At 37.7% G+C, this 60,948-nt stretch overlaps 1 protein-coding gene across 2 annotated transcripts; it reads left to right on the top strand.

Moving 5' to 3' along the window:
* The first annotated feature begins 6,902 nt into the window (after positions 1-6,902).
* Positions 6,903-50,738, top strand: GNB1 (G protein subunit beta 1). 2 transcript variants are annotated; one of them, XM_059830099.1, is made up of 13 exons: positions 6,903-7,004; positions 26,603-26,665; positions 28,108-28,159; positions 35,371-35,478; positions 36,163-36,201; positions 37,979-38,085; positions 39,893-39,956; positions 42,180-42,342; positions 45,061-45,127; positions 46,649-46,850; positions 47,233-47,449; positions 50,193-50,304; positions 50,697-50,738. In XM_059830099.1, the coding sequence occupies exons 4-12, from the start codon at positions 35,422-35,424 to the stop codon at positions 50,297-50,299; spliced, it is 1,023 nt and encodes a 340-aa protein (XP_059686082.1). In that variant the 5' UTR covers positions 6,903-7,004; positions 26,603-26,665; positions 28,108-28,159; positions 35,371-35,421; the 3' UTR covers positions 50,300-50,304; positions 50,697-50,738. The 2 variants fall into 2 exon arrangements, with proteins under 2 accessions (XP_059686082.1, XP_059686081.1); XM_059830098.1 differs by having other exon boundaries at positions 50,694-50,738.
* The last annotated feature ends 10,210 nt before the right edge of the window (positions 50,739-60,948 follow it).

Genomic DNA, 60,948 nt, shown 5'->3' with positions numbered 1-60,948 from the left:
ACAAGGAATACTAGATGGAAGTTCAAGCAACCCTAACGTTTCATCTTACTTCTTTCCATAGACTGCTGGGTGGTAGTGGCTAAGTAATTTCACGTCATTATGCATCAGTTTCCTGTGTCTAAGACAACAGTAGTGATATTTTTTGGCTTTGGAAAATGCTTCAAGGTATGCTAAACATAACAATCACACTCAAGAACTAGGCAATAAATTTTTATTGATTGTTGAATTCAGAGATGCTTATGGCATTGATTTTTATATGGGTCACAAGGCAATAGGAACGAGTTTTTCCCCTGGAAATAAAACGACCTCAGCCAGAATTTATGAGAAAACAAGAAAACGTATGATGCCCTTCAGGACATATGTAAACAGCGTATACTGTCCCCATGTAGCTTATTCTGCCTCTTTCAAGAATGAGATAGACAAAGACAGGCATGTAATAGATATGCTTATTATATTCACAGTAACATATATGTACATTGATGCAGTAGAATGAAATCTATAGGAAAGCTGTGGGCCTTCACAACTTTGTTCTACTTCGCTTACAGACAATGATGGATTTTTTTTTTTCCCCACAGGTTTTTGAAGCAACTTGCAAAGTCTCTCAACAATTCTGAATTAACTGTTCTTGAATCCATTTCACAGATAAACCATTCTAATCCATACCATAAGTAAGAAGTTCAGTATCATCTTCCAAGACTGTATTAGCTGGGAAACTCAGGTATATGGATTTTCCTGCCTTTTTGTCCTAAATTACATGAAGACTCTCAAAACTAGTTCCCCCACCTTAAAATCTTGTCAATTATATTCTCGTCAGACTAAAACAGTTTTGCTAATTTTATGCTTTGTTCTCAGAATTTGTTTAAAATAACTCTTTTGTTCCATAGGAATAGGCAAACTGAAAGAATCTGTGAAAATGCAGAATGTAACTAAGGAGACTGAGTTACTCCTACTTTTTCCTATCCCTAGCCTCACTGAGTATTTCTATTCAGTATGCTTTTATTTATTTATTTTCTTTAATGAACTATCTTGAAATTCTGCTACCTGGGTCTTTGCTCAGAAAATAGCAACCATGATTTTCATTCAATTGTTAAAGAACTAGCAAATAACAACAGGTTGGAACAGTTCTGAATCACTTTTAAAAAAATAAGAGTAAAAAAAAAAAAAAGAGTTCCTGATCCTCTGAATAGACTTGGGACTAAAGCATAGCTGAAAGTGAAACATTGTATAGGCTTCATTTAATTTTCGTGGAAAGACAGGAGAAACAAGGGTTCCGCATTGCTTTTGGGACCAAATGGAGTGAGAACTTCAAACAAGATCAAAATCATGTGAATGTGTCTATGAATCTCTGCAGTTTTAGTAGAATCCACAGTATAGAAATCAAAGGACACAAAGGCAGACAAAATATTCTGGAATGGGAAATAGTGCTGATGTAATTCTGGAATATGAGGTGGTCCTTTGAGTTATTATTTTGGGTAAGTCCATTAGAAACACTGACCTGGGAAGTCACAAATAGAGAAGTAGGCAAAACATAATTATTTATTACTTCTGTAGTACTTTCATACCATCTGAGGAGCTACGCAATTTTGAGAAGTGCTGATTTTCACCCTTTCTTTAGAAAGCACAATTCATACCTGTTTGGTAACAGTTATTCTTTCAGGGTCCAGGAGCATCTTGAGTTATCGCAAGAATCATGCAGTATATTTACTCAGATACCAATATGTAAATTTTGATTATGACAATGCAGTAACAACACTATTTGTATGCAAAAATGAATTACGTTCTAAGAAATTACAAAAATCCTGACAAAACATTCAATAAAACATGAATATAGTATATTTCTAAACAACGTGCCATGGCAATTTCACTTGCAAATAAAACCTGTACTCATTAATACATTGGGGACCAAGTTACATCCTTGCTCTTCTTGTTGAACAAGAACACCTTCTCTCAGGACTATGCAATATCTGTCCTTCTATCTTTTTGCTCTTGAACAAGACTTCCTACTCTCGCAGCCTAAGAAAAGCAGCAGTTGTCTTTTTAACTATTACACTGACAAAGATCTGATACGGATGCCTCCAAAAGTACTGCAGTATGCACTATGGCATCATTAAATGAGTAAATTTCACTGTTTCTAAACAATGCAATAAGGCTTTGAGAGGCAAATTGCCTTACAAGTGGATTAGCAAAGGGGAAAAAATCAAACTAATTTTAAGGTGAAGTTTCCACAGCTTTCAAAGGATATCACATGACATGGTTACTTGTCATATGAGCTACTGACTCAAAAATTCAGCTGTACTCTCCAGCTCTGTATTTCTAATTGCCTTACTATAAAAGATACAGCCACACATATGACAGAAAGTGTAGTTGTCTAGTCTGCATGTTTGATTGAAGGTTATTGCCTCTGAATAGGAGGAGATGTCTGAACAGGACTCACATGGCTATCTGAGCTTTCATTGTGTGGCATCCTGCAGATGTGAGACAAAGTTTTACAGATCTGATGACCATGACACACAAGCGAGAAGACCAGCATGTAGGAAACATTCCAGGACTTCCACTCCCTGGAAGTACTCCCTCTTTCTTATGCAGTGCAAGACCTTCGCAGATGAGGGAAGAAAAACGGCATTTTTGGTTGTAAAGATTCCTACGTCTGTATTTCACAAATATTTTAAAGCCTCTCAGTAGCCTTCATTTTTACCTGTTGATGGCAGTCACACACATGTAAGAGTGAAAGCAGAGCCTGGAGGCTGAAAGCTAGAAAGCAACTTTTGATGTGTATGCAATCACTGGCTCTGTTTAAGTAGATGCCCTATTAATCAGGAGTTGGTAAAAGTACAAAACTATGTGTGGCATAATTGTTCCCCATTTGGAAAAATTTCACAGTAATACTGCGACAGCCTTTTTTATTTTTAACAACCAACTTCTTTGTGTTCCACAAAAGGCTTGAAACAATGATTTTTCACAGCCTCACCACCAGTGTGCTATAGTGGTGCTGTAACATGCAGGTTTTGAATGGCAGAGCAGCCTGCAAAAACAGGTGTTCTGGTAGCATACCAGGTATGACAAATTCCAGCTAGTTTTGTCATGTTTGAAACAGCTGAAGAAACACACAAACTAGTGAAACTGCCTAAAGATTCACCTAATTCAGTATGCTCTCTATAAAGGGGTTAATAACAGCTGATTGAGAAAAAGGTGCAAGAAATTTTGCAACTGAGAACTATGGAGCAACCTGCTTACAGGAGAGGTTTTCTTTAGACTTAACCCAAGCTTCAGGAGAAAAACTTCTTCTATTTTTGCTTCAGCTGACCTAGTCCTAGCATATGTGGAAGCCTCACGTTTGAGAAGTATTATTATTTTGTGGAATTGTGTGAGTTACATTTCCCATCTATTTCAGTTTTTTTAATTTGCTTTGGCTATACTAGCTACTTCAAAGTGCACTAACGAAAAAACATAAAGATGTGGTTTTGTTAATTATGTATATTAGATCTTCAGGTATTAGCAGATATTTTTCAGTTGAATTTTTAGTTACAAACTGTATTTTTGTAATATACAGAAACAGATAAATTCGTACATTGATTAAGTCCTGAACACTACAATCTAGGACAGTTTCTGTATGTATCTGTATGTGCATATAAAAAAAAGAAGATTAAAAATTAAAAAGAAATTAAAAAAATAAAGATAATGCACATACAGTAGCTTTCAGCACAGGACTATATGAAGACATCAGAATTAAACACCATGTTGCACACAGTAATGTGTGATTCTTCTGAAAGATTTTAAAATGCAGCAAAATGCAGCAAAACTGATTCGTCCAGTGAGATTTACAGAACAAAACAAAAAGACCCCACCCACCCCACCTGAAACAACCCTCCACCCTGTAAACAACCATTTCCAATCTTCATAATCCCTCTTCATACTGGTAGTATACATATCAATCAAATTTTTCACTGGAGAATAAGATACAATTAAGTCACTGGATCAGAAACAGGAACTACTGCAACAGTTGTATTTTTACAAAAGAATAGGTGTGGTGAAAGAATTAGTTATGTGTATATGTGGTTGCACTCAGCATGTATAAACAGATTTGGTTGGTTCAGTTCTCTTACCTGAATTCCATGGATTTAAAGAGATGGCAAAGCACAGACCTGTGGACAGAAATTCCCTTTAGAATGCATAAAAATTAGAATGCAAAAAAAATTCCTAGAGATTGCTAGGAGAGGATAAGATCTGAATGTGTGCTTTATTTAAAACAAAATGTTTAGGTACTATAATTGTCCTGTTACTGAAAGCATGTAAGAGAAATATAAAGAAGAAAATCAGTAAGTATTTGTATGATAAGGCACGTGCAATGGGAAAAAACATGCATTGGTTGATTATGATATAGTTAATTCACACAACAATTCTTCTAGTCTAATAACAAAATCTCAATGCCACTACTTTCTCGAGGAAACAAAATATGATTTACCCTTTGTTACGAACCTCAGAACATTATTTTTGTTCCTTATACAGATTTCTTCTGTATGACCCAGTGTTAGCTGAAAATTTTCCACAAAATCTCGTAAGACTTATGAATTTTCCTTAGCAAAACAAGGCTTTTCCTTTTTTTTTCCTAAATCTTTTATGTATCATACTTTTTTTTCCCCCCCTGATGTAGTAAGTGGTCATTCTTTTCCACACAAATCGTAGTGTATCCCCAAAAGGTCATCTCTGCTATGCATAAAAGCAATCTCTAACAAAAAACAAAACAAAACAAAAAAAACCCCATGCAACTTGCCTACTATAAATCTCCCTGAGACTTTTTGACTTAAATATTGCAGTAATGTTTGTAATTGCTTTTGAAATCTCTATAAAACTTTGCAAATATCTAATAAACTTGTGGTGTTTCTTACGGACTTACCTTTAATCAATATTTTGCAGATAGGAATGCTAGATGAAGTTCTAGCCCCAATCTCAAGAACATCCCCAACCTGCATACATGCGGTTGCACAGATTTTAATGGAGTAGCTCCTGTCCACAATGTACATGCATGCGTATTTCTTTCAGGGGTGGAGCAGAAATTATTTCTTTATGGTTACTGAACAGAATATAAGTAATTTGGGACTATAATTCAGGAATCCTTTATTCTAATTTCAGTAAATTTCTTATTTTATTTGTAAATCTCAGGGAGAAGAATTAAAGCTTTAGCATGGTATACAGGTTATTTAAAACCAAACATTTGATTATTATAAAACAAAGGTTTAACCACACCAGGATCTAACAGTTATGAATAACAGACAACCTGAATAATAGCCAATCCACTTTCCTACAATTTAATTGGCAAACCTATTCTTTCTCTTACTAATTACAGGTAACCACGCCTACCTTCCCAGAAAGCATGATGGCAAGTAACAGTCTGTATTAAATTCTGGAGAAGCAAGCAACTACTAGGGGGAGAGTTTGCAGAAAAAGCGTTGGTCTCTCTAATTTTTTTTAAGGGTTTTTTTTTAATATTTTATTACAACATATTCTTTCTGGATAGGTTTTTGATTCAAAATTTGATACAATGCTGTGGGTTTTTTTACCTTTTATTGTAAACCTACTTGGGTAGTCAGCTAATCCCACCTCTTAACAAAGTATAAACAAATATGGGGGGAAACCCCCCAGATTTAGACCTATTGATTGGAGAAAAAGTGATGCAGTACTGTATGCATACTTACTTTCCATAAGCAAGTAATAATGTTTTACTACATGAGCGCTGGCGTGAAATGGTTCCATCTTGGTGACATCTGTCCAGCCTGGCTTACGCGAGGCCCAGTCTGTAAAACAGAAATTGCATTTTTTTTTATGTTCCCTTATTTTTTGATTGACTTGCTCTTTTCTGCAATGCCTTCCAGAGCAGAGGCTGATGCTCATCCTGTGAGAAGAACATGAAAAGCGGCTCTGGAAACTTTGGCCGTGCGAGTACCCTTATAAGCGACGTTAGAAAAAAGAAGTGGTAAGCCTACTGAATTGCCACTCGTTGTCAAGTTCCTGAGGGAAGGACGGTCGCTGACAGGTACTTGCCGCCTGCTAGCCCTCTTGCGAGTAGCCTTGTAAGACCTGCGGCCCTCACCCGCGCTCGGCCGCCCGGTGTTCTTAGATTCGACGTCGCCTTACTGCGGTGAGGGGGGATCTGCTCCTCCTCCAGCCCTGCTCTCTCGGGGGGGGTTCTCTACTTAGACAGCGCCGTTTGTGGGGTTCTGGTTTCGGGCCTCCCTCTCTTTTGTTCACGCCAGGCTTTTAAACACGCGCTTTCGGCCTGGGCGCGGCGGGGCCGAGGCGAAGCTCCCCCGCCGCCCGCCCGCGGCCTTTGTTCGCGCTCGGCGAGGAAGCGCCCGCGCGCGGGGCCGAGCCCAAGCGGGAGGCGGCGGGCGGGCAGCGGCGCGCGCCCCCCTTCCGGGCTGACTGACTGGAAGGGCGTTGCCCGCCTGCGCGCGCGCGCCGGGGGGGGCCCGGGGAGCGCGCGCCGCGGCCCGCCCGGCCGCGCTGGCGGGTGCCCGTCGAGGCAGCGAGGCCTCCGGCGCGGCGCGGCCTGTGCTCGCCGTCGGCGCCGCCGCCCGGCAGGGCGGAGGGGGGGGGGGGGGTAGGGCGGGGCGGTGCCGGGGGCCGGCGGCGGGGCGGGGCGGGGAGCCGAGCCGAGCCGGGGTTTCCCGGCCGGGCAGCACGGGCGGGGCGGAGGGGGGAGGTTAACCGCGCCCAGGCTCTCGCTTCCCGATGGCTGCGGGGAGCTGAGCGGGCACCCAGCGCGCGAGGAGGAGTCGAGACCCAGCGACACCCCCCTCCCCCGCGGCTCTCTCCTTCCGACTCGACGCCCCGGCCGCCGCCGCTGCCTTCCCCGGGACCAGCCGGGCAGAGCGCGGGCGGCTCCCCTCCTCCTCCGCCCCCCTCCTCCTCCTCCTCCGTCCCCTCCCCAGGCCGGCGGGACGCGGGCAGGAGCCGCGGGCGACGGACGTACCGGCCCGGTTAATGAGCAGCGGCCGGAAGGGCAGGTAACCGCCTGAGGGGAGAGGAGGCGGCGGGCGGGGGCGGGGGGGTCCGCACGGAAGCCTCGTCGCCCTCCCCCGCGCCTCGCCGCCGCCCGGCTCGCCGAGCCCCCGGCCCGGCCCCACCCTGAGGCCATCTTCCCGCCGGCGGCGGCCCCGGCTCCCCCCGGTCGCCGGTTCCTTCGCCCTCCGCGCGGCTGCGCCCGTCCCCGCTCCCCTCCCCCGCTCTTCCTCCCCGCCGCCGCACTTCTCCTTTCCCTTCGTCCTCCCCTTCCGCCGCTCCCTCGGCTCTCGCGTCGCCTGGGCAGCGGGCTGGGCCCCCCTCGCCGCCGCCGTGCCCTCCTCCTCGCCCGCCCGCTCTTCGCGGCCCCGCAGGAGAGAAGGGCGGCTAATGGTTTGTCCACCTCTTAGCATGGCGGGGTTGGAAATAGCCCCCCTCCCCCGCGCTTCCCCACCTCCTCGGTGCTCCAGCTTCCCCTAAAAAAGAAGTGTGTTTGTAGCTGGAGGAGGAGGAGGAAAAGGTGGGGGTGGGACCGATTCTCTCTGGAAGGCTTTGAGGCGAAAAGGGAGGGGACCTTGGGTCTTGCGGGGTTCCATTTTTAATTATAATTACGCTGTAGTGGTCTCTGTGAGACGGTTTGGGGTGTTTTCTTGCACGCGTTAAGATACAAAAGGCGAGTTTCCCGAGCGATCCAGCCGGCGGAGGGAGTATTTGGAGAGAGATTCAAGAAAAAGCTATGGTGTGGCTGCTGTAATGGTGGAAAACTGATTGAGAGGAGACGGGGGTGAGACAAACAGGGTAAGACTGCTTCCAGCAGCCCCCGGTCCAGCGAAGGGCTCGCAGATGGGGTTGGCGCTGTGTATGCCGGGGGAGGGAGGGGTAGCCAAGGTTTTGTTCTCCTGAAAATCGGAACCGAGGATGGATTCGGACCGCGTATGCGTTGTTCCCCCATGTATTACGGTGCTGCATATTTTTGTGTGCCCGTAGCAGCAATAATGAAGATCATGGAGGGTGTTTGCCACAATAGAAAAATGGAGTTTTCTCCGCGGAAATGTTGTTAAAAATATTATTTCAATTCCCTGCTTATTATTGAAAGGATTTCAGTGTTGCTTTTTTTTTTTTTTTACCCATGCAAGGGATATTTAAGCTGATATTTAATTCTGTAGCTTTGTAGGAAATGAAGAGGTGTAAAGTCTTGTATGTAAATCTGGAAGAGGCGAGACGTTTTGTTAAAAAAAAAAAATCAGTCTTGTCCAGAAGAAAATCAGAATGATATAGAGGTTGCTGTAAAATGTCAATTTATCATTCCTGAAGATGAACTGAAATTTTAACGAATGTGGTATTTCGTTATTCTCCAACAAAGTCATGGTTGGGATTCGTTATTTTAAATAAGGCATCCTTTCTAGGATGCCGACTGCCACGTTATTATGTATTGTCTCCACAGTAGAAAATAGGAGGAAAGGACTGTAAATGTAAGGCTTAAGTGATTATTGAAACAGCTTTTTCAGAATAGTTGGCTTAACTTGGAGAGGTGATTTAAGACTGAAAAATTAAACATTCCGCTGCTGTAAAACGTCCGCACCTAATCGTGAGAGATTTATCCCATATTTTAAGCTGATCTGCTAAACGCAGGGATGAGAATCAAGACAAAATGCTGTCGATGTGTATGTGAATATTTCACAGTATTTTCGTGCGAGAAAACGAAGATATTGTATTAAGACCTAAATTTGTTCTAAATGTAATATATCGGAGTTTATTTTTTCTCTTGTGTGCTTTAGGAGAGGAGAAAGAGAAGGGGGGATAATAGTGTAGTTGTTTTGGTGGCTGCAGATTAGGCAGGGTGTGTGTTTGATTTTCTTTTTGCTGTGAATGAATGGATCTTTCTGTGCCTGGGCCCAATAGCTGCAACAAGATGGCGTTTGCAGCAAGGCAGCTCTCATTTTTCAACTCCTCCTCACCACAGCTTTGCCAAACTAGATCTTATTTCGTAATTGTATTTTAGATTTACTTTCTCGTTCTCTTTGCTTTCTTCTTTTTTTTTTTTGGGGTGGGGGTAGGAGGAGCATTTGGAAGATTGTCGCAAGAAATCTGCGGGTTTTTTTTTTTCTTAATTTTTGTGAGCTTCTCCAGATAGGAACTAGGTGGGAGGAGTAAATAGTTTTATTGAAATGTTCACATAAGCTCTTACTGGATAAAGGGGTGACATGATTTTCTTTTTTACCTTGCAGTGCCTGCTTAATACCATCAAAATGTTCTCGGTTTTTATTAAGCCTGTTGCTGAAAAAACAGTATTTTAAACCTAGAGCACAGGTATACAAAGAGTCTGCTGGGGCTGTGTCCTGTTGCTGGTTGTCTGCTAGCCAGGTGATCACCAGACCCGGTGCAGACAGTTACCTTTCTGTGATAGAAAAGAGTCTCCCCTCTGCTTCAGAATGCTAACAATTTGTGGAGGCTTTTAAAACTGCTTTTGACCCGGAACTATTGTCATACTCTAGGTAACTGTTCATTTTATGGGCAAGAATAAGAAAGGTTTTGGGGATATTAAAACAGTTCTGTGCCTCTGAAGTAGTGTGTTTTAAAATGACGGTACAGATTTCTAAAGCCTTTTATGTGTGGTTTTTAGTATCTTTTAAGTAAAATGGACATTCAGTTTGTAACTCTTATGATATTTCACTGTAGTGCCAAGCTGCTTAACTTTGGTAGCCAAAATCAGGTAGCTCGGTTAATATTTGATATACTGAACTCGGGCTTAAAATAATACACTACCCAGCAAGAAAAATAAGAAATGCTTGTTATGTCTCCTATATTCAAATGACCTCTAAACCTTTGGTAATATCAACCTTTTTAGTACTGTTTTTCTATAATTTAATACTTAATCAGTTGTTTGTTAGTTTACCGTAATGGCCCCGCTGTAGTTCATACAGAAGGCAGCTAGGAAGCAGAAGAGCTAATTTGCAGTTGAGGCTTGTGTTATTTCTTGGGTTTGGGGTTTTTTTTCTTCTTTGTTTTTTTTTAAGCAAAGAAAAAAACCAACCTGAAATTAGCTGAATGCATTTTACTCCTCTAGTATGTCAAGAACAATTTTTAAAAATCAAGAATACTTGCCCAATAAACTGTTAGTTCCATTTCATGCTACTTTTAATGGGCTGTTGAACTTTAAACTCAGTTGTGTGGGTGTTTTGGTACTATTACTTTGGCCTTTCAGTACAGGATCAGAAAGCAGTAGGATGAGGTGGTATTCTGTATTGGGTAAGATAAATTGCATTTATCCTTGTTTAGTCCTTGCAACAGCTAGGTCAATATGTAGCAAGCATCCTACCATGAAATCTTCAACAATGTGTAAAGTTAGAATTCCACCGTAAATCCTAGCAGAACAGTTTTAAAATCACCTCTGTACCTCATGGAAATCTGAAAATGTGGTATTTAGACTTAATGAGAATTCCTCTTGTGTAAGTAGTCAATAAAGTTTTGTATAATCAGGAAGTGTGTAGAATTTTGTGTAGCATTTTTCTTAATATAATCCAAGAATAAATACTCTACAGCTATTAAAAATTTTAAACCTAGAACAATTAAACTAATATACTTAGAATAAGAAAATCCTTACATTAATACAATTACTTTCAGGGTTCTTTAATTATAGTGTGTGTGTGTATATATATCTCTCTTTTGTAGGATGCATTTTCCTGAAATGAAGGAAGATGATGTTGGCTGCAGTGTGTAATAACTTCCTGGTACTTTGGAGGCTTCTATTTGGTCATGTGGAAAATGACTATAACTGTTTCTTCTTACATAGTTACTTAGTTATGATTTCTCAATCAGTGTGAAACAAAATGCCAATTCATATGAAACGTGTGTTGCTTTTGCAGGTTCTTGTGATGCCTATTGCTGCAGTTAGGAATGTTAAGGAAGTGTTACATTTAGCTAGTTTTGTAGTTACTGCAATAAAAAATTGGAGTTGCTTGCTTTCTGTGAACCCAGCAATAGATTTGTCTTCTGTATGTCGGGCTCAGCTCATGTTTAGTCAGTGAATTGGATTAAATTCTTACTGTCCGTGGATTTTGGCTCTCAGCATTAGTGGATTGGTAATTGATATTCTCAATTTTAATATCCAGTTTTAGACATATGGCATACCGTATTGTTTCAAGAATTGCATTTAGCGCTAGTTTGTTACTAGCAAGTTGAAATGAGAAATCATGCATTCAAGTGGTTGAATTATGCTTAGGTGAGTTGTCTCTGGAGTGTCTAGTGCCTATGTTCATGCTAGTATTTTGGGTATTTTTTTTTTACAGTATTTTACTAGTTATGTTGGGAAAAATCTATAACCTTGAAAGCAACTAGCTTCTGTTAATGAAATGTTTCTTAAGCATGTGATTGAAGATAAAGTGGAAATTTTTTTAAGGGAGTCTCTTGATTTCTCAAAGTGCAGACTCAAATTGAAAAGAATACATATTCCATTCAAAATGTTTTTTTTCTCCCCACTGATAATGTTGGAACTAGTATTAGCCAAGGTCGTGATAAAAAACAAAAATACCCCCAAGCCCCTATGTTTCTATTTAACATAGTATCTCAATTTATTATTTCTTCACAGGGTGTCTAGTATGCTGGGGATTTTGTGTGCATGGATTTGTTTTTAACCAAACAGAAATGTATGCAGAATCCATAGATACTTGAGCCAACTGGTAGTTCAGCAGAACATTAAGAGGTTTTTAAAAGCTTTGAGCTGGCTATGAACAGTACCTTTACTTCAGATGCCAAAATAATCAATGTAAATTACTGTGGAAGGTTTCCTAGTACAAAAATATGGACACTCCAAAATAGGTTTTGAAGCAGAATACTACATTCTTATTAAAGCACTAGAAGACTTCTGAGTAGAGAGAAAGGAGATGGTTAGCCTTTGAATAAAAATACACATTTTAAAAGTATTTTTGGGAACATAAAGCTCAGATGTTCTTGGCCTGTTTTTTTTGACAGCTGACCTTCTAAAATGTGTTCTTTACAATTAACATCTTGTAAGACTATATTAATTTGTATTAAATGCTTGTGTCCATTGCATTTATTAGAGTGGTATAGAATGTGATATGGTTTGTTAGTCTCTGGAAATATAATGAAATATTTTTGTTTGGCTGGAAGACTGCAGTTGGAACCTTGAGTGTACTAGGTGCAGGGGGTAGTATTTGCCTTGCCCAGTATATTCTTAGACATCCAGGAATCTTCTTTCTTGAACCGAGCTAGAGAGTTGTGACATGGCAATATTCATGCATGCCATCTGGAAACAGCTAAGATATGGTGTTGCTTGCTATGTATATCTTACACTCAGTGTTATTGGGGATGCTGTAATTAGATGCCTACATAATAATTTGTATGTGTAAGCCAAAAAAAAATTTTGGGGGCTGTCATGGAAGTGTAATTTGTGGGGAGTCTTGGAAAACATAACTTTAAATTCTGTCCAGGATTTTCAGCACTGGCCTGAACACTCAGTTGTTTGGTTCTCAAAATTCTGAAGTGAAAAAATAAGGGTCCCATACAAAATGTTACACGTTGACCTGGTTATTGACATTTTAGTTCATTGGGGGCGGAGGGGAGGGAAATGACAGGACACAGGAATAAGTGCCTGAGAAAGCAGTTTCGAAGCAAATGCTTCAGCTGTTTAGATGTTGCCAGATTTAAGTCTTGTTGAAATCCAATACAAATAACTATAGCAGGTTTAAAATAGGAGTGCTTCAGAAGATATTGCAGATGTTCAGAAGACCTGGCTTTGGATTAATGAATAGGTTACCCTCTGTCAGCTCTTCCACAGTAATTATCCAAGCCTGCACTCTGAAGATAAACGCAAGGTTATTCAAATAAGCATAGCCCCCCTTCATGGGGGACAAAATTAATCCCAATATCTCAAACTCAGTGTAGGCTGGAAGGGTGCATATAGATGACTCCTGTGGGTCAGCTAGTGTTGGAAACTTGCTCGTGAGTCTGAGCCCTGTTTGGCTCGTGAGCAAGCAGAATTTGTAGGTTAATATCAAGATCTCTGAGATTGCTTACTGACTTGAATGCTCCGGTAGACTTACCTAGAAAACATAATTTAAAACCATTTTTGTCTTAAGAATTGTTGAAAACAAGGTATTTTGTCACTTGTCACAGACTTACGAAGAGAAGAGCTATAGTGTTTTTTTTAATTATTATTTGTTGGGACTGAAGGGTTAAAAATTGGTCTTCCTGTGCTGTGTCTGTTTTGGAATCCTAATAATGGATAAGTGAAAATGAGGCTGAGGACCTGAAGAAGGTGATCTGAGGGAGCTTAAAGGAGACAAGATATAAGGTAGCTCTGTAATTGATGTTGGTAATGATAGGCTAAATCTTCAAATTATTTTCATAGACAGTATTTAGAACTTGATGAGGGGAAAAATTAGTAGCAGATAATAAAGTGAAGGGAGAGTGATTAAAAAATCTGGTTGCCATTTTAATGTGAAATGTACTTCATTTCTATAAGTAGTTTGCATGAAACTGCTTCATTAAAAATATGTATTTTTATTTGATTAAGTAAATTTCAGCCTGTCAAATCACTGCGATTTCTAAAGTTTCTATGTGTGAAAGAGAAATACCTTCTATATCTTATAAGGATTAATTGAATTGTGGATAGGTAAATATTTTTTTCTGTGTGTTTCTACACTGGTCTGAGAAACAGGAAAGTTTGCCTAAAATTTCTCGCCAGTTATGTTTATCTTGTTTTTCTGAGATGAGAAAATTTTTGATATCTTCTTGAAAACTGCAGTAATGGCTGCCAGCACTCCCAAAAAAGAAAATATTAATTATCTGTAATTAGATGGATTAGATAATTTTTTTGTAGCTTTATGTAATGTGGTCCTATATGAAAAACTATGTAAAGATTTTTGTCACTATTTTCAGCTCTTCCCCCCACCACCCCCAGCAAAGGAGGGGGGGGGAAGTAAAACCAAAATACTTATCTCTGGAAACTCCTGCATGCTGTCTGTCAAAGTAGTTGAGAATATTTTACCAGTTCAGGTATCAGTGGTGATTTTGCTCATCCTTATTAAAAAATCAAACTGTACTGAGTACGGGGGACTAAATAAGAGATTTTGCAAGGCTTTCTATATGACTTTCAGAAAGGCTAACACCCACAAAGCTGACATCCCTGACAGGAAAGCAATGCCTTACTTCTGTGGCTTGTTTTTTCTTTTGTTACAGTAGGCTTAATTACAACAGCTGATGCCAGTTATTTTCTTTCTTTGTAAGAAAGAAAGAGTTTCTGCTTAACTATTGCAGGTGAGCTGTTATTTCTATACATCTTTATTTTCTTACTGCTTTTCTGGCCGCCTTGCCTATCTTGGGCTAGATTTAGGGAACCATCTTAGAAGTCTGTTCAGTAACGTGTGCTTTGTGTTCATCCTGATGTTTTAGGATTTATTGAAATCTGTCAATAAATAGAGGTTATCTAAAATGATTTGCAAACCCGTGAATTTATTTGGTAAGCTGAGTGGGGTTTGTTTTATTCTTGTGAAATGGCGAAACAAATTTCCAACACTGCTCTGACAGAAGAATTTTTAATTGCGCACTTCAAAATTGCAGTTTAATTTCTGTGGAAACTGAAATATACGTGCCCAGTATTAATGGTGTATGCTTTACTGTAAGGACTTTCTCATTGGGACATCTGTGGTAACACAAAGTATTATTTCACTAGACTTCTATTGCTGACGGTTACTGAGCAGGCTGTTGAGCTTACAAATGTTTTTGGAGAGCATGTGGTATGCTTGTATCTGTCCAGATGTTGTGCCTTGCAAGCTACTGCCTGAGGTGTTGCTGCCCTTTTGTAATTGGCGGGGAATGTGGCTTGCTTCTGGAATTAGAGAAATGGAACTGCCTTGGTATACTCTCTTTTAAAATCAGAACACTTTGTATTCAGTCCAACCATTTGGAATTTTGGAGGTATTTGAGGGATTTACTGAAACAATTGAGGGATAGGAGATGGGTCAAAGCTCCAAGGTTAAATGTGTACAGAAGATGGTATGAATATGCCTTTTTTGTTGATGCAGAGATTTTAAAAGTTAGTTATCTTCAGTAGTGAAATTTGTAAGGCCAGGCAGAAATGTTCACTCAGTAAACAGCATTGACTGGAAGTCCCCAAACTTATTTTTTAGCTTGATGTGCGCACAATACTAATATTTTTGAGAAAGATCTTTGTGGTGAAAACTAGTGCAGTAAGTCTGGTTTTGCTGTATATGTAAAGTTCTGTTCCATTTCAATTTAAATCGTTGGGCTGGTACATCTTAGTTAACATCAAGTGGTTCAAGGTATGTGTTGAACATAGCAATGCTTGAATCTCAAACCAAAAAAAGTAAACTTATGTTTCAGTATATAAAATACCATGACTTATAACTGAATAATGCAAAACTTAGTATAAGTTTTGTTTCCAGTAAATGAAGTAATAGCGCTCAACAGAGCAGGCCTACACGTGCTTCAAGACGCTGAGAAGAAATCTGTTTCTGGTCCTCTTGGATTTTTCCTGTTTAGTTCCCAAAACTGTTTTCTTCAGATAGCCTAACAAATATGTTTGGAGAGTGGTGGCGGCAACTTTTTCTGTTTGTTTAGAAAAACAAAGTAGATGCGATAGTCTGCTGAAACCTTTGGTACTCAAAATAAGATTATACTGTACTAATTAAAGAGCTCTCTTCATTGGAACATATGTTTGATATTCCTGTCGCACATTCTTTGTGAAGTGGTAAAATACTGAAGATACACTGCTGTCTGTTTAACAAAGGTGTTGTCTGTACAAAGATCAAGAATGGTTTGCTTGATGCTTATGGCAATTTAATTGTGCTTCAGGTTACTAAGTCCTGGATTTCACTACAAGTCGTCAGATATTATCTGGCTAGTGCCTGAAAACTTACTGTAGAAGTTAATATACAGTACTTTGGTTAAAAGACTGTGTAATACTTAAAGAAATAATAATATTGAACAGGAACAATTTAACAGATTTAAAATCTTGACAACGTAGTGTGTATTTAATAGGTGCTTGAAGTTGGGGAAGTGTCTTTTCATGTATGAAAACTCAAATACCATAGAAACTTTGGACAGTGAAGTCAGATTGGTTAGTTCAACTTACTTCCTTTATCCTTGTGCCTATGGACAATAGGTGAAGCTTCAGCATTTCAGGAAATACTTCAGTTTGTCCTACAAAAAGATTCATTGCTGATATATGGGGGAGGTGGAACTTGTGCAGAACCTCCATTTGGGGCTTTAATATCTGGGCACAGTAGTTCACAGGTGGGAGTACTTAGGTATCTGATTATTCAAAGTCTCTCATTAGTCTTGAATTTGACACATTACAAATTCAGGATATGCAAGATTCAATTATGTAATGTTTTCAAAAAGAAAAATCTGTATCCTTACAATCAAATGGAGTACATATTTTGAAGAAAAGGCGAAAACATCTTAAAAACACTATAAACTCAGAAACTTTGAAAATAGAATTAAGTTTTTCCAAACATTTTGGAAATCTTGGGCAAGTCCTTAGATGTGAGATGTCCAGTAATCTTCATGCTTGCTTTTAGTCTGACTATTCTCTCTTCCCTTTAACTCATATTAGAAGATGGAACTCATACTAAATCAGGCATTGGAATGCCACTTTTGTTTGCTACCCTGGGGATCAAATATAAAGCATTTGAACAGGTTTTCTTGAGAAAAGATGGGATGTTAAGCTGTATCACCTAGCTAGCAGTGACCACCTGTTTGTTTACCTGGATACATACCATGGAGAATTCAAGATTTAATTAATTTGGTTTTGATTTCTCAGTCTAATTTATCCTGTAGTAATTTTTTTTGTTCCATATCCTTCCTGTTGTGAATTAAAACTCAGAAGCTGGAACAGGAAGCTGGAGTTGGGAACAACAATAACTCTGGTTTTCCCCAGTCAGAATCCTTAATATTCTATACGAGGTGGAAGTGGCCTGTCTTCAAAGCTCTCTGCCCTTCTATTTTTAAAAGACCAAGTCGATATATTGTCTGCTGCAATTAGTGTGTTTTCTGTTTTAAAACCAAACTCAAAACCACCCTCTCCTCAGAAACCCACATAGTTTTGCACAACAATAGTGTCCAGGGGTTCCAAATAAACATGAAGCAGTGCTTGTATAAAGGGGGTGTGCAGGGATCAAGGAAATCAGTGCAGAACCTTAAGAGTTGCAGATTTCAACTAACCTTACCTGCTGCTGGCTTTATTAAACAGGCGTTGCTTTTTTGACTTCACTTTGCACATATTTTTTTGCCCCGAAATAGATCGGATTGTCTTCTGGTGTTTTCAGTTTTGTCTGTCTTAGTTAATTCCCACCCCAGCTTCTAACCCTAGTAGTACTTTGCTTGTTTGCTTTTTATTATATTTTCCTCTTTATTTTGACCACCTAACGAGATGCGTACTATCTAGAGGAATACAACTGCTACTTAAAGACTAATGCTAGCAGTTCGCAGAGGGTTAATGCAGTACTATGGAAAGAAGTAGGGCCAAGGGTGAAAGCAAGTATTTCCTGTTGCACCTTTGTGCTTTCTGTTGTGGTACTGTTCCTGGATTGTACTTGAAGCTTACTTTTCTTCGTATCAGCATTAAGCATTGTTGTTGTATTGTCTGTTCCCAAACACCACTTCTCAGTCTAATGGCTTCAAGGTCTCCTGTGTTACTCCACTCTTCAGTCTGTCAGCCTTGCTTTTCTTGTTCCTGTACTTCTGTACCTTAACTTATTGTGTATCGACAGTACATATCAAAATACAGCAATTGCTGGGAGAAATCAATGAGCTACTAGGGAGCATAAATCATTGCTATCAAAACTAATGGAACCGCTTGTGCATTGATTAAAGATAGGTTATGTTGATTGCAGGGCTAGAGAACAAAGTATTGCTCAGTCTATTGGGTAAAAAGATTAGAGAAGTCATGCCATGTTTTAATGCTCTATGGAGTATTCTTTTATCTGCATTATGCATATAATATGTTTTGTTGATTTTTAAGGTCCACTGAAATACCTCTTATCTTCAGACTGGTGTTGGAAAGCAGTTACTTCATGGTGTAACTTAACTTCATTCTAAGAGCGCTCTGTTAATCTGTTAGTGAAGATCAGTGTTCTGTTTGAACACCTAAATTCTTATTTCAATGAAGTAAATGTATTCTTTTTATTAATTAGCTGAAGTTTGGATAAGATCTTTAATACAGTTGTAAAGAATGAGTATTTTTCTTTTAGATGATATCTGAGGCTGTTCTGTACAGTCTGTGTAGCAGAGGCACAAAGAGAGCAGACAGTTTGTTCAAATGTCTTAACTACCACATTTTTGTTGAGGCAGGATGTGGTAGTAGTTATGGTCAGAAGGTAGCTATCAAGTCTTGTCCAGCCTGTCTCTAAGATGGGGTACCTTTGTTGCTTCTATTGGATTTTTTTAAATTATTCTTACTTTTATAAAAAGTTAATACAGTAAAGCTTGCTTACTTTCTCAGTCTTTCTAAGAGCAGAAAGAAGAAACCATGTTACTGAAGTACTCTTTCATGATTAGATCCTAATGATGAAAGGCATTTTGGGTAGAACTCTTGATCCATATGGTAACACACAGTTCGTGTTTGATAGAATATGAATTATCTTGCTGCTTCTGGAAACATGTTTTTCATTAGTGTTTTGAGGGCCTTAGTGCAGTGAGACATGTAAGCATGTGAATATCTAAATTAAAGTCTGTGCCTGTAGGCATGGATGAGGGGGATGTTTTTCAGAAGCAAAATTGTCCATGAAAGACCACCTTATATCTGTAAATGTCCCCCTTAGCTCAAGGATAAGGGTATGTTGATTTGATTGGCTATTTCTTCTAATTTTAAATTGTTTGTCTTTTAAGGATGTAAAAAAGTGGTACTGCTAAATGTAGTATTGTGAAAGTTATTTTATTTTTTTTAAAAGGGTGTAAATAGGAAGCAGTTGATTCTCATTTGACTAAGTTGACTCTTTCCTAGCTGGCATATGTAGAATGAAATGGATGATTCAGCTTCTGTTGATAAAATAGTTGAGCTGAAATTTATGGAAATACAAAATACAATAATAGGGATTTCTACTAACTTTCTGTGCTTATGCATGTACACAGTCTTACTGACTCTTTTATTAGTATTTTTCATGTCTAATTTTGCTATTTTTGTTTCCTTTTTTTGTATTGTAAATAAGTGATCACATAGCCCATTTCCTCCTCTAATATAATAAATATTGTAGTGAAGATATTAATGTACCTACTGATGTCACTGTAATGGTAATATCTGAAACAAGACATGATTTTTAACAAGGTTGAGAAGATCATGCCAATACAGATGTATTGGCAAACAGAGCTGAGAGAAATATCGTTCTGGCTTTTGGAAAATACTTGTTCTTCTCTTACACTTCAACCCCCAGACAGTGGCAATTGATCCACCTGAGGGGTTTTATTGTAATCTTCAGGATTTTGGTAACAGGCGGTGTGGTGTAACCACCTGCCTCTGCGCCAGGTTTTGTGTCTAGCTATTCATTTGCTTGTGAATTCAGTGCAACGTGATCCCGTCACATGCTGTGCTCTCCTCAGCACCTACTGTGAATTATTGGGGAAGAGCTTGAGCAGAACATCATCATGATAGAGGAATACATCATTCTTCATGAGGGCTTCTTGAACATCTCTAAACCACAGAAAATGAACTGAAAGCCTACTGGAAAATTGGTATACCCAGAAGTGACTTTTTTTAAAAACAATCTTTGGAAACTTTGTGAGAATTGACAAGAATTATGTTTCTTAATTGCATTGCAACTTACTATAGGCGTGTGGATTACAAACTTGTTTTGATACCTGAATAAATGTGTTTCTAATGTTGACTTTTACTTAAGAGAAACAAGTGTACATATTTAGGTGTCTAATGTGTTTTCATTTGCTATGTTATGGATTCTGTCACTGATTTGTCACACTGGGTTGATGTGTAAGCTGGTCCTACAACAGCATGCTTCCATTTCTAGCTTCTAGGAGAAAATGTACTGTTTATAGCTTGCATTCTGAACTGCCCTAAACCGACCACCTGTAGATTCAGCTGATCTAGATGAGCAATTACACATTTTCTGAAAAGGTAGTATCCTGATGCTATGGCATTACTTTAGGTCCCCTGGAGAAGAAATAATGAATTTCTTTTTTCGTTTCTGGGGGTTTTTTTGCATTATCTTGTTCAACTACTCTGCAAACACATTGCTGATAACATTTCACGTGCCAGGCAACCTTCCTATATATAACTGATTTGTGCTACAGTTTTAACCTTCGTTTTTCTTCCTCTTTCGCCTCCTTAACACTTCTAAATCCAAATTATGCAACTGTTCTCTTTATTAGCAGCTTTCCAGATAGCTCCCACTATGCATGGTTATTTTCCTCTTAAGTGAAAGTCTTAAACATTCCTGACGCTAAAGGGCTTATGCCAAAAAATATATTTCCTCAAAAACTTACAAAAAGTAACTTCAGCACAATTCCAAGGGGATAAAAATAGTTACTGTGATTAAAAAAAAAAAAAAAAATTTAAAAAAACCCGGAAGGAACAATGGTATCTGGACAAATGGCATGAAGCCTAGTTGATTAGGCCCTGTTAGTGGGCCTGAGAGAGTAACTAAAACCTTTTTGATTCGTCTCTCACAGTTAAAGTGCACAGTGTTGTTTGTTATTTTTTCTTTAGTCCAGTAAGACCTAGTTTTTGTTTCTGCAGCTCATGAATAGTTAATTGTATGTTACCAAGAAGGTGTTTGGATCCAGCAGTATTTGGCTACATATTCTTACCTTTGTAGCTACTTCTCTGTTCATGGCAATAATACTAATTTTAAATAGTGAGAAATATGGTGTGTGTCAGTGGCATTAGTGTTCAAGTAGGACTGTGATATCCCTGTTGTGCATGTACTCTGCCCTGTTCAGGTAAATAGAGATTCTGGTTAGTTTACAAATGTAGTGAAAATGCCAGTAAAAAGTGGACATTTAATGGTAAGAGTTGAAGGAAACAATGAAAGATGACAGTTGAAGTAAGAAACAACTGTTCAGTTACTGTAAGGCTGTGCAGATAGAAGCATCTAGTAATAAATGCTTAGTCATTTCTGTGGTGGTTAATTAATAGTAATATATTCTCCTTCGGTGCTACCTGGGTTTTGTTTTTCAGTCTGAAGGGAGATGTCTAGTAGTATGTGACAACTAAATTGCTTGGGTTTGGATAATGGGATACTTTATTAAGTGACGATTCTCAGTAACTTATTTTTCTGATAAATGTAGCTAGAAATTTATGCACAAGCAGGTTCTAAGTTTTCCTGACTTACTGTGTTTTTTTTGGTTGTTTTTTTTTTATTTCTAAGATCAGGAAAGAAAACATCACTAGCTAGTTTTAGCAAACTGATGCAGTTTATTGATAGATCTGTTGCTCTTCAGAAGGATTAATTGCATATAGATAATTTGAAACAAAGGAATAAGAACTGGAGTATTGGCTTTTGACATTCTTAATTAATAAAAGTTTTCCACAAGCTGATACTAAATCTTAGTAATTTTTGTTCTCCAAATAAGTTAGCTTCCTATGTTCACCACTTATCAGGAAGTGTTAGGATGCTCTTAAATGTGAATTTCTTTCAGAGCAAGGCAGAAAAGATGTAGTTAGGAAATCTTCTGTCTTGAGTTGCTAAAGTAGCAACAGTTATTAGTATTTGTGAACTACTTCAAAGATCTCCTGAGACCTCTCTTTTTAAAAAGTGTGATTTTAAGCATTTGGCTTTAGGCATCTGTTAAACTTGTAATAATCAGTGCTTTTATTTTTTATAAAAATTCTCTGCTGTACCTAGAATTAAGATTTTTTTTTTTACTAATGCACATAGCTTGCAGATACATTTAGAAAGGATTAATGAAGTGACCTGTTACAGTCCAGATTTTTATGCTTAAATATTGCATCAGTATGATTTTTTTTAAATGTAGGTCATGGGATTAGCATCAGGAAATGTGAGTATTTTGGCAACATAGGGATGCTGTCTTCCATGAAGACAGCTTGAGTTTGTTCACTGTTGGTGGCAGAAGGAGACGGGCCATTTCACTACAGAGCTGTTTATTGCAAGCATGTGTCCCTGCCATGATCTTAAGCATTGTTGTCTGCTGATTTAGCATTCTACTTTGAGAAAGTGTTAAACTATCCAAAAGGTTTATTTTCAAATACTTGTTAAACATAGGGAGTGATGAGTCCTCAGGTCTTAGAAAATCTAGGCACGCAAGCAAAAGCTGATGGATTATGCAAAGCAGATATAGCTAGAGTTTGGTGATTTCCAGTAGATGTTGTGTTGCTTCACTGTGTGGTAATAATCTCTGGCATATTGAGGAATTTGCACACAGAAGTTAACTTTTCTTGTGAATTATTCTTGTTCTGTAATGTTTTTGGAGGAGACAAAAATGCAGTGTTTTTCTGAGACAGTAATTAAAATTTGGGACTTTGTGAAACTGTCTTATTTAATTCAGGCTTTGTGATGTCTTGCAACATTTCCAGATTTGTTAATATCTGGCTTCTCCCCTGAATTTTCTGAAATAAAAGCTTAATTTTTTCTCTTTTTTTTTTTTTTTTTGAGTACTAGTAGCTATTTATGGTGGATGGGTTTTGGGGTTTTTTTTTTGGTTTGTGGGTTTCTGAAGTGCTAAAACTGCTGTCCTCACTGCTTAGTTAAAGGCAGTTTGTTGGAAGGCCCTGTTGACTGGTAAGAAGCTGTTTCATGTAGATCTGTTGTGCCTGGACTTTCCTGTTGTATGTGCTGTTTCGTGTGAATAAGGTTACAGGATGAAGGAATGTAGCCAGAACTTTGGAAGGACCCTAGAACTGACCTTAATTCTTTAGCCAGCTATTTTCCTGTGTTCTATGCAGCTATGAGAAATTTTTTTTCCTAATGCAGCCTTCTAGATACTTCAAGCAGAGTAGAAAAAGTACACGAATTTCTTCAGGAGGAAAGCATTTCCAGATTTCTACTACTAGAAATGGGGGGGGGGGGGAGGACAAGTAACTTGTAATCTTAAAGATCATAGCTCCTGATGGGGCTGCAACTTTATATTGTTAAGTCATGAGAGGAGCTTGAATGTATTTTCCTCAAAATCTTGTGCATGGGAAACAGGTGAAGGATTTAATTTACCAGGAAAAACTTGTGTTTGGACAGAACAAACACAACAAAACTAATTTTTTAAAATCTTGCATTACCAGGTATTATGCAGGGGTTTTTTAATGCTCAAAATGTCTGAAGTATTAACATCAGTGACCCTTGTAGAAAGCTGCCTAGTTAAAATGGGACCTGTAATTCAAGAACTGAGCTGCTGAGCTGTACGTAATAACGAGGCATTTGTGAAATCAGTTTGTTCAGTTACAGGTACTTTTAGCTTGTGTAATTATTATTTTGTACTTGCACGCTATATTGAAAATGGAAATTTTTAGCTTTTTAACTAGCTAATGTAACTGTTGCATAATGAGCATTAACACTTATCGACCTGATATTCGCTTGTTTTGTGTGTACTTCACACTAATATATGGAAAAATGTCTACTGAGCACAATGACTGCTTCAGCTGGAAACTTGGCAATTCTTCAACACAAGAAGCAGCCAATACCTCCCACAGAAATGGTCCAGCCATGCTAGCCTTTGACTACAGAAGTGTTTTCAGTAAGTTTTCGAAGGAGTTGTACAATCTAGCATTGTCCCTACTAGGGTAATCTGTTTTGCAAACCTGTTAGTAAGGTATTGCTTGTTTTTCAAAGCTTATGTGCTTGGAAATTATAGGCATAGCAGATGATTCCCAGAAAGAAGACATCAAATAAATGAGAAGTGTTGTATCCATTCACTTGAGCGTATTTAGATTTATGAATTTGTAATAATTATTTTGTACTTTTATAGGCTGTCCTTCAAAGCTGCTCTTGTAGGAGGCGACAGCAAAGACTAGGCTTTCTGGAATACAGACCTGTACTCAACAAGAAAAGTCTGAACTAGAATTAACTCTTGGAGGAGCACATACACATGCAGATATCAAAACACCCTCCAAGTTTTCAGCTGTCTGATAGAACTGTTTATGATGATAGTTAGGACCAAGGCATCAAACTGAAGATAGTTTTGTGGGGGTTTTTTTGTATACAGAATAGTCTTGAAGCACGGCTTTAAATTTCAGACTTCTAATCACTGTTGCTTGGTGGCATAATTGGCATTTCGTGTTGTTGGCAGTGATTCGGAAAGGTCATGTAATTTCTTGGGCATCAAGATACTGTTCTGTGATAATAATCAGCTATGCAGACTGTAAGAAATAATTTTAATAAACTAACTTGCAATTCCCAGTTTCACAGGCATTATTGCCACATGTAGTTATAGTGGTGATAAGTGTTGGGTACCAGAACAGAAGCATCTGTGTGCTAAATTAGTGACTGCCTGCCTACACATACAGCTGCCCTTGCTGGGTATAGGATGCATCCCATTCAGATGTTGATAAGAAAGATATACCAGAGAAGCAAAGTAACTTCATTTGAAACTGTTTTACCTTAATAGTAATATTGATGTTCGCTACTAGGTTTTTGGTTTTGTTTTTTTTCCCTCCAGTGAAAGCATCTCTGGTTGAGTGCCTTGGATAAAGCAACCTTCAGTGCCACTCTTGCAGGACGATGTGGTTATGCAAGAAATTTTTAAAATTCAAGTGGTGTAATGGTCATGGAAACTAGTTTTTACTAGTGTTGATTGAGATCTGTTTTAAAATACGTTGATAAAGCCACTCAAAATACATGTCTATACAGAAGACTGCACACATTGATAAAATCTCCCTCTGACCCTTCTTCAGGCTGAACCGCATGTCTCCACCTCTCCTCATATGAAAGATGCTTCAGTCCCTTAATCATCTTCAAGGCCCTTCGCTGGACTCTCTCCATGTCTGTCTTGTACTGGGGAGCCTGGAACTGGAGATAGTACTCCAGGTGTGGCCTCACCAGTGCTGAGTAGAGGGGAAGGATCTCCTCCCTTGACCTGCTGGCAACACTCTTCCCAAAGCGGCGGTGGATGCTGTTGGCTGTCTTTGCCATGAGGGAGCATTGTTGGCTCATGTTCAGCTTGCAGTCAGCCAGGACCCTCAAAGCGTGAAGTGGTGTGCCTCTCTTGGGGACTGGTGTGGGGTGGGACCCCTCCTGCAGCTGTGCTGGAGATCTCCCTGCTAAAGAGGAATTGGTGTTGCCTGTGCTCTGTCCATGTCTGTATAGCAAGGGGAGCTGCTTACAAAGCCTGGTCAAACCTTGTCCCAGGGGCTGAGCCAAACCCTTGGTGGGCTAGCATCTTGTCTGACATGCTGTGCTGGTCTTGGCCTTGTGTTAGGCTATGTATAACTTGATGGTGTGTTTTAAGAAGCTGGAATGCTTTGTGCTGCAGTTCCAATATTGGCCTTTGGCATCTAGTAAATGTATGTGTAAAGCAGTCTCAAGAAGGTGCGCAGGTAGAATTAACATCCAGAATATTTGGAGTTTAAGTCTCTCATTGAATCCATAGGTCAAGAAGAAAAACACGTTTATGCAGCTCATGGCTTTGGAGAGGGCTACAGTGAATGTATTTCATCTTCTTAGGAAGTTGCTTAATTTTGGAGGGTTGTTCAGATTTGCTATGCTGTTAAAGTAAAATACTTCTTAATGCTTTCCCTACTCTCCAAAGTCCCCTTTCTTCCCTCTTTTCTTCCCTGCTTCCCCCAGTCTTGTGAAAAAAATCGTGGTCTCTTCTAGAGTCTTCTTCATGTGAAGAACTGTATTCTGGTGGATGTTGGAGTTGAAATAATTTTTTACACTGGGTTGTCACCTCAGTGTGACTACTTTAACATCTTAAAGAAAAATGAATATTAGGCTGACAGCAGTTAGTGAGTACCTGTAGTAGGGAAGCTTTACCCCAAAATGATGACACTTTTGGCTTCTGGAGTTACTCTATTGTTTTTTAGTCCAAACTGCTATGCTGCTTTACTTGGAGCAGAAGGCTGTGGGAGTGTGGGGACACTGGGTACACCAACCATACATAGGGCTGGCTGACCTCCAGGTGCTTTGGTGTAATGGTTTAACCACTTGAACCATGCTTAAAGTATTCGTGGTACTTTTTGTTCTCTCTTGTTTTAGAAACCCCAGTTCTTGATGTTGAGAACCTCAAGCTCTCAGCTAAGCAGGGTTATAAGGGCTGATTAAGGCAGAGTGTATGAAGCTTGTAACAAGAACTCTTTCTTTGCTGAACCAGTACTGTGGTGCGATGAATGAGTTGGCCTGTAATTTTCATGTTGCTTTTACCAGGCTATATTTTAGCTAAAAATGGAAGCTTGTGGCAATGCAGATCGTTCTTCTTAAGTAGCTTGTCTACTTTTGTTCTTAAATGAGCTCCATCTTCAATGTAGAATTGAAAATATCTTAGTTGCCAGGATTGCATTCTGCAGGCATCACAGGATGCTTTCAGTATATCTAACTGAAAACTTAACCTGGTTTGAAAAATAAACTAAACCTTTGTGGAAAAGTTTGCTGTTATGCTTCCTTACTCTTCTTGCAGGCTGGTTAAAGTAGCTTTTTTGTTTTGTTTTTGTTTTTCTTTTTTGCAGAAGGCATATGAAATCTGCAACACCTCTCCTGCATTAATGAGGGTGCAGCACAGGACAATAATGGTGTGTGTTTTGGCCTTTGCTATTGTGTATTTTGTGTGCTGTTAGTGTTCCAGCATAATTTTACTTGTTTTCATTTCAGGTAATTCTTTCAGAATTTCATTAGATTTCATTATCTCTGCAGTGTGGGCAAATTTTTCTGTCGAGACTTCTGAAAGCTGAATATAGTTGATCTTTTTTCAAAACTTAAAATGGTCATGTCATGTGTTTGTGTCTTTGGGGGGTGGTGTGGAGTTTGGCCTCTAAGTGTGAGTTACTGTTTTATGTTTAAAAGTGTGGTGTTCTGGCAGTAACAAACAAAACTGCTTACACTATGATGGTTTCATAATCACAGTATTAAACTGTTCATCTATAAATAAGCTTGGATGAGGATGACCCATATCCTAAGTAGCTTAACCTCCATACCAGACACTGATGTGGTTTGTAAATTTTCCAGCTAATAGTGAACTGTAAAATCAGAAAGACACATTACATGTAAGCATTTCAGTTTAAAGTATATGAAGTTGTAGACTGGCTTTCTGATTTAAGATTATTTTGCTTCAGTACATTCTTGCTTTGTGCTTAGAATAATCTTCCACTGTCCTGATGCAGCGGCTTTGAAGATGTACACTCAGGTGTCCATTGACATCACCCATAGCCCTTGTCTTGCTGTGTGATAGAGACAGATTGCAGATGTTTTGAATGTATAAGCGGTTGTCAATGTTTCAAATCTTGGGATGAACTATAATTATTACTTTGTGCTGCCAGAGGAAAAAATTGTTCCGAAATTTCTTACAATAAATTTTTTCACCTTGCTACAAAGCCAATTTGTATGTTAAATCATTACAGTCTTCCAGACTGCACGTGTGTGAGTTACTTAATGTGTCAATTTTTACTTTTTTACTTTTTAATATCTTTAGTGATTAGAAGTCATAACTCTTCTAGAAGAATGTTGTGCTCTCACTTGAGCTCATTAGTAGGAGGTTTATGTAACTTCTTTTGATAAAATAGATATCTTGATATTTAACTGTGCTTAGAAAGCAAGCATACCCCAGGAACAGTATTGAGCAGAAGTAATTTCAGTGTTTTGAAAGTGCAGATTTGGGGGGGCACTTTGTAGTGCAGTGAAAATTAGTCTTGTATGAGTGAGACAATGTTTTATTACAATCCTAAACTCTCTAATGGTATGGACTTCTCTATCACTAGGGGAGGACAATTAATGATCTGAGGATTGCAAGAGTTTTTTAAGAAAAAGAATGTTAAAAGCTTCTTGACATGAGCAAGTCTTTTGGTTATGTTAATATTATTAAAGCAATGCCCATTTCCTTCATGAAGACAAGCCGGCTGTTTAAGTTAACTAACAAAAAACAGTCTGTTCTTTGATAGCATTTTAATTTCTGCTAGTTTTATTAAAAAATTGATGTTATTGATAATTGTACTAATTATGTTTTTGGTTTTTTTCCTAGAATTTACATGTTTGACAGCAGAAGTTGGCTTTCTACTGTAGTGAGAGAAAACGTAAGTAGAGAAATAAGGTAATTTCTTTTTTCTAGTGCTTGAGAAACTCATACTATTTTTAAAAAGTGGCTAACTTCAGGTTTTTAGCTGTTAATCTCTGCAAGCCTAGAGTACCTGTTTTCTACTTTAGCATGTGTATTCTTATGTCAACAGGAAGGATTTTAAAATGGCCAGGAAACCTGCTAAATAATAGATGTTAGTGCCTGCCTTCTTTCAGAAATGGAACTGGCAAAGCAGAGGGAGACCATAGATGAAACTGTTTCATCTCAGTGGGGCAGGGAACTGTAATAAATAAAATGATGAGAATAGTTATTCTGTCATGAATGAAAAATTACTCATCCACCATGTTTGACAAAAGAAGGCCAAATTTCTTTTGAGCAAAGTGGCTCTTGTCAGAATGTTCTTTTCAATGTGTCAGTGTTGTTTAAACAGAACCTAAAAGTTTCAGGGTTTATATTCTGTATAATAGTAATTATTACTAATATTCCTGGAGCAGTGCACCTTTATTACCTTCCAGACTTTAACTTCAAATGTTTCTGCCTCTTGTGAAGCCCCTTAGTCTGTGAGGAACATTACTAGTTAGCCATGTGTTGTGTAGAAAGTATTTCCTCAGTTAAATTTGTCATTTTCAATTCTAAATATTTACCTGTTTTTTCAAAAAGCAAGCAGCAAGCTAGCTCCTGTCTCTTTCTCTAAACCTGTCTTCTGAGGTAGTCTCTGATTGGTCAACCCTAGACACCTCCAGTGTTCTTTTTCGTTGGAGCAGAAACTGAAACTGAACACAGTGTTCCCAGTGTAGACAAGCCATTGCTTTTACTCAGTGGCATTACGGTATTTTCTGTCCTATTTTCTATATAACCTTTTGTTTTGTTTTAACTAGTGCTGTCTTAACCAGCCAATGTCTTTGAGCTATTCAGTGCATCTTGTACAGGTTTTTTTTTTTATCCCTTCAAATAAAGTTTGTATCACAAAGCTTGTGTGATTATGTACATTTCTTATGTTGTGTTCCTGTATACCTTTTCTACGATTTCTAACTTCTAAAATTACCTATACCTTTTTTTTGTGATCACCATATCTGGAGATGTGTGTACTTCAGGATCAGAAGGCACCCCTGAATTTTTTTTGCCTTCTGTTTTGGATCATGTAAATGGGGGAGAAAACACCTCAAATTTGTTCCACAAGCAATCCTGATCTTTCTTACTGTGTTTTCTATTGAATAAAAGTCAAATAGGAATCAATATATACTTCCAATTAAATTACAAAAAAACCCTCATCTTTTCAAAGCCAATAGGATGTCAAAACATTGGAAGTAACAGTGGACTGTGTATAATACCTTTGTCATTGTGAAAATGTACAAGCTGCTGTGCATGTTGCTAATAGGATTTATGGTATCTAGTAGATTAGCACAGCTTCATTTAATCAGATGACCTGCAATGAGACTGTCTGGTAGGCAAAACATGAACTTATTATTAAGGCTGTAAAGTTTTGGCTCTGTTTTTGCAAATGATGTGTCTTGCTTTTCTTCTGGCTGTTTTATACACATTGGAGTGATGCATATTAGCAGGAAAGATGTTGAGGGAACAAATATCAGACAGCCTATTCATTTAGGAGAAAGGTGATTTGGCTAACCTTCTTATGAAATTATTATACTTGAGTAATACTCTAACAATATAAATTTCAACCCTCTGTGTTACCAGACTTTGCATCAACAATGGCTTGGTGGGATAATATTACTATTTGGTAGTAGTAATGTGTAGTAAAAATACCTTGTAGCAAACAAAGTGTGCCTATCAAGGGATAGAAGTTCTAAATATTTGACTTAATGATAGCTGTCATTTCAAATCTGTGTTCTCTTCTTTTAATCTGTAGAGATTATTCACAGGACAGGCTATTTAGGAGAGGATGGAAGACTCCATCCTTTTCTATTCTTTTTTCATAGGAATGGTGTGAGAAAATGAAATAATGAAATGTTTAGTAAGCATTGCCTCATTGCTGTTACCAGGTAGTTTTAGAAAGGAATTGTATTTAACCCAAGAATATATGTTTGGATGAGTTGTATTCAGCTTTTCCCATTTATCTTATAATGTAGGCAAGCATCAGTCTACATATAAATGTGGGTATTAATGATACCTTGGTTTCAGTAACTGGACTTAATTAGATCAACAGCTTGAGCTCTGGAAAGGACATTAAAGTTGTAACAATGAAATGGGTGAATTTGAGTTCTTCCTTAGCCTTTGAATTTTTCTGTCACTGTTTTCTGAGTAGTGCCTTTACCTTTAAATGAGAATTATTAGACTGGGATCCTAAGTATATCTCCATTTGCAGGAAGTATGTGGAAATTTGGTAGATTTCATAAGGCTTTCTGTTCAGTTCAAAGACTCTGCGCGGAGTTGTTCAACATATAATTGACTGCCTGGACATATATAACTTTCCTCTTACATAGGAATATAGCTCCTGTAGTTTAAAAAGGAACAAACCCAGAAGTTGTTACTTTGACATGAGTGACATGATAAATCCTTTTGACATAGTTGAATTGTGAAGTTTTATCATATATGGAAAGTAACAAATTAGGTTAAGTAAATTCTTGATTTTCTTACGTGGGAAACAGAGGAACAAAGTGACTCTTCTGTGGGTAACTTGTAAGAAGAGATTAGAGACTTGGGTTATTTGGAGTAGTGAAGAACAGTAAACTACCTTGCAAGTACACATATTGTTGTGCCTAGCAAGAAGAGAATTATCTACAAGGTATAATTGTCAACACGATTAGGGGGAATTAGGCTTAGAGCAGAGACACTTAAGCACTTCAGCCTCTGGAAAGGTCTTGAGTGAGTTCAGCAAAGTAAATGTGTTATTCTTGAGAAGCCTGCCTTCAAGAACACAGTAACATATTCAAAAGAAAGTGAGGTAAGCATGAGTTTGGCTGCTACCTATTTCCTCACAGCTATGGTGATAATTTGGAAAAAAGGAGTGTGGAACTTCAGTAGTGACTTTTTGCATGAGGTTTGCTTGATGTAGAAATTTGGTTACTTCTTTCAAAACCCCAGAAATAGAAGCATCATCCATATCAAGCTTACAGTTTCTCCTAGAAACCTTCTTTTAAAATGGGGTTAAATGCCTTTAGAACATGCCAAGAAACAAAAATATATTATTTCATTATATTCAATTGTGCTAGTTTGTGATGAGCATAGATCATATATTGAACAGTCTCTGCTTGTTACTTCTGTGTCTGTAATAAGAATAAATGTGTATAAAAATTTCCTATGTACCAAGAGTGAGAATAGATAAAAATACTTGTTTCCCTATACATTTTCCTGACCTTACCTGTTGTTCTTGCTCTTCTAAAGTTTTGGGGTTTTTTAAATGCTTGATACTAGTAAGCTATGCTGACTTACAGCATAGTTGAAAAGTACACAAGAGGATGGAACCTTTTTTTCCCCCATGGATCTCATATTTCTGCCATAAATTTAATTGCCTAAGACTTCATGTAAAAGAAATAGAGGAATAGCCAAGTTGGTTGGCTGGTTGTCCCATAAATTTTACAGTCTGCTTCAGAGAACTCCTATATTTTAATGCTCTTGCCTTCATTAGGTTTTTCGTTTCCTGAGTGTTAGTGAGTTCAGTCATGTTGGCAGGAATTAGAACTTCCTGTTGATGTTGAAACAACAAAGACTACAAAGGGAATGTGGAAATCTGGTTTAAACAGTTCCTGTGGATGCTGTCAGAAATGCTGTTAAGAGTTTGAAGTTGCTTGGAATGCATAGGGACTAACTTGTAATTCTAAAAGTGTATCTGACTTCAAGATACGATTTTATCATAGGGATATATGATATTACACATGAGAAAGGCATCAAGGGTTGTATTCATTCAGCTACTAATTATTGTGCATCAAATATTGAAACGGGAGTCCTACCTAGGAAGCGACTGAAAGACAAGATCCATAGAAGGTGCTTTAACAATAGTAGTTGTTAAGTTCCTTGAACTCCTTGCTGCCTGTGATAATGGAGACAGTATCTTGCATGTAGGTGTAAAGGTTTCTGTAGTGTTGGTAAACCATTTTGAAGTTGTTCATTAAAAGGAAGCTTTCCTTAAAACATTAGTGAGTGACTGTCTTGGTGTGGAGTTCACAAATAAAGCATTTTAGGAGCTTAGCTGCACAGTAGGTAGGGCAGGTTATGTATATGCATGTCTGAGTAAGTGTATGATAAAGTGCATTTATGAAATTACTCTGAAGGTTGGGTTCCGTTAGTGTGTTTAGTTAATTCTTACAGATTGTGAAGGAGTTTGTGTTGTTCTGCGCCTGTGTAAAGTGGGACTTGGAAGAGAACGGAGGCAAAGTGCTGAGGCAGAGTACTGTCTTGAATTTGATGTGAGAGTTGGGAATAGAATCTGTCTTGTGTAACGAAAGTATACATATAGTTACTGTGCTAGGCCTTTCAAAATGCAGTAGAGGGTTTATTTGTGTGAAGACAGACATGTATGTGCTAGTTAATCTATGATATTGCATCAACCGGGGAATGTGGCTTCTTACATGGCTGTATCAATGTTATTGCTTCTGTGTTACTGCAGAAGACACTCAGCACTATTGGGCCGCTTCATCTGGCTTTGTCATTTGCAGTAGTACCCTTCAGTGCATGCTATATTAAGCAATAAGGCACAAGCATGAAATAAGCTTGTATGATTTGTTTTAAACTCAGTGTATGCAAATAATCCAGAATGAAACCGCAGGGTTCAGTTTCTGTGAAGTGAACTTTCTTAATATGACTTTTTTCCTAGGATTAGTGTTCATCTCCTTAGGCCTCTTCCTGTTCCATAAAAAGAAGTTTAGTTTCATTTAAATGCAAGAGAATTCTATTGCATAGTGCATAAATTCTGGCAGAAATAAATTGGCACTATTTTAAACTGTATGTTACAGAGAATGTATCTGCTTTGACTGACGTTAGATTATTCATCCTATTATATTTTTAAATAAAGCTGCATGTAAAGCTTCAATGTAGTTACCTGTAACTCTGCAGCTGGAATTCTGGTGTCCTAAATCTTTATCTTAATCCCATCATTGAGTTGCTGTGACCTTGAGCAGAACACTTAAGTTTCGGATCGTAATTTCTTTCCCTGAAATAGGAATGATACCATCTCTAAATTCTTTGTACTCTGCCTGGAGAGGTTGATATTTGCTTAGTGGGAAATGGGCTTATATATTAACTTAGAGAACGGTAGAAGTAGAACTGGATATCAAAAAGCAAAAAGATCCGAAAAGTTGCAGTTTATTCTTAAGAACAGTCTTTAGAGTTTCTTAATTCCTTTAAGACAAGAGTAGTGCATACTATTTCACAATGTGCATGAACTACACAGAAGCTGTAGACAGTGATGACTGCATGCTAAAAACTGTAGACACCCAACCACAGAGTGTTTTGTCTTAAATGTAGAATTGAACGAAACATCTTGAGAAACAAAAGAGCATTCAAAAGAAAAGAAGGTGTTGGTTATAGGACAATAAACCACTCTTGATGGGTTTTGTCTTAACTGGATTTTGGACTAAGCTGAACAAACAATCTTAAAGGGGCTTAAAGATAACCCTGGAACCAGAAGAGAGAAAGAAGAGGCCTAGTTTCACAGTTAAGTGAAAGGGCTTTAACTAAAATTCCTTTTCTAAAATATTTTGTGTTTCAGAGAAGAGTATAAATTTGTAAATCATGGTACGACAAGATCTGACATCTGTTCCTTGAGGTCCTCAAGAGACCTCTGAGATGTCTGGTTATGTGGGATAGCAGTATTTAGGGAATGTTAATGTCAACTCTTTCAAAATTTCTTTTCTTTTGAGAGTGATGTTTGCTCTACAGCTTTAATTTGCCTTCCCAATATGTTCTCTGTTACTGTGACTAGATAAAAATTTGGAAGTTATCCTCATCTTTCTCCTTGGGAAGAGGTTTAGGAAAAAAACAAAACCCGCATGCTTGCAAAGAGAAATAAGCTGATTAAATCTTAACAGAATAATATGTAAAGCTGCTAGCAAAGCATTTGCTTTGTTTAATAGTAGAGAGTCAATTCTGGCCAATAAAATGTTCTAAAAACACACTGCTAGTGTTTGTTTATAAACTCCAGGTGCTCTGTGTAGCATTTGAAAATTGAACCAATTATCTTGTTCTGCAATAAAAGATAAACTTCATTAGCATGTTTCTTCAGCATCTGATATTGGTGTCAAGCTGCAGCAATTTTAAAACAAAAAGTTTAGGAACAGCTGAGTTTTAGGTATGGAATGCTAATGAAAATGCCAACAATATCTTTCTGGAACAGTGACTTTTAAAGATAAGTTGTATGCTTAATGGAAAATATCTATATGCTTATTATATTGGAAAAGAGTCCAATAGTTGAGGAACTCTGTAGGCAATAGTTGAGAGTGTTCAGTGATAGTTAATGTTTTATTGAGCCCTTATCTTGCTGGCTACAGAGTACAGAGCAGACAGAGGTATATGTTAATAATTTGGTGCTTATTGATGCTAGGAGAATAGTCTTAGAGGGCGAAAATGTCTGTTGGCAGTGGTTTCTCAAACTCCTCCCCTCAACCTAATATTAAAAAAATACTAGTTTTATTCTGACGACATGTTAATGTTAGAATCCGTTCTGGAAATCTCAGGGAGACATTTTGGCAATTAACAAGTAAAAACCTGAACAACATTTGTGAGTGATCTCCTTTTATTCAGATACCAGAACAACATTTCTCATAACTCCTGTTACAGATAGCATTCATAATAGGTCTTTTTACAGCATTTTGCAAGTGCTTGTGTCAGTCTGTAAATACTTAAGGTGCTTATTCTTTGATAGGAGGATTTCTTACTTTATTCTTAAGACCTACAGAGAAGTTCTGACTTTCATGTCTAATATTAGTGTTATCTGTTGGTTCACTCTTAGGAAATCTGAGTTTATACAAAAACGAATCAGAAAAATGCTAATGGGAAAAAAGTGCAAAAGAGAGGCCCGGAGGAAAGGAATAAGTCCAAATTATAATTTGTTTACTGTGGCTGGAAAACAGCTAAGCACATTCGTGTGTGGTAACACCTTTTTCTGAAGATACTTCAGAGAAATATTTTTGTCTGTATTTCAGTACTTATAAATCGGTCTGCCTTTTTTTCAAGTGCTGTTTGAGATGATTGTCTAGTCTAGTAATTTCAAGCTATGACTTCTGTTAATTCTCATTATTATCACCTGTCTTTCAGATTTCTGGTTGTTTCAGAGGTGGCAGTGAAGCACACCTTTAGCACAGGAAAATGAGTGAGCTTGACCAGTTACGCCAGGAGGCTGAGCAACTGAAAAACCAAATCAGAGTATGTATTGTATCAGTGGATCCTGAAGCCACAGTACAGATGCACAGTCATTTGTGCATCTTGGGGAGAACAGAGATGGACAGAAATGATGCATTAAGTTAAATGTTTCCACAATGTCAAAGTTAATGTCGTGGATATTTAGAAAGAGCAAGCGCATGTAACTGCTTTAGGAAATTACTTTTTGGTCTTTAATATTGCTTAGAAAATAATAGTTACACAAATAATGCACAAAATGGATTAGATCAAAATTAATGTTTACTGAAGTTTTTCTGAGCCAGACCATAGCCAATGTTAAGCAACCTCCTGCTTGGAATAAGGTCAGCTATAAGGTTATTCAAGGCTTTGTCGAGTTAGGTCTTGAAAACCTTCAAGGATGGAGACTGCACAGCTTGTCTGGACAAGCAGTTCCGTTGCTTGACTGTCTTCATGGTGAAAATAATGTTACCTTTTCCTCAAAAGAAGAAAAAAATTTCAAAGTTAAATGCTCAATATGCTCAAGGTGTTTTGACAGCCGACAGCATATTATGTTCATGCTGCAGTTAGGATGGGTCCTCTCTGGATGACAAGCAGAAATACTTTCTGAACCTTGTTTTGAGGGTGCTTCATCAGCTTGACAAAACAGAGAGAGAGTATAAAGAAATACTCAGAACTTCTTCCAATTTCTCTAACTTTTTTCTGTTGCAGGATGCTAGGAAAGCATGTGCGGATGCCACCCTGGCTCAGGTAAGCATTTAAGAATTTAACATGAATTATGAAAATTTGTGTCCTTTACAAAAAGAAAATATGGTGTAAGAAGGTAAGTGCAAGTGAATCTTTTTTTGCCTCCTTTATAAATTTTTTTTGTTTTGCCTTTAGGTGGTTTCTTCCAGAAATAAGTACATTGATTATGTTTGTCCAGTTTCTGAGAGCGGTAGCCTTGAGCAGTAGTTTCTTTAGGAAGTGACTCAGGGAACATCTCTACTGCTCAGTGGAAAGTAATGCAGGGGAGTCCCAGTGTTCTGCTACGGATATGGTAGTAGTACAGTTGCGTTACCATGATAATCTGAACCATAAGACCTGCTGAGGATAACCTACTTACTAATTTCCACGCTACACTGCACTTATGTCTGAACTACTTCTGAACCGAGCTAATACCTTTGCATCTTGCTGTACTGTCACATTTTGATCCCATTGGCTTGGCTTCTGTCAACATTAACTTGGGGAAAGGGAAATCTTTACTCTGTAGTACATCTCATGGAGATACGGTGTTTTTTTCTAGAAATCTGGTAGGAATTGAGACTGAAACAGATTATTATGGCATTGGAAGAGGTGGCAAGCCTTTTTTTTTTCCTAGATGTATCATGAATCAGTTTACTCTTGTCACCTACTTCAGTCCATTTGCTTGAATGTTGACTATTAATCCTGTGTGTCTGATTTAAGATAGTTGGTACAGAAGTGATTGATGGCAGTTTATTAATTTAAAATGTCACTAAAAATAGCAAGTAAAAAGGGTAATACCAATATTTATTTGAGTGTACATATCTTGTGATCTCATTTTATGTGAGGCACAATAGTGAGTATTTTCCAGGGTGAAAGTACAGAAAAAGAAAAAAGAAAAAAAATCAAAACCCCTTCAGTATTAGTTAGTATGAGATGTCCACCATGAAAGGAGTATGTCAGGGAAACATTCTTATCTGTTCATCTGAGTCCAAAGCTGTGTTGATAGCCTTTGAATAGAAGCAGAGATCTTTGCTCAAATGCACTTGCTAAAGAATTTTTTAACATGGAGACATGAGAATTATGCAGACGTTATCCATAAAATCAACTTACAAACTCTTGGATTTGTTGTGATGTGTACTACTTACAGTGCTGGAAGTGTGTTGTGCTGTTTTTTTGTTTCTTTCTTTCTTAAACTGGTACTTCTCTCCAGACTGGAGGACTGACTTATATTAAATTTAACAGTTTAAGGACAGCTAAACTGATCACTTCCTCACTTTGCTGTTCACTTATTCCAGAGACTACTTTTATCTTCAAGAAGTTAAATAGATCAGGAATACTATGAATTTAATAATCCTATACTTAGAATGGAATTTGGATCTGAAAGAGAGTTACTAATTCATCCTTTAAAAGTGGAGACATGTTTAAAGCCTGATATACCTCCCCACACACACACCCCCCCCTTCTAGAAAAAAAATGTTAGACTACCACATTTGTCTATACAGGAGTAGAAAACCCAGATCAAAGGTCTGAAATCCTAGAAATATAAGATTTGACCTAAACAAAGTAATTTCTGGGAGTCTTTATAAATGTGATAGAGGGGTTGCTTTCCTAATTTGATAAAAATGTACTACATAAAATGATGTAAATTTTGATTAGGCAATTTTTTAAAACTCAAGTCAATATTCAAACTGTGGGACTTCAGTCTGCATTGGAATGCTCATTTAAATGTAACTGTGTATGATGTGTTACTTTTGGAACTATGAAATGAAAAATTCAGTGTATGACAACATTCCTATTTCAGATCACAGCCAATATTGACCCAGTGGGGAGAATTCAAATGCGCACTAGAAGAACACTCCGGGGACACCTGGCTAAAATTTATGCAATGCACTGGGGGACCGATTCCAGGTGGGTGCTAGTGATACAAAATTGGATCACGTGGCTTCGCTGTTCTTTGGAAAGTTGAGTGCACAGAACTCCCTTTATTTTTCCTGTTCCTACCACTAGGAAACACTAATTCCAAGAGAACTGAGACAACCAAGAGAATTCAGAAACACTTACTATAACTTTTTTCCCCCTAATGTCCATGTTTTTGTCATCCAAATCTAAATTTGGTGCCAAAATACCAGTCTTCATCTACTTGCCTGAAAAATATAGTTGTGGTACCACATGAATTCTGAGGAACTGTGGAGATAGAGTAGATTTCATTATCAGTTGTCTTTTTTTCCTTAAATGCTTCCTGTTAACTACTGATGTTCAGTTAGAGAGAAACTAAATGATACTAATATCAGCTACTTTCATTCTCTTTTCTTTACAAGAATTTTAAGGCACACTAATGGCAGCAAATTTTCAAACTTCAGTTAAAAGAATATGTTGCTGCTTCCTTGCAGCAACAGATTAAAAAAAAATTCCTCTTAGCAATTTTTAAGTTACAACTAAGGAGTTTGTAAGTTACAGCTAGCCTCTTTCTACTCAGTAGAGATTTTTCAAAGGAATCTTGATGTCGTTAAAGTTACCTTCTTACCAAATTTGTGTAAACAAGCTGTGCCTCATGAAAGAACTGCATGAACTCTTGTGTGTATGCACACAGTAAATACACTAAAGCAAAATAGCCAAGTGCTTAACAAAGGAGACTGTATGCGTCATGAAGATGAAAAATAATTCATTGTGTGTTATACTTTTAGTTTCTGAATTGCTTAGTACTGAAAAGTCAGAACGAACACAATTGTTACTTTGAGTTAAACTTTAGTGTTTGGCATCTCAGTTTTCTATGCCTGTGAAAGAAGCTAATTTCTCACAGATATGTAGAATTCATTGCTTCAGGCATCTCTTTGGCATACAGCTTATTTAAAAGATGGGGATTCAATTTTCTGTTTGGCAAAAGTGTTTCAAGACAGCTCTAAAATATAACCTAGAGCAAAAAAAATTAATGCAAAGAGACTGGAGTACTTCGATGACTGCCCTGTATTGTTCAGCTTGGAAATGGTCAGAAAAAGATGCACAAAACAAATTTGAATACCATATTGGAGTATTTAGTCCAAAATGACTTTAAAAATTTTTCGTGTCAGTATACCTACCTGCTCTATCTTTAAACACTTTAAAAGCAGGTAAGAGAGCTCTGAACAATGAATTAGGTGCATCATGTTTCAAACATGATTGCTGGGTGAGGGATTGAGGTGGTGTTGATTTAGAGTAAAGATTTTCCTAATGCTGCCCCTTCCATTAGTGATATCTTTGCTCCGTTTCATTTTAATTTCCATTGTATTTCAGTGCTGACATTCATTCAGTGTTTTTGGATGTCTTAGAACTTAAAATTCCTGTTTTAAAAATAGGAAAAAAGAAAATATGTTGATAGCGTAGATTCCCAAACTCAAGGAATCTGAAGCCTGTGTGTAGAACACAGAAGTACGGATCCCATGCAAGTTTTCTCCCTCAGTTTTCAAGATTGAGATGTTAGTTACGTGGCTACAGTTTTTTCTGAAGTCAGAATGTGTTAACATGTAGGTGTTCATCACACATTTCCATAACACTTAGCATTGAAATTGAGTACTTGCAGAATTATTTTTATAATGCTAATAACTGAACTGGGTAATGCCGCACTGTACTTAAATGGTTTCAAGTACCTTGGCCTTGATAGTGGAGACCAACGCCATCACAAAGATGTTCCTTCTTGTCTTCCTGCAATGACTGTGTTTACGTACTGTTTCCTCTCTAGGCTTCTAGTTAGTGCCTCCCAGGATGGCAAACTTATAATTTGGGACAGCTATACTACAAACAAGGTAAGACTGATACGTTGCTATGTAATTCAATTGCAAATACAAGGGAAGGAAATGTTACCTGTTGTGATTTTGGCTGCATTACTTTCATAGTCCTAAGACCAAATTTTGAATTCTCACAACCAATAAAGTTTGCATTTAAAGAACATAGCAGTGTCTTAAGTGCATTGTATATGGCAGTGTGCACCACAAATGGAAAACAATGAAAGACTTAATTCTAGAGAATGTTTTGATTTGTTTTGAAACCACAGAGAAATTGATCAACAGAGAGCAAGCAGTAATCAGCATGTTGCACCAGAAAGGTCAGAGACTTAAGCATAGCTGTAGTAATTTGTTGTCTTCAGTTAAGTATTGAAAGACCTGACATACGTAATGGGTCATCACTTTCTGGCTGCAATCACATGATGTAGTTCAGGATTACTTTTACTTTCATATGATGGTGATTTGGTATTTACTGGTTATGGTTAGTGTTATCAGGGCTAGCAACAATTCACATGTTGCCTCTTTGGGTTACATTGACAGAGTTGCTTAAGTCTGTTGTGCGCAGGAGCATGGAACTGACTTTATTTCAAATAAATTTTCCTGGCTTAGCTCATCATAACCTTAAAAACAATTTTGCCAATGCACTTGAGCAGATGGCATGCTACAGGGGAGAGAGAAGCAGAAACAAAGAACTCAGTTGTGAACCAAACAACTCAGTTGTGAAACTAACGAATCCATAACTTCACTGAAGAGGAGTAATACTGTTTGCAAAATAAAAATAAACCCTCCCTTTTTTGTCTTCATACTCCTCCTTTGACTCCAGCCTGCAGGTAAATGTGATCTAAATTACTGTAACAACTGAAAGAGATGGTAAAATAATCACTGTATACCATGATTTCCATATTAGTATCTTCAATTCTTATATGAATGCTAATTAACCCATGGCATCATCAAGATGCAGAGAGCAGCTTTCTTACCTGGGGGGAATGGAATCAGAGGTTGCTACTAGACCGGTGAAATTTTTACTAGAATCAGAAATAGAACTCTTCAGCTGCAAAAGCATCTTCCCCCCCATACCTCTTGCAGTATTGATTCAGTGAAATAACAATTGAGTTAAAAATAAAACAAATAAAAAAACCCACCACCACTGCGCCCCCAAAAGAAGTGAGGGGAAAAAAGAAAACACCAAACCAAACCCCAAACATACAAAACCCCCAAACTCTCTGGAATTATAGGTAGCAAACAGCTCGGTGCTGAAACAATATTGAAGTTGACTAGGTAGCACCCAGAAGCAGTTAATGCAAAAATACTTGAATGATAGTCTGCAGATGTTCTTTTGGTGTTTTCAGCACACATTGGAAGTAACAGAGTTGTCATAAATATGATCTTTTCCTAATGATAAAATAAAATGGCTCAAGGTGAATATTCCAGTTAGTTCCTTGGTAGAAGACTTGTCAAAATGAGCTGATTGTGGTTTTAGTGCAGGGTATTGTTTTTTAACTGCTGATTGCTGCAGGATCACTGATTACTGTAGCAGCAGAGGAACAGACAGTAATCTTTACTGTTTACTTAAGAAATGCAGGAAGATTGTTAATACTGCACGACATCTCACAATATGTGTAAGGATATGATCCCTTTCTTGAAGATGTTATGAACAAATTTGAAGGATAAATGCAACGAGTTAACAAGACAGAACAGGTTTAGCTGCAAGAATTTTTTAAATAAAGTTCTTTGAGCACAGAATGACAAGGGTACATGGGGTAGTTATTTAAATATGAAGCTTGATTGCTTGCAATGGGTTTCCAAAGAAGGATTTAAATGGTAGCACAAGTAGCTATTTCCTTACTTGTTCATTCGTAGCATAGCATCTAAGCCTGGAATTGGCAGTTTTGTTGACTGTACTTGGAAGTAAATATTTTCCAGATCCTATAATAAACCAATAGTAATCAGAGCACTGAAATGAAATAATTTAGTTTTTACCAAAATTACCTTTCCTGAATCCAGCTTAATCAGCAAATCTGAGGTTTTAATTACATCATTACTTGGTCTGACGAGCTATATATGCAAGTTACCCTCAAAATAGTTTGATACTCAAACATCTGAAGACTTTTTCCCCACTGTTTTCTTTTTGTCCTTTTGACAAAAAGATGATGTATGGCTTGAGAGACAGGTTAAAAACTTCCTGATGGTAAATTATTGAATCAGTTCTTTTGCAGATGAAATACATTAATGTATCTGTTTCAGGTGCATGCTATTCCCCTGCGTTCATCTTGGGTCATGACTTGTGCATATGCTCCTTCTGGAAATTATGTGGCTTGTGGTGGTCTTGATAACATCTGTTCCATTTATAACTTGAAAACTCGTGAAGGGAATGTACGTGTCAGCCGTGAACTAGCTGGTCACACAGGTGAGTACCTCTTCAGAATGATCTAAGTTACCTAAGCACAAAGTGAAGATCTTTTAAAAAAATCTTTCAAATACAATTTCCTAATTAAAAAGATATACTTCACCGTGCACCTCTATTTCTCGGGGGTGGGGGGGGACCTTAGCTGCATACTACCTGTTTTTAAATGGCTTTTTCTTCCTTTGTAAAAACTGTTTTTAAGGATGATAGTTTTTGAATGTAAGAAGTGTAATGAGAATGTGTTTTAACTTTTCATAAGCAAGACAGCTGCCCTTCTGATGGAGCTATTCTTTAGTTGCAGAGGCTTGAGTTCTCATTGCTTCCTCTTCTGTTTCTCCTTCTCTCTCTTATCCCCAAAATACAGTAGCTTAATTTTTGCCTTCAGTTTCTGTTTCTAAGGTGGACTGTCTTGTGATTGAGAAGAGACAGGTAGATGTAGGCTTTGCCTGGTGATTTAGGATGTAAACTGTAACTGCAAAGTTCTCCTAGAGACAGATGAAGCAAAATTTGTCTTGGTATGTAAGAAGGATTGTAGCAACACAGGTGTTGGAGTTTTTGAAGCAAGTAAGTCCCTCATGGTGCTTGAAAGCTAGTGTTTTAAGTGTGGGGGATGAGTTGAAAATTTTTCTTTCGGAACAAACCAAGAGACTGTGTCACAAAGTTTCTTTAAAAGCAAATTCAGTGGCTGAAGATATTCTCACTTCCTAAAGAATGTACAGTTAATGGAGATGAGCACCTTGCAAGCAGTGGTAACCTAGAAAATGTGAACTGCTTTTGTCTGTTGGTTGATAATGGACAGATAGTATTTTTATTTCTTTTTTGTGAATGGGATTGGAAATTTTTCAGAGAAAAGCTGGGTGGGTGGTTTCTTGAACTCCATTGAAAATTAAAACACTGGCTATTTAGTAGGCACTCTGGTATCTTGTAAAGCACTGGTGTAGTACTGAGCCTGTCATACACATCAGTAGTCTTCCACATTCTTCCAGAATCAGTAATACCTCCAACAATCTGAGAAAGGGAGTGGAATGTAATTAGGCATTTCTCCTAAAGCTGCAGCTCTGAAGCTGCACGTCATCTTTATGGTCTCTTTGTTTCCACAGAGAGTGTAATCCAAAGCACAGCAAAACAAAGGTAGATTGCTCTGGAGGCTGTCAGCTTGGCTCCAGAGAAAACCTCTAACAGTTCTTTAGAGAAAATGTCAGGTGGGCTCTGTGTCTTGCTGGTTTTCTGCCTGATCAAGCCTCAAACTATACAGAGTAAAGAAAATGGTATAAAGACTGTTCATTGAAGAAGAATAACATTTCTCAGAAATAAATAGTTATACATTAATGAATTTTTATACAGAAAAAGTTAAATGTGAATTAAAGTACGCTTAATGCTATTTCATTCTTTCAGCTGTTTTTCTTACAAAGCATGATTTATGTAATTTAGAGGAATTGTGTACCCTCTGGGTGTAGTTAAGGGTGTGAGAATGCAGTGTTGATTTGACCTTCAGATAGTGGTTGTGATGCGACCAGAAAAGTGATTTCTAAGAAGGTACTCTTCTCTTCTTCCGCTGCCTCCCTCCCACCCTTCAGGACACAGGAAAAATTGGAATGATGTTTGGATACAGGGAGCTTTGGCTTTCAGTATGTGGCCATGTGTGTATGTATCAAAATACTGAAAAATATTTTAGCAATAAAAAGAGCATAATTTCTATGATATTCTAGCTGCTTAATGGTCTTTATGGTTATAAACTGTATAGCTGAGAAAACATGGATTTTTACATTACACAAGAGGCAGAATTTTGCTGTAATGCAAGTGACATAAAAGGAATACATTTGAGACCTGACTAGTTTGCGTGGAATCTTCTCGAAGGAACAGTTTTAATGAGCTGCTTTTCTGTTGCAGAATTGAACAAAGCCTATAGCTGGAAGCTGATGTTTACAGGTTTTCATATTTTGCTGTAGTTTGGATTTTCAGAAGTTGTTTGTGAAATAGAGGTGGCTGGCAGGACAGGCTAATTTTGTAATCAGAGTTGTTAGGTTGATAGTTTGGCATGTGGTAATTCAGTACAAAGATGCTTCAGAGTATTCAGATGAGATTCTTTGATGCCACTGTTGGGAAACATCCAATCATATGCTCTGTTCTTTGTACTGACCAAGAATGTATTTTATTTTTTCTCAATAGCTGTATGATACAGTCGAGGTCATAAGCATTTGTTGCTCCTGGATGCAGTGACATACAGATCCGCTTTCTAAGGAAGTTTAGTGTGCACAGTGCAGGGTTCTCTCCATACTTCTCTCCAGCTTGGCGAATGGATTCCACACTTTTGCCTCATTACTCCCTCTTTCACTTCCTCCTCCTCCTTTCCCCACTCTCTACCAAAAGAAAAATTGGTAAGGTATTTCCAAAACACTGTCTACCCTGTTTGGTTAAGCTGCTTAAGTTTATTTTCTTCTGTGTTACGGACATCTTTGTTTAGGTCGACTTGCTGTGATACCAGTGTATTATTGTGCTAGTGCAGTTGTTGAATTGGGCATGGTCTATAAAGAGCCAAAATACATTTCGTCCAAAACGTTGGAGGTTCCTATATAAAAAGTTGTCTGTGTTGTGTTTTAGGCTTGTGTAGTAGTTCTTGCTTTATCCTCAGGAGAGGAGGAAGCAACATATAAGCAAGCCAGTATGCAATGTGAAGAGTAATCTCTGGTCTTATTCATCAACTTTTAATTTTGTTTTCAGGATACTTGTCATGCTGTCGTTTCTTGGATGATAATCAAATCGTTACCAGCTCTGGTGACACCACTTGGTAAGCAGTAAAATTCTGGCGTGATTGTTAGTAATGACTTTTCACAGCTATACTCTATTATTGAAGGAAACTTTATTCTTTGTAAACCTAATAGTCACCCAGAAGACTAAATGTGATTGATTATTGTTGATATGTCATGGTTTCACTAGTAATGGAAAACTTGATCTTTCAAGTTTGTTAGCTTTGGCTGTTTGGTTATGCCCATGTTCTGAAAAGCGTGACCTAATTCTCTCTATTAAGTTAGTACGGGAATTTTTTTTACTGTAACTGTTTGGCTTTCAGAAATAAGTGTATTAAACTAATGACTTTGAGAAAAGTTGTTTAGTATTCAGTATTTATTACTTATAGTCATATTTGGATTTTTGTAATACAGAATGTAGTTTATGTTGCTATTCAGAAGAGCTCCTAGAAAATACTCTACAGTGACAGCAGATGGGTTTTTTGAGGAGAATGTAGGTGTATGTCTTAATAAATGCTAGCTTCTGAACAAAAAAAGACCTCAATCTTTTTTCATAGATTTTTCTATTATATCGAATTCTTAAAAGCATTACAGCTCTCCCAAGCAGCAGTTCTTATAGCAAAGATTGTCTAATAAATACCTCTCCTACACAGTGTCAGTCTCTTTGAATGCCCATCTATTAGTCCACTGATTCTGAGTAGCTATTGAGTATATACGTTTGGTTTTTATACAAGAATTTTTCTAAATAGTGTTGTTGTTTTTTAAAAAACAAAACAAAACAAACAGCAGGATTTGTTGAAATTATGCTCTTTATAAGAGAATACAGCTGCTTCAGGAGTTATTGTATTAACTCTACAGTCGTCTGGGTAGCACTTTGTCCTTGACATCAGTTCAACCAAGCTTCAAAGTACAGTCATCTCCTATTTGCCTAGTGCAAATCTGCCACTGATGGGTCTGGTTTACTGAGAAATACAACAAATTAAAAATCCTTAAAATTCCTTAAATGTTTAGACCTCTTATTAGGGAGGTGATAGTGTTCCTTCATCCTTTTATACTCTTTGATTATCACTGTAGTAGTGATTTTGCTGTCTTGGGAAAGTGGTGCAGGTTTAATATGACAGACATAATTCACAAAGTTACACAACCTCAGTGAGTTTTTAAAAATGACTACAGCTTTTGCTGTAGCCTTACCACTGCTGCTTTAAATCAACATTGCAGTAGTACTGGACAATAGTCATTGGCAAGTCACAAGAACTTTGTGTATAAACAGCCATGAATGTTAGTCATTAGTTTTTTGCACCGATTCTCAATTTAAAACCCCCAATATTTTAAAATTGAAGATGTCTTCTAAAATCTTCTGTGCACAGTTATCCTTAACATAGCCAAATAGTTCAACAAAGAATGTTTGTTTTTTCTACTCTCAGTATATTTTTTGTTAATACTTTATGGACTTTTACTTTTTAGCAGTGATATAAATGAACAGGTTTAGACAAGATTTTCTGTCTAGACCTTCTAATGGGACACAAATGTCTTTATTTTGCCTTTTTAATTATTCTTTCAAGCGCACTCTGGGACATAGAAACTGGTCAGCAGACAACTACATTTACTGGGCACACTGGAGATGTCATGAGTTTGTCTCTTGCTCCTGATGCCCGGTGTTTTGTTTCTGGTGCCTGTGATGCCTCTGCCAAACTGTGGGATGTTAGAGAAGGAATGTGTCGGCAAACCTTCACTGGCCACGAGTCGGACATCAATGCCATCTGTGTATGTATCAACTTGGAACAGAGGATGTGGGATTTAAATTTATATTTTTATATTTCGCTGGTCCCAGCTCTTAAGCATGTAATGTACGATGTAGTATTATGGCATATTTTCTTAAATAGATTTTGTAGCTGGGGAAAGTACCTGAAATTTGTACAACTTCAGATCCATTGTGGTTAAATGGCAACAGCGGCTGTTAAAATAGTGTTTCTTCACATGCTCTTAATTACTTCACTGTTTCTGCCTGTATCCCAGTAGTGGAGAGGTGTATACTCTTCTTTGCTGCTTTCTTTTTCCAGTTGGTCTGTACAAAATTATATATTCAATGAGACAGGAATCAAGTCTGAAATCATGTGTCTTTTTTTCCTCCCCCCCCTCCTTAAAGTTCTTCCCAAATGGCAATGCATTTGCCACAGGCTCGGATGATGCTACATGCAGGCTTTTTGATCTTCGGGCCGATCAGGAACTTATGGTTTATTCACATGATAACATCATCTGTGGCATCACCTCTGTAGCATTTTCCAAGAGTGGACGTCTCCTCTTAGCTGGTTATGATGACTTCAACTGCAATGTCTGGGACACACTGAAAGCTGATAGAGCAGGTAAACCTTTTTAGGTTTAAATATTATAAACACAGTGTGACATACTGAATGTGTGAGTTGAGTCATATGCACAGACCTGTTAGCATTCCCTGTCTCAACTTTAAAACTCTGTGATAACCTGTTTTAGGATGACTGATGATGAAAGTAGCTTAATGATGTTAGCAAATAAATGGGAATACTTCTAAAGGATAGAAGGGAACAATGGATGCTTCAGAACAGGAAGACTGCCATTAAAACCGAAGTTTTGGGGGTGGGGGGCTATTTTTTTTTTTGGACTTCATGGCATTGTTTACATATGAACTATTCAAAGCAATTGAAGATTAATGTTGCTATTTATATAAAAGAATTTTCTTCTGATATTTGTAGCAATAGCTGTAGAGACAACCAGTGAAACAACAAACAGTGGAGATTATCTTTTGACGAAATGAATGTGAAATTTATGGTCCAAAGATTAAGATAATTTAACTTCAGTTCTTTAAAATTAAAACTTTTATTAGAAAAAAGGAGAAAAAGTATAAGTTAGGCCACAAATGTTTTCTTATTCTCATCAGAACAGGGGATGAGAACAAGGACCTACCCCGTTAACAGATTAAGTGGTCTAGGCTTTTAAAATTATCCTAGGTGGGTTTTAAAAGCAAACAAAACACACCAGTCAAGCAGAATATTCTTCCACATGCAGCTGAAGGGATTAGTTGCAAGTACATTATTTGGTGCAAATTGACTCATTGCTTTGAGGGGAGGATATACTGCAGGTGGAAAAGATATAAACAAACACATAATCCTGAACTATACCAAAATAGTTGCAGTTGGGTTTGTTTATTTCTGTCTCTAGCAACTTTGTTTTACCACTCAGATTTTATTCTTTGTTTCTTCCAAAATTCGTAATAGTTTTTATCAGTGCTAAGAAGTTGAAACTATGGACACTCTGTTCACATATTGTAAAATAGCATTTGGTTCCATTTGCAAGTTAATGGTGCCAAATACAATTATCTCAGTACTGAAATGCATTTTATGAATTAGCCTTGTCTGTGTGTTGAGATTTGCAACTTGAGATGATTGTACTTTGATTATTGAGACCATAAATGTGTGTATACGCCTGTATGGCGATAGAGAAATTTCTCTTGATTATCGTGTCTAGGTTAGTTTACAATTGGCTGTATTTAAGTACTGTAAAAACAATTATGTGGTTTCTCCTGTATTTTTTTTTCTTTGAAAGGTCTTTGTCAAGAAAAAGAATAGGAGGAGGCAATGATCTTGCTTACCTGTAGAAATGAGAAACAATTCTTTATACTGATCTGGGTTTACAGTCCATGTACTCATGGAATATGATTCTTTATTGCCAAGTTTTAGAACTGATTTAAACAACTACTTTATCAAGTATTCTGCTTATTGAACTGTTCTGAGACTTAAGATTGCTGAGCAGATTTGACACTTCTATTGTGCCCGATTCTATATTAAACACCTTTGTGGTTATGTATTCAGTTCAAATTGTGTAAGACTTCTTGGCGCTCTCTTTGTTTTACAAAATTGCAGCATTTACTAATGTTGATGGTAGACTGAATTTTGATATATTAATGATTTCCGCAGTAAATTCTAGGTAACTCCTAGGTAATTCTGTTAGCTCTGGCAGCTGGCTTCTTTATCACACTGAATTGCTGAAGATTGTATCGTCTGCTTCAACACTTACGATTTGGCTTCTGCTGCAGAACTGCGCAATACTTTTGCTGAGGCTTAGACACTTGTATGGATTTAATAGGATCTGGAGATCAGTGGTGTTACTCACACAGCATTACTGCTTTTATAAAGTGTATCAGAAATGTTACTTCTTCAAACATCAAGAATCCTTGTTGTATGAAGTAGTAATTTTTACACTAAATTAACATTTAAAAATATTATTTTTTTAAACATAGTAGTTTGTGTAAGAACTAAAACTGACTTAATTCATGTTCTGTATTGGAGAATAGTACATGGAGGGGAAGAGCCCAAAATATGAATAAGGAGAGTCCTATAAGCAGTATAATTGATGTAGAAAGATTAATTTTAAGTCTATCAAGAATATCTTAGTTCAGTGCTGTGGACTGGAAAGAGCTTGACAATAATTAGGTTTTCTTTTTACCTCCTTGAAACTGTTAAATTAAAGGGGATAGAGAAAAATGTTGGCTCCCTTAATTTTTCTGTTTAGTGTCTCAGTTCTTTTTAAATGGTACTATAATTGAATTGTAGCAGATTCTCCATATTGACAAATAGATTGTATGTAGGAGTTTAAGTCGTGTAAGTGCTTGTAAACATAGTAAGATAAAATTAGATTAAAAATGCTTTAGTGTTCATAATGTAATTCAGTTTAACTTCTGATTTTACACATTAAAAATTTTTGTAAAATCTAACTGATCTTTATCACTATGGAGAGGAAATACTAAGTGCTATGCAATGCATGGTTATACTGTCTTATTGCTATGACATTGTCAGCAGAATTTTTGGGGCTGGGATTTCACAACTTGTGAGAAACAGGTAAAGGTCATAATGTGGGGAATATACAAGGAATGCGTTCACTGAATTACCCCCTTGCAAAGCTATATCTAAGTTTGTGCTTATAAAACCAAAAGCATTTAAAAATTCCAATTATGTTTGTGCAGGGTTTTTGAATGTTTAAGTTGACTAATCCAAACATGTGTGCCTCAGTGTTACTTGAACTCAAATATTACATTACTTTGATTTCATGTTTGTTACATGTTCTTATTTATAGGTGTCCTTGCTGGTCATGATAACCGTGTCAGTTGCTTAGGTGTGACTGATGATGGTATGGCAGTGGCAACAGGATCATGGGACAGCTTCCTCAAGATCTGGAACTGAAGCAGGTAGGTATCCAATTAATTAAGGCTGTCCTTGTTTGGTGTTCAGAATGCTTTTTTCCAGGTCCAAACAGTTCTGTTTTACTGATGCTGCAAGCTTGTAGTTCAGATTAGGAAAAGTCACTGAGAAAAAAAAGAAAAATCAGTTTGGTTTTTTAGAAGGCTATTTGTTTAATGTATGCAATGACATTTTAGTGATGAACTATTTCTGGCATATTTTATTTTCCTGGTAAGGATGACTGTACAGTCTTTTGAATCTGGGTTGGTAAATAAATGGTGTTCTTGAAAATGGTGAGATAATAGCTAAATGCGTTCAGTGGGTAGCGAGAGCAAAGCTTGAAACTTGATTACAGTTTTTCAAAGTGCAACTCTTAATACATCTTTCTGTGTGTCAGAAGAGCAGCGGACTCCATGACTGGAAGAAGTTTCCAACGATTGAAAATTAAAAATGATAGCATATCCAATCCAACCATACTAACTTGGACCCCCATCCTCCCCAACTTCAAAGGGCAAGATCTTTTCCGTCTCCTGTTGCTGAAATGAAGAGCACAATTACCTTTCCAAGAAGAATTTCTGTGTTGTAAGCAAAATGAAATTGTGCATTCCTTTTGGGACCATTTTTTGTCTTGAGAATTTAAAAATGAAACACTATCATAAAAGCATGACCAGAAAATAAACTTGAGCATAATTGTGAAACAGTTAGCTTTCACTGTAGTTTCCAAGTTGAAGTTAAGGACTTTATCTCACACACTTGCAAATTTTAAAGTCATGTTTGTAGCAGGATTTTTTTCAAGTTTCCTTTTTAAATACATTTCTTTATGTATTTAATTGAGCAAAACAAGGGAGTCCTAGCCCAGAGCATCTGGGGGTTGTTAACGCTGTAAATTTAGTCCCTAATTTTTTTTATTTTATTTTCTAGTATCACAGATAATTGTTGCACAAAACTTGGCATATATAGGATAATGTTAAGCAGTAAGGTAACCAAGCACATGCTGTAAAAGGTAATGAATGCTTGTTTAAAGAATCCTTTCACCTTTTATGGATAACAAATGCAATCCTTGGTCCCTCCTGCCCCCCCCCTTTTTCACCACACTGATTTTTTTAATCTGTTTTGGTTTTGCCCACTTGAAAGGGCAGTTTATATATCCTAACACTATCCTATAAGTCTCAACAACCAGGAATCTCTGTTTTCAAAAGAGACCTATCCTACACTTGGGTATTGAGTCAATTCTTTGTGTATGAAATGATGTACAAATCAATGTTTTGAAAATAATGATCTTGAACTTTCTAAGTTAAACAAAAAAGAAACCTTTTTTGATTGTTTGCCATATTGGGTGGGTTTACTCTTAGAATCGCATGCTGTAGAAATGCTAAAAAGTGCATATTGGACTAAGTCCTTAGATGTTTTTTCTTTGAAGAAATAACCTGTTTAAAAACTGTAACCATCGTCGCTGTATTCATTTATTGTTGCTACTCTGTGCATAAATCTATGAAGAACTCAAGTACAAAGCTATGCACGTTTTGGAGTAGCGTGATAAGTCACTTTTTTTTTTAAAAAAAAAAAGAAACAGCCTGTTCAAACAATCGCTGTCAAAGATTCTGGGGTGTGGGAGGAGGGAACCTAGACCATCTTCTTTATAAATCAGTTCCTCACAGCCAGTTCCTCTTGTAGGATGAGTCCTTTGCATCTGATCAGAGTCATTTTTGTAATGAGCAGGTTTTCCTGGCTTTCTTTTCAAATAAAATGTTAAAAGTAGCAGTGTTTGGACAGCAGATTGTTCTGTTAAACTTTCCTATCTTCTCACTGTATCCAGAAATGCTCCTTCCTAGCAGCAGTAGTAGCTTTTCTCCATTTTGTTTTTTCTGCAACATTCTGTACAAAAATGTGCTGTAATTGTGCGTTAGGCCTGGATTTGGCATAAAAGATGAATTCCCTCTTACTCTTTCATGAAACTACTCTGTAGAGCTTTCTCCACGCCCTGTATCCCTCTTCACCTTTTGTATTTAATTTTAAAGTCAGTGTACTTCAAGAAAGCTGGATGCAAGATAGATACTATATTAAAATGTAATGTTATTTAAGATGTAATAAAGCAGTTTGACATGAGTTTTGACTGATCTGTTTTGCAGCTTATTGTTCAACCCACAAAACAGCTTCTGGTAGGATCTGAGTTATGAAATCAGCATGTGAGGGAAGTGTATGCTGCCCCAAAACATATTGTTCAATATTTTAAAATGGCTTGGATTTTCAGTGGTTAATTGGGCAGAGTATGCAGTGTGTTAGAAAGTATGTATTCATGTGAAGGGATGTGGGTTTCATTGTAAAGTGAAAAACAGTTGCAAGGTGAACTAAAACCCTCACCATTTTTGTTAGTGGAAAGTGTCGCCAGCAGTCCCTGAAAACGTATGTATAAATGTGCAATATATGCTAACACTGAATGGCAAGTATGTGGAGCTTAGTGGCTGCAGGCATTTTGCTTCCTCCATTCTTAACTATTTAAGATGGACAATGCTTGGTTTGATTGCTAGATCTACTTGAGAGCTTAATCAAAAACTGCTGGTAGCTCTCTTAGCTCAAACTCCAAATGAAAGTAGCTGGTATGATTCATGTGGTATACATCACAAAAATGTTTTGTGGAATATGAGTGTAACACCTGAAGTAGGAAGTCAGAGCAAAATGTTTTTAGTAACTTCTTTTAAAACTTTTGTGTCCTTTAATAGGAAAAGAATTGAGTGGAACATCTTGTGTTATTGCCATTTGAGGATCTGGCCAAATAAGCTCTGTTGTCATTGTTAGCTGTCCTTACTGTAGGTATTGAGAAGGGTAAGTAGTTGTCATTTTAATGCTCAGTAAGAACTAAGTCTCCACAAGGCAGAATTATATCTAGAAAAAAAATAAATGGATTTTATGCCCACGGAAGCAAATTCCTGAAACAGAGATGTTGAAAGGCAATTGGTTTAACAACTTGGTATTGGTCCACTTGAGGGGTTTGTTTTGTATTTTTAGTGGGTAAAGTCTCTGCTCTTGTTCTGATCTAAACAAAAGTGGATTTTCCCTCATTTCACATCAACTAAGAGAAATTCCAGTGCCATGGGTTGGTTTTATACCAAACATGGAAATTCTCAGCCTCAATGGAGAAGTTTTTAAAAGCTGTGAGTATGGAAAATATGATGGTGGCATTACTTAACTAGCAGCCGTTAACTGTGAGCTTTGGGTTTTTGGACTGCAGAATACTGGTAAGTGGTTCATGGCTGGAAATGCTTAAATTTGGGAATTCAGATTTAGTCCTTCCCAATTCCAAATGGTATAGCTGTTTTTTCCACTCATGGTATATTTTTATTCCAACAGATGTTTCATATGTGATTTTGTCTGGTCTATAATAAAATCAATGCAGACATGATCTGTGTTACTTTTCTTAATCTCTATCCATATGTTAAATTACTGCTTCCTGCCCGTGCTGATAATGCCTTTGCTGGCAATAAAGTACCTGCCAAGATAGTAACTTCTTGTGTCAAGAGGCTAATGTGTAGTGCAATTTATCTGAAATGCAAACAGTTGCAAATGCCTCCTATTACAGACAGTGCTTCTGTTAAATATGAAGCTTTAAACTATATAACTTAACTATCTGTCTGTCTTTTGTATGCTTAGTTATTCAGAGAGCTGTAACTGAAAAAAAATGGGTATGCAATGTGAGAAGCACTGAACTCTTGCGTATTTGACTTTGGGCCAAGTCTTTGAGATTTGAATGCCTTTAATTTTAGGGTGGGCTTGGATCAGTACCCAAATCAAAATGGCTTATGTAATCTTACTTAGAGCAATCATGGTAACATAGTAGTTCCTCCTGTAGGCTTTGAAAAGATTCTGTCTTAAAGATCATTCTGGGATGTGGTTCCAAATGAGCAGCTTCACATAGCTGCTGGCAAATTTCTAGAGCAAGGTTTCATAAACTGAGAACGGTTTGTCTCTGCTTGGTCTTAGTGGCAGCGCTTGCAGTTTCTTACCCGCGGGCTCCTGAGTGTGTGTTAGATTTATGAAAGGATGAGGAGTGGTGTCTTTGCAAAGGAGGATGGAGTAAAACTTTACATGTTTATGAAGCATGTTAGATGATGAAGGTGGACAAGACCGATGGATCTGAGGTATTGGGGTAATAAGTGGGTGTGGAGGTGGGAAAAGGAGTTACAGTTGTCTGGTCCTGGCTTGGAAAGTATATCACGGTGATAGAATGGATTTCCATGGGATTGGAATCCTCTCATGGAGCTGGGGGGAAGAAGTCAAGTGAAGAAAGAGATAACGGATTTCTCAATCTCAGAACCTAGAGTTAAGACTTCTAATTATAATGTTTTCTGTGCCCCTTATGTCTTTTAATTTCTTAGTGAATTAAATGTATTTTAAAAGATCTGAGGTTCTACTGCTAGTAGAAGAGAAGATCTGAGTTGGGCATTCTAAGTTTTGACCATTAAGTGCCCTGGAGTATATGTTTTAAATCTGGTGTGAAACACACTTAAAATTACTGATTGAATCATGCCCTATAAGAGCTGAAAATAGAATGATCTGGTTTCTGGGAAGTGGCAGAGTAAAGAAAGAATAATAAAACCTGTCACCCTTGCTGAGTTCTGTGCAACTTGGTCTGAAACAAATCAGGATCCTGTGTGGTTTTAATGATTAACACTGGTTTTAGTGTAAGTGTAACCATGAATTCAGATTTGAGGGGAAAGAATAAAAGAACTGACTAATGAACAAGTTCTAACAGCAGTTGACTATTTTTGCATAGTGATGCTCTGTTTTTCTTCTCTTCATATAATCTTTACAAAGTCTGCTTCTGCTTTAAACATCAGGCTACTCAATGGATCTGAGTTGAATTGGTCTCTTTCTATCATATTACATTAAAATGTGTAACAATTCTCCTAAAGTATGTGAAAAGTTGAGTTTCTTCTGTTTTAGGGTTGTATGAGAAAGGGAGGAAGAAGAGCTGGGGAAAGTTTGGAAAGAATAAACAATAGATTTCAGTTCCATTGTTCTAGAACAGGGATGCTTAGCCTATTCCCTTGCCACCCCTGCTCTGAACGGCCCTGTCACATGAAAATTCCCTGTATGCTCAGTGACGGGAGCAGACATCTTGTATCCTGCATGGCAGCTGCTTGCATCCTGTCAGATGTGCTTTTTTCTGGCAGTGCTATTTGCTGATTTAAATATTACTACTTTGGTCCAGTGTACCTGATGAGTTAAAATTCCTGCTCTGTTTCCGTCCGGTCTTTTCTTAAACATTACTGTACGCTGTCTTTTGCTTTTCTCACTGTTCTTGTGAAACCTGATCTGCCGGTAAATCAAAATCCATGGGCCTGCTCTATCAGTCACTTGGATGGGGAAAGCGAAGGCCTTGATTCTGGCGTGGCTGGATGTTGTTCCAGGCTTTACTGCTTGTGTTAAACCCTCTCTCCAGGAAACGCTGTTCAGACAATCTGCAGATCCTGTTTCCTGACAGGAGACGGTACGGGACTGACAGATTTCTGGCCTTCTGACCACAGGGCCTCACGTTTGGATCTGTACTCTGCTTCCTGCTAGTTTGTAACCCCTGCATATTTAAGAGCATTGAAACACAGGCCAGAAGTTTCCTCATGTAGCACTTACTCTGTGGGTTAAATCAATCCAGTGGAAGCAGGAAAGCTTGAGCTCATACTTCCCGTGGCGATTCCTAAACTCTTGTCAAATATCGACAAATTGTGGGCTCCCAGATCAGGAGTTGGTGTTCCAGAGCACTTCCCCTCTGATAATCTGGGCCCATTCGAAGTATGTTCATTAAAGGAAGGCAAAATTGAATCATTCTGAAACTGTCGACTGAGATTTTTCTTCAAATGTCAATACTAAAAAGTCTCCAAGAAGTATTTTGAGGGTGTATGGAATAGTAACACAGATTGTATTTGTAAAATTACCCGGTATGTCACTCACATGGGGAAAACGGAAGCCATAGGAATGTGAATAAAAGCCACGTGAGCTTCTCATTGCTTAGACCTGGCTACTAAAAACTCACTCTTTAGAAACACAGGCCCTGCAAAATACTCGTTCAAGTAATTCCAGGCTTAAACCAGGTCAATTTTGTCATAAAATAGAACAAAGAGAATCTTCTTTTCCTTCTTTAATTATTCATAAGCCATTTGCTCTAGATTAGTGCAGTGAGATGTGATTGACCCTGAGAGGTAATAATCTATGGAGCTGGAAGTGGAAAATGAAAAGTTTATTTGATTTAACAGATTTTTAAATGACGAAGTAGGTAAGGGAGGAAAAAGTCTGGTAAAAAGGATGAACTATTCAAGACAGTAAAATGCTGAGTTCTCATGAAAATTTTATATAGAAGTACAAACAGTGCAGCTCCATCTGGTGGTATAAAACATAATGAAGATGGGTGGTCACTCTAGAGAAAGTGTATATGACAAAGAAGCCTGCGCTGAATTTGGCTGCACTATCTATTCCTCGTACATGTAACCCCTCCTTCATATATCTTCAGAGTCCATTGAAGATGTTCTGACTTTTTTTCCATAAAGGCTTACAGACAAAACAAGCTTTTCCTTAATGTTTACTTTCATAGGGATTTTCTTTTCTATTTTTTGATGTAAAAACTTTAGATGGCAAAGGTGGAGATGTTAAAATCAGCCAGTGTTAACTGGAGCAGGGTCTCTTAGACAACTTTAAATCCAACTCTTACTTAGAAAATAATGGATGGAGATCATGAAGAGCCTCAGTAATGCTCTGCACTTCTCTCCGCCACTCCCCCCGTATTTCTGAACTCCCTCTCAACATTTTTGACACACCCTGTCACAGCTCTAATCCCAAGTGCTTGGTCTTTTCAGCTTTCCTCCTCTGCTTTAAGTAGGAATTGGGATCTGGAGTTTCTAATGGAGATATTTTGATTGACAAGATATTCATGCTAAGATCAGTCTGATGTCCACTTCTATGTGGCAGTGTAGTAAAATACCTTTCTGCAGTGGAAATCAGTATTGCTGTGATATATGCTATTCTTGTATCTGATAGAACCATCACATAAATTCCAAGTCCTTGTTTACAAAAGCAAACATATTTTAAGATCTACAGAATTCTAATATTTAGGTTTTGTCTCTTCTGCAAAATAAGGATTCATGTTGAGTGAAGAGCAAGGAGGCAGCGGCAGATCCTTTTCTTTACTGGTTGGTGCTTGACAGAGTGAGTCATACTGGAATAATATGTAACTGCATATATTTATCTAAACTTTCATTGATTTTTCACCATAGTTCCTTATCTTTTTCTAGTGATTTACTTTCTGTGATATTATAAACAAAACTGAAACAAGGTCCAATGGGAATAATCATGTTTGATCTTTGGGTCCCTGAAGCTGCTGCTTAATCCAGTGGGAAGAACAAGACAAGATCTAAAGTGCGTGGTAGACAACCTCTGACATCTAAAATTACTCAAGCTTTATACCTTGAGGTTTTTTTGCACTGTGTTCTCTTGTACACTGAAGGTGCTCAGAACACCATGTTAGTACCCAGAGGACATGAAATAGTGGATGAAGTGGTCTAGGTACAGTTTACAGTTCACTTCATGGAAGGTTATTTCAGCCTCTTCCTTACACCAAACCAAAATGTTTGGAATACGTTTTCTTGTATCTTTTTTGTTGTTGCTGTGAACCAGCATGCGTGCTTTCCTGTAAGATGGTCTGCAGACCTATACAAGTTTTACAAACCCATGATGTGAAATTAGAAATATTACTAAGCTTCTACATTTTTAACCCATTTGATGATATCATCGTTACTTACCTTGAAGTCTGGCTGTTGAATTAGAGTCTTAGCTAATGTTGCTGTTTCAGTTGTCCTTCAGTAGTACATCAGAAACCAGATAACTAGGGACCTTTTTATATTTTCAGAACCAACCACAGGAGTCCCTCCCCTGCAGTTAAATAGGGAAATACCTTTATTTAATTCTATGCTTAGTGGCACTCACTGTATTTAAATCAAACAATACAAGAGGCTGCAAGAGTTTCTAAACAAGTCTATTTCAGAAAAGTAGAGAACTTCAGCGTCTGTACCACCTGTGACATGGGCTGTACTTTGTAGGTAATATAGAGAAACATGCATGTTTCTTATGCCTCCCTTAGCCTGTATGTGCATATATGTACTGAAAACTACCAGAAATCTTTCTAAGAGGTTCTAACACCCAGAGCAATCAAAAATTTTACCAGTCACAAACAAGAAAAGTCTTACATATCGATATAAACATCTCTACTCCTGAGCCATTAATAGTTCTATGCCTGCATTTACCAATAAACTCTTGCCTGTGGACCCTTCTCTGTGAAAGTGTGGATCTTATGAATGTGTTTAAATATTTAACTTCCATCACTGAAGTGGAGACCTATTACCTCTACCTCTCCAACTGCAACAGGAGGGGCAGGATATAGTTTGTGTGCTTAGTTTATTTTACTGTAAGTATGACTTACAGTTTGAGACCATAAATCACGAATGCATTCACTCCCATCAAGTAAAGAAAGCCTGGGAATAAAAACCTCTTCAAATAGTATTTTTCACCTCACCTTATCTTTTTCAGAAGGGCTTGGGAAGACAAAGTTCATCCCATCTTCTGGCAATAGAAAAATGAAAATGACAAGTTGATGGCCTTTGCTGGAGCTGAAGGCCACCCATCTCCTTGAGTCAATGAAAATTCAATCTTATATTGGTTTGTATTTTTCTTGTGTTTAACCATTTAACAATTCCTTTCACTCTGGTTTCTTTCTGAAAGCAACAAAAAAATAGGTGAAGGGAGAAGTCATAAGGTGAGACACTGAGCCACCCGTAGGAGCACCAGTTCCACCTTCCCTCTGGCCCCTCCAGGCCTCTCCAAGTTTTCTTGTTGAGCATAGCAGCTGTTTAACTGTTAAACAGCTGCTGTTCTTTGCCTAGTGGGGATCTGAGCTCTTGAATGAACAGTAAGTGTTCAATGAGTGACAGCTCTGGGAGTGATGGACACCAGTTTGCACTAATGAGAGATCTGGGAGCTTTTCCAAGGATGACTCCATCACTTAATTGAACAATTCTATATTTCATCTGCTACTTGCATCAGATGTGTGTTTAACCCACTGCGTTCTGAAAAGCTTGTCAGATCTTGTTCCAGGTTCATGCTGCCAAGTAATGTGAAAGAATTGCCCAAGGCATTGAGGTATTACCGAATTATAAAGGAAGGCCAAAGAGCTAAGAACCTTCAGTATGGAGGAAAATGAATGAGATGCATTGGCCAGGCTGGTGTCAGTGGCAGTTCTAAAAAGTGATGTTGGAATTAAAAAATTATTCTGTTGAGCAGTTCTATCGTCCTCCTCCCATGGCTTATTTCAGTCAAGTGATAGCATCAGACATGGTGACAGGAAATGGAGCAATTACAGATAGACTTCAAGGAACAGCTTATCAGAATTGAAAGTTAAACTTTCATAAGCAAAAGGATCATTCTTGTTCTTTGAAGCTTGTCACAGTTCTATACGCAAAGAGTAACTTAACCAGAAATGCCAGATGGGAGCCAGGGAGTATTCTGATTCAGCTCTGATCCTGGTAAAAATGCAAGTTCCTCACCAAGTTGTAGAGCTTAAATTAACAAGGCTAGCTTCTCATTCTCTACTAAAAACATAAATTAAAACTCTTGGGCCTGTTTTACGGTGTGGCCGCTGTATCCTCCTTGCCCTTAAGATTCCAAATTATTCTGTCAGTTCTTTGCACTTCAACCAGCATCATCAATTAAAAACTGTGGTTCACACTGGATGCAAAATGGGCAGTTAAGGTTAGCAGTACAGCTGCTAAGAACTTCAAAAACTTTCTGTCCTCATGTTGGTTCTGAATAATTTAACTTATATTGCTATACTATTTCTAATGCTTTACTGTTTACATTTTGAATGGCAAGTAGCAGCGCTAGCAATAGCAGGCAGTTTAGCTTTCTTTTGCAGCTATATTGCAGTAGCATGATGTTTGCAAAGAAGCCTCTTTATCTGAATGGTTTTTTCAACTTTTTTTTTTTAACAAATTAAGTAAGAAATCCCTTGCCAAACCTGCATGTGCCCTTTTGAACTACGTTGTCAACTTGATAATGCAGTGTATGCATACGTCTCTCCAGCTAAAAAGGCAAAAGCCTCCCAGCAGATTTCATCACACTTCTGTGAGGAAGGCGTTTCCTCCATTTTGTATAGAGGGAGTCTGTGGCATGGAGATGCTTGTGATTTACCCTTGTCATGTAATGGCCGAGTTGGAACACAGACTGGCTCTCTGGCCTGCAGTTCTGTGTTCAGCGAGAAGAGTATTCCTTTGCGTTTGCTCTTCCTGTCTGACATCCGCTTGCTCAGGCTGATGAATCTTGGCAGTTGCCATCATTTTCCGCCATGCAGAATCACTCTAGTGAGCAGCAAAAGATGATGGCAACAGGATCAGGGTGGAATTAGCATGACTTTCTCATATTGTTGGAGGAAATGTCATCTGTAATACATTTGGCTGTAAGCCAAATAAAGCACAAATATTCTTAATTTTACAGTTTATTCTAGTAGAGAGATAATCTTAGGAGTTGTGTTTGGCTGAGTTCTTCACAGGACATCCTCTGCAATTATATTAGGGGGATTTATGAGCCTATTCCTCCTACTCAGATGATAGCCCTGT

The sequence above is a fragment of the Gavia stellata genome, chromosome 27 (genome assembly GCF_030936135.1).
Source record: "Gavia stellata isolate bGavSte3 chromosome 27, bGavSte3.hap2, whole genome shotgun sequence".
NCBI classification, from domain to species: Eukaryota; Metazoa; Chordata; class Aves; order Gaviiformes; family Gaviidae; genus Gavia; species Gavia stellata.
The sequence above is the reverse complement of the archived record's forward strand: the minus strand, read 5'-3'. Positions and strand labels throughout refer to the sequence as shown.

What these genes read in the sequence shown, in the direction of transcription:
- GNB1 (XM_059830099.1), top strand. Translation starts at nt 35,422, where the DNA reads ATGAGTGAGCTTGACCAGTTACGCCAGGAGGCTGAGCAACTGAAAAAC. An exon ending in AACTGAAAAACCAAATCAGA is followed by an intron (nt 35,479 to 36,162) that starts GTATGTATTGTA and finishes TTTCTGTTGCAG; the next exon opens with GATGCTAGGAAAGCATGTGC. An exon ending in CGGACATCAATGCCATCTGT is followed by an intron (nt 46,851 to 47,232) that starts GTATGTATCAAC and finishes CCCTCCTTAAAG; the next exon opens with TTCTTCCCAAATGGCAATGC.